Source organism: Panthera pardus, unplaced genomic scaffold, assembly GCF_024362965.1.
Source record: "Panthera pardus isolate Hobbes unplaced genomic scaffold, ASM2436296v1 HiC_scaffold_10, whole genome shotgun sequence".
In the NCBI taxonomy this organism is placed as follows: domain Eukaryota; kingdom Metazoa; phylum Chordata; class Mammalia; order Carnivora; family Felidae; genus Panthera; species Panthera pardus.
The window spans coordinates 39,962,525-40,034,613 of NW_026526655.1; positions in this window are offsets into that span (position 1 = coordinate 39,962,525).

A 72,089-nucleotide genomic window follows, 5' to 3' on the forward strand; every position below is an offset into this window, starting at 1 on the left:
CAATTATTATGGGTTCTTATTATAAAATATTTATATGGAAACTGAATTCTAAATAAAGTTTAATGGACTTAGTCAAAACTGTCATTTGGAAATTTTAAAAATACTTCCTTAACTGAAAGATTATATGATTATAACTTCTCAGCTGTGGTTAATAACAGAAGATTCACAGTCAAACTCTGATTATTTAATGTTAAGGTTTTCATTATATAAATAAAAAATATAGGGACTTTACATATATAAGAAAGAACAAGGATAATAAAGGATTTGTCATACAGTAGGAAATATGCAAAGGAAAATATCCTACTATAGATGGCAAAATAAAACTAGATTGAAGGGTGCCTGGGTGGCTCAATTGGTTGAGTGTCTGATTCTTGATTTCAGCTCAGGTCATGATCTCACGGTCATGGGGTCAAGCCCCATGGCCGGCTCTGCACTGAGCATGAAGCCTGCTTAAGATTCTCTCTCGTCCTCTGCCCCTCTCCCTGGCTCACATGCTCTAAAATAAAATAAAAATAAATTGTTATAAAAAAACTAGATTGAGAATCCCCTTGTCTCAGAGTTTAACAAACTTCACTAGAAAAGGAAAACTCAACTGATATAAGGCACCAACAGCAATAAACACACAAGACAAACTTGATGATGCAGACTTTGATCCTTACATAATTTAGTCTACTCTGTGTCCTGTTCTCATCACACCAATACAAAATTGGCACTAAGACAAGAAAGAAGGTAAATAAACAAAATCCTAAAAATCCTTACTAACACAATCTCTGTGCCCCTTCCTTATCTCCATTGGAAAAAACTCAAGATTAGAGAGGAGGTTTCACTCCGGGAAAAAGTTAAGAGAAGTCATCAAATGTGGATGTTCCTGTCTATCACCACCTGCTCTCAGTAGAGCAAGATAAACGGTTAGAGATCCTTATTTTGGAACCTCCAGGCTTGGAGAAAAGCAGATGAGGAGGAAAATAGCCATAATCATATAAACACCAATAAACTGTGATTTAGGGGAACTGATGGAATAGAGAAAACAGACTTTTGAGGGAGCAAGAAGCTAATGGATAAATAGAGATTTGATGCAGTTTAAAACAATAATAAAAATAAAAAAGAAACTCTACATTCAACAACATAGAGGAATCTCATATACATAATAATGAGCTAAAGAAAAAATTCATTAAGAATACACAGTTTAATTCCATGTTTTTCAGAAGTGCAATAGTTTATTAGATACACACATTACAGATTTTTATTTTAAAGCAGAAAAATGTACCTTTATTTGCCTATATTTTAATGTAGGGTCATGAGTTTTTTTCCCCAATATGGACCTACAGACTGGTTAATTTTCAATTTTTTTCATCACTGATAATCTCCAGAGAGAAACAAAAACGTCAAAACAACTGTGAAGCAGACTGAGTGCAGAATCCTTCAAGGATTTTACCAATGTGTTTTCATTCTTTGGTGCTGTATCAGTCACACCAGATTTTATGACAATTTTTTTTCCAGGAATTTTCCCTATTAAATTTTAAGAAAACATTCAAATTATTTTTTATGGAAACATCTCTTTTTCTTATCACATCATCCAAATGAGTTTTTTCAATGTTTAACCAAGTTATGTAATCATAATTCCACACCTGGCAAAATCATTTTTGAGAACAACAACTTAGTCTTGACCAGCACACAGTCCAGTCAGTGAAAGCAAAAATACATGGACACATTAGAGAGAACCTGACTAGCCACAGTCATGGGCGTCACTGAGTATGTTTTATAGATGGTATATGGAGTATCAGTTAATTGGGCAGGTTATTTGAGTGGAAGTCAGCTAAGTAAGTGACATAGAGTAAAACAGATTGTCTGATGACAGTAAAAGCAGATGAAAGTAACAGAAAGATAAATGGAATTGGAAAAAAAGATCATCTACTGAGGTGGGGTGGGGGATGAGGAATGGACGATGATTCACTAAAAGATATTTAGGTTTCTTGAAGTACTGAACTGAAGTGGAGAAGGAAAAATATTTGGATTCATAATAAAAGAAAACCTTCATTAAAAAACTCCTAAATCTGTAAATAGAAATGCACAGCATATTCTAGGGAAAGTTAAGATAGAATCATCAGCAGTGATCTTTTTTTTAAAAAGCTTAAATTATACTGAATTTCCAAGACAAAAAATATTTCTTGAGCACTGAGGTCAAGGAAAAAACCTGAAATGCTTAAAAGTGTTAAAAATTAAACTGGCTTCACGATATTCCAAACAATGTACAAAGCCAAAACCAATATAGCAATAAGGTTTACAAATTTCTGGAGTAAATAGGGGCACCTTGCTGGTCAATAGAGCATGCAACTCTTGACCTTGTCAGGGTGAGTTCAAGCACCATGTTGGATGTGGAGATTACTTAAAAACCCCACAGGTTTCTGAGGTAAATAAAACGTAAGCCAAGAATTTTATTTTATTTATTTTATTTTACTTTCATTTCATTTCATTTCATTTCATTTCATTTCATTTCATTTCATTTCATTTCATACCAGGAATTTTAGAACCAGCTAAATTGTCCTCCCAGAACATTGACAGTCCCAAACATGAAAGAATTCAAGAAATATAGCACTGAATATATATGAATATAGAACCAAAAGTAGACACGTAATTGAATTACACTTTAAAAATATATAAATGATATAAAACTTGACAATACAGTAACATAATCTTAATGTCTCTAATAATCGTTTTTTACTTTAAAAAAAAGATCTTTTAGGAGCTAAAAATCCCTTTAATTTACCAGTTTCATTTTCTTCTATTAATTCAAGTAAAATTTAAATTAATGTATTTTAAACAGCATATATCCCTTTGTCTCATTTTTATAAAACTATTATTTCTGTTTAGCCTTCTTTCATTACAGTGCACAGAAAGAAACAAGCAATTAAATTACTTAATGTTAACTCAAATGTTATTTCTGGATGGTGAAATTTGGATTTTTTTTTCTGCATGGTTTGAACTTTTTGTAATGCATTTTAATGCCTTTGTTATGTATTTTACAAATATAGCAACTTCATTATTCTAAAAGAAATGAGAGAATACATGAAAATTTGTAGGTACAATAAAGATAAAATTTGCCTAAATCTTGACCATTGTTCTAACAACACCCTTTATTTTTAGTGTTACTCAGCTGATCAAAACGTGACATTTGATTGCATAGCAAACACATCATTAATGTAACAAAATAAATTAATAAAAAACCCCAGAATGCCATATGAGCAGCCAACCCTACGGAGAAACTTCAGAAGGAAAATTTCCCTCATTAATCTCTTGTCAAGAAAAGTACTAATTGACTTTAGAAGAAAAATTGGTAGGGAAAGAAAGGAAATGATTTAAAAGGACTCAAGGCTTTGCTCTCTCACAAATCACACAAATGATTATTATTCTGTGTGTAACAGACTGAATGACTAAAAATGTGCTCTGTTTAGGACGTTATTATATTTTTCTAGTAGGTGTAGGTTTTTAAACGTAGCATATCCAAGGTTTTAAGGCATGCTGGAAGTCTTCTACTTTCAAAACATATGTAAATGCAGTACATTAACAACTGGTCTTGATTTGGAATGTTAAAAATGAAATTTGTTGTAAAAAATTAAATGGTCCCTTTTATAGGTATATTATAAAAGAAAATCATTTTAAGTTAGAAGAAAACTTCAAAATGTCAATACTATCAAAACAAAAGTTACAGTATTTCAAGTTTGGGAAAAGAAGAAAGCTTTTTTTAGGAAGGATAATTATTTCTTGCCTTTTCCAGATGAAGAAGGCTTTCTTTCTAATGATCTGTTTATTTCTGGTGTTGAGCTAAATTTAAATTTAAATTGTTTTATCTGTGAATATAATAGAACAATGGTAAATTCTTGAAATTAGTTACCTAGGGATGTTGGGTGACCTCCGATTGGGGAAAAAAAATCATTCACAGGAAAAACTCCTGTCCAGATATGAGGTCTCTACAGGTACTTGTAAATCCCGTTAATGCTCTAGTTAACATCCTAACTATGACTTGATCTGGTTCAATTTCTGATTCTGTGATAACATGTAATACTGTTTTCTAGAAGACCCACATAATTATCTTTAAGCATGGAAAACAGAGACTTTAAACAATGTGGTGTAATAACTATTTTCTTTAGTTTTCAATACTTCCCTATTTTTTTAAAATGCGGTATGCAGCATAATATGCTTCTATCATCTTTCTTTCCCAGTGGGACCAATTTTTGTCTTTTCTGTTTCCATCAGCATATGAACTTGTTATTCCTCCTGAAAGGGAAGATAAGTGGGAGATAAAATGGGAAGGGTAAATCATGTTGTTGCTATAAAGTATGTCAATATTGCTCTAATTTAAAGGTGCCAGGACTGTATACTGGGGACCAGCACCGCTGAAATCCACTAGCCCCAGCCACAAATAACTAAAAGTGACTAATCTGAAAACATTTGTATGTGAATTACCATATGTCCTTATTGTTTTAGTGTTTTTATCTATTTTATAAATGAATTAAAAAAACTTTCATTTAGTTCTTTCACATCAAAGAATCAATTATTTGTGTTCTTTTTTTTTCAAAATTTATTTTAAGAGAGAGAGAGAGAGACAGCACAAGCAGGGAGGGACAGAGAGAGAGAGGGAGAGAGAATCCCAAGCAGGCTCTGTGCTGACAGCAGGGCTCAGTCTCATCAACTGTGAGATCATGACCTGAGCTGAAATCAAGAGTCAGAGGCTTAATTGACTGAGCCACCCAAGCACCCCTAGATTGTTTTCATTTTTACTAATGTAAGCAATGATTATTTCCTTAAAATAAATTCCTAAGATTTAAAGTGCTCATTATTAAGATATGTCCACATTTCAGACCTCTGATATATATGAATGACAGTCCTCCAAGAAATAATACAAAGCTCTGATTTTGCTGAATCCTGGATAATAGTAGTTTGTCACATTTAATGTTTCTGGCAATTTCTACTTAACCTTGACTCTCCATTTATAGTTTTAATTTCCATGCTCTACTTTCTAGCAAGAAGAAGTAAAACACAGGTAGCTATCTATAACTGTGGAGTTCATACCAGAGCCTTGTTGTATCAGACTATAGTTATGAGCAAAGGAAGAATTGACAGGAGTGAAGTGATTGTTGGGAAATAATTTAAATAGAAACAGAAAGAAAGATGGAGGGAGAAGAAATACAAGACTCAGCATGGGTAGGAGTTAGGGAAGAGTTTTAAGAAATTTGATAGGAGGGAGAAGGTACCTTCTTGGTAGCTTCCATAGATGAGAGTGAGAAAGAAATATAATTATTTCTTAAGTTTGTTGTGTGTTTAAAATGATCTACTCCCTCAATTGTTTTTATTTTCAGGGGATTTTACTAAATATTTATGCTGTTTTTAAATTACTTTTAGAATGTTTGGATGCTGTTTCTTTGAATGTAACTTCAAGTTGTGACTTGTCACCTGGACATGTTAACTTTGGAAATGTTGTATCAATTGCCATAATTTATAAATCTAAAATACTATGATGTCAGAAACATTTGCAACATTCTTCTTGTTATAATCTTTAATATGACTTTTTTATATTTAATATATTATTATATTTAATACTACTTTTATAAAAATGCAAAAAAAATATATTTTGGATTTTGTCAATATATGAATATTCTGGCCTATTATAAATAAGGCTTTTGCCACTGCAAGTTCTGTTTTTTTCTCTGTGTTGGAATTACTGTGTGGTTCTTTTTTTCGTATTTTTAATCATGACATATATATATTTTTTTAATTTTTTGTTTTTTTTACGTTTATTTTTGAGACAGAGAGAGACAGAGCATGAACGGGGGAGGGGCAGACAGAGAGGGAGACACAGAATCGGAAGCAGGCTCCAGGCTCAGAGCCATCAGCACAGAGCCTGACATGGGGCTCGAACTCACGGTCTGTGAGATCATGACCTGAGCTGAAGTCAGACGCCCAACCGACCGAGCCACCCAGGCGCCCCTAATCATGACATATTTTATGTTAAATTACTCATCCAGGTATCCAAAAAAAAATATTCACATTTATAAAGATAAGTGTTTCTATTGTGTTTAAGTATTTGCATATTTCAAAATAAATAAAAAGAAAGGAAAAGAAATGTTCCAGGTGTGAGAAAAGTATACCATCAACTCATTATATCAGGTATGCATCAATAATATCTCATTATCTTCAGGTGCTTCTTCCACTTTCAAATACTTATTACATACTTACAAAGTGTCAGACATTGTGCTAGACCCTGGAGCTAGGGCACTAATAAAAACAAGTACAGGGTCTTTCTGACCATAGTTGTTAGACAGGAGTTGGGGGGGGGGGGGGCAGTGTAATCAAACAATCAAACTAAAACGTAAAATTGTGTTTCACAGGTGCTACAGTATGATACATAATCTTATAAAGATTCATAATGATGGAATTTGACCTGGAAATTATTTCCTTTTTATTTGATAAGAAACTGCTTTTTTTAATCTAAGACTAAAATCTAAAATTTTAAACATATTGTATCCTATAGCAACTATGGTCCATATTCATTACATTTTAGAAACTTCACATAAGTGCAATTGTAGTATGGAAAAAAGTTTGGAAGGAGAAACCAAATGACCCTCCCAAGGTTTCACCAAAAATATTCACAAGGTAAGGTGAGCACAGTCAAAAGGGAAATTTTTCCATTGAAATGATAATTAGGTGAACTTTCTTGAGGAAAAGCAATAGAATTCATATATTTGAAAGAGAAAACATTCAAATGTTAAAAATAAAGTAAGGTAAGAGCTCATGTACTAAAAACTATTCTTTTTGAACTCTTTGGAAAATTTAAAACCTATCTGATACTTATAAGTTCACTAAATGTAAATATGTCATTATTTATTTATTTATTTATTTATTTATTTATTTATTTATTTTTATAAATGTTTATTCTTGAGAGAGAGACAGAACACGAGCAGGGGAGGGGCAGAGAGAGAGGGAGCCACAGAATCTGAAGCAGGCTCCAGGTTCTGAGCTGTCAGCACAGAGCTGGACATGGGGCTTGAACCCATGAACTGGGAGATCATGACCTGAGCTGAAGTCAGACACTTAACCGACTGAGCCACCCAGGCGCCCCAAATATGTCATTTTAAAAGATGACAAAATTATCTTAAATTTCATGGGCAAATTTTAAAACTTTACACTTCTTTGAGATTTGATTGTTAATTGAGTTAAATGCAACTGATATTGAAAATATGTTACTTTAATTATTTAAATAATTTTAAAAGGAGACCAAAGAAATAAAATCATACACATGTTCTTTTAAACCTTATTTCTACAAAATCACTCCTAAACTTGCTGAAACAAATTAGATTACTTTACCAATCAAAAACATGATAATTTATATTATTCTACCTTTCCTGCTTATACTAAAATAATAAAATAAGTTGCTTTGCCCATGAGACCTAAGAATAGGCGGAACAAGGAGTAAAGTTTAGCTTTGTTCATCTTTTAAATACCATTCCAGGTTATCAGGTAGTTGCTCTACTCTCTTCGGTCATTCATGACCTATGTCATTTTCATCTTGTTTCTCTGGCATCCCAGGGGGGTATTGTTCCCATTTGCACTGTCCTCAGTTAAGTACATCCATGTTCAGCTCACTAGAGGACAAATGTGTTTGTGTACCTCCCATGCTTTAAGACCTAGATGGGCCCAGAAGTAACACAGGTTACTTCTGTTTCTATTCCATTCGCCAGAAACGTGGTCATATAAGTACATTATGGGAAGAGGGGGCTGTATAGTCCTCAGCTGGTGCGCATGCCCAGCTATAATTTTATTTCCTATTTTTGATTCACATTTATCAGTTTTCCCCATAATTCTGTTTTGTAATGAATTTAATTATGCATAAAATATTTCTGTCATCAGATTTTTTTGCTTAAAAAATTTGCTACTCACTGTCTTGTTTTTATCACCTAAAGTATTCATTCCTTCTATAAATATTTATTGAGCAACTGCTCCATATTGGTGCAACAGATATAGAAAATTATATGTCAGAATTCTAGACTTCCAGAAGTTTGCCATGTAGTTGAGACTGATGTATGCCAACAAGTTTGTCATTTAATAGTAGCAATAACTCTCATAATAACTCTGTACCCTCTTTATAAACATTAGGAAAACTTGAAAAGTTAAGTAAAACAAATAGAAATGCCCTAGATCTATCTTTTCCAAAGCCAGTGTTATTTGATATATTTAATTATAATATAAATGCATCAAATTGTTAAATCAAATATACACAAATTAGAATTCTTCCACAGCACCAAGTTTCACTGAATTTCAAGAATCTAAGCCATAAAGAAACTCATACGTAGCAGACTATAACAGACAGTTGTGTAGTTTACAGGAAAATTTGCAGGGAGCCAGGCATAAACCAGTAGGTTTGTTTACTCTAAACAATCTTAGACAGTTGTACATCTTGATAAAACATTCCTCAGATAATGACTTAACAGCTAGCAAATACTATGAGTTTGTTTGCCAGGAGTTCTGTCATTAGCATGTTTATAAAGATTAGTCACCTGCCTTCTTTCTAAGAGTGATACAGTCGGGCATCACCAACCCAACCCAACAAGAAACTGGATTACAACTGCTCTGTTAACTATTTAATTCCCATGAAGAGTTCTCATTTCTTTCCTCCAAACTTCCTGTCTCTCCAGTTGTATTCATGGTTAAATAAACTTAGTCATAGAGCTATGAACTTCTACATATATATGAATATTTCCACAAACTGTTTTACTAAACAAAAAATATTAGCTTGAACAAATAGCTGGCATGGGTATTTTATTTGCCAATTTTTAAAAATTATTTCTACATTAAGGGACATATTAAAAGAAGGGCGATAAAGCCATTACATGATATTCTTCTCAGGGCAAAGCCAGAAGCTTGAGAACAAAACCCAAGGTTTCCCAAAATTCTGCTGTGGCAATGAGTCCAAGCAAAGCTATTCACAGCTGGGATTTGAAGAGACCCAATATTAAGAGGTAAAGAAAAGACTCATGAGAGAATAAAAATAGAGAGAAAGATATAGAACATTTTAAATCACTTTCTTTTAGTACATCTAGATTCAGTCCAGTGGGGTCTCCAGACTCTCATACAAATCACTTTTCCTCATTGACCACCATGGAGAGTTTAAGAACCTACAGAGAGTTAAGATGCTCTGAAGTGAGGCTGTGTGAAGTCTATAGCTTCATTTCATCCAGCCTTAAGAGTCACTGCTGCTATATTCCAGAAAATTAATTTTCCACCTAGTGATTTTCTTTGGTTTTCCAATAATGGAACATTAAAAAATCTACAGATCCAAGAATTTAAAGAGCTGGAGGCAGTGTTCAGTCAACTAGTTCTAACACAGTCCAAGACACCCTGAAATTAAGGGCAGAGGAATAGAGGTTACTTGAAGCTATGAGGATATAGTAACCCTTTTAAGAAGACTATTTAAAGAGATCAGTGGGGTAAAAACTAAGTCATGATTAATGTTTACATTTAAAGGTTGAGAAACATAAGGAAGTCTAATATATATTCCCCTTTTTTAGTGTGTGTGTGTGTTTCATTCAGAAAGGTGAATGTAGAGAGCTAGGATAAGTGGAGCAAAGTGGAGCATAGTCAACAGTGCCATGTTTCAGAGAAGTCAAGATAGATATGGACTGAAGGGAAAAAATGAAATATGACGTTTAGTTCATTGTTGACAACAGAGGGATTTCATTAGAGTAACTGGAGAAAGAAACAAAGCTTCCAAAAGATGAAGAGTGAGTGGATGGTCACCGATTATGGCAAAGCATGTTAATTCATCTTTTGAAGAATATTGCAATGAAAAAGAAGAAGTCATATTGAATTTAGCCTACTAATATTTTTGTTGGCTTTAACATCTACCCAATGTTCTAATTTGCCAAATCACATATTCCCTTTTTAACTATTTATTGAAAAAATAATTTTTGTAAAACATCTATGAAATTAAGGATACTAATTTTCCAAAAAGTTAGAATTGTTCTCTTGGCATCTGTTCTGTTAAACCACACTGGACCTGTTTTTAGTCTAATGAAATAATTCACTTATTGAGAGCACATAGGGCTTTCACAGATCACTCAACATAACTCCATTGTAGTCAAGCTTCTTTTTTAAAAAAGTTTAAAAAAATTTTTTTTAAATTTATTTTTGACAGACAGAGACAGAGCGTGAGTGGGGAGAGGCAGAAAGAGATGGAAACAGAATCTGAAGCAGGCTCCAGGCTCCTAGCCATCAGCACAGAGCTTGACATGGGGCTTGACCTCGTGAACCATGAGATCATGACCTCAGCTGAAGTCAGCTGCTCAACTGACTGAGCCACCCCAGCACCTCTGTAGTCAAGCTTCTATCAAAGGGGTCTAGGATCCTTTTTCCCTTGAGACTTTTTTTAATTGCAAGAGAGAGGAGTATATTTACTTAGCTGACAATTTAAAACTGAAAATAACTGCACCTAATACCTATTTCAATCTTATTCAGAAGATATTTATTTTATCTTAAATGACAAACAAAATCTGGACTAGGAAAATGACATTGTTTAAGTTTCCTTGAATTTAAACATGGGAATTGTGAAGATCAAAACAAGAAACTGAAAGGAGAGTTTGGGGTCAGTGAAAAGAAGAATTGTAAAGCTATGGATTGCTGGAGGAGATGGTCATTTCCTAAGCCAGAGAGGAGCACAGTCTAAATTAATATTGTAACAGCAGGAAAAAGACATAATGACATAGTGCTGATAGTTACAGTGAAAGAAAAGCAGCAGATATCAGCAATAAATGGATTAGATACAGAGACAAAAGAACAGAGATAGGATTATAGTACTTACATTAAAGTATTTTGACCAAAAAAAAAAAAAATAGCGTTTTAACATAATTTGGCTACCGATGCAAGGAACAAACTTTATGACCAAACATAGTACTTCAGGCTGGTGCCTTCATTAAAATGTTATTTGAATATCACTAATCAGTGAAAGACATGAAGTATTATAGTTCTATACTAATTTTACTCTTAGAGAGTTTTTATGCTCCCACATTTGATGTCAGGAAATGTTGGGTCTTTTGTATATTAATGTATATTTTGCATGTGTGTGTGTGTGTGTGTGTGTGTGTGTGTGTGTATACAGTATACACAAAAATATATACTTTTTTTAACTTATTGTTTTTTTAATATGAAATTTATTGTCAAATTGGTTTCCATACAACACCCAGTGCTCATCCAACAGGTGCCCTCCTCAGTGCCCATCACCCACTTTCCCCTCCCTCCCACCCCCATCAAACCTCAGTTTATTCTCAGTTTTTAAGAATCTCTTATGGTTTGGCTCCCTCCCTCTATAACTTTTTTTTTCCTTTCCCTCCCCCATGGTCTTCTGTTAAGTTTCTCAGGATTCACATAAGAGTGAAAACATATGGTATCTATAGGGGCACTTGTACCCCAATGTTTATAGCAGCACTTTCAACAATAGCCAAACTATGGAAAGAGCCTAAATGTCCATCAACTGATGAATGGATAAAGAAATTGTGGTTTATATACACAATGGAATACTACTTGGCAATGAGAAAGAATGAAATATGGCCTTTTGTAGCAACGTGGATGGAACTGAAGACCGTTATGCTAAGTGAAATAAGTCATACAGAAAACTATATACTTAAATCCCCATATGTGTGTATATTTATGTTTATTTTTTCATAGTGGTTTAAAATAAATTTCTATTCTTGTGCCATGGGCACATAGAAAGCTTAATTTTTTTAAAGTTTCAAATTCCATTAACTGACCAAAAAAAATTATGCTAGTTGAAGAACTCTACATGATTTCTATATTAGCTATATGATAGCCCAAATATCTTCCCTTAACATATACCTTTATAAGCCATCTAGTCAGATGGTGGTGGCACATGATAGAAGGAACCTGGATCCCCAAGTCATCAGGTAAAGAAGATTCCTCATCCCAAACCATGTTGAACTTGGCATGAGCGATAAGTAAACATTCACTGTGATAAGTCCATGGATGTTAGGGTTCGTTACCACAATAAAGTCTCACCTAATCTGACTAAAAATGTACAAGGCTCTGGGTAAACAAAAGGGAAACATCTACTCTGAAATTCTCTGCCATAGGTCAGTCTTCATAGGGCTTGGGATTCAAATTAATGTCACCAGTATTGTTCAGAAAATGCCTAGCTGAGAAATTAAAGTTGTCTTTAGTTGGTGGCATGCGTTGGGTATATCATCAAAGTGTGAACTGATAAAACACACCAAGTATGTGACCCCAAGTCAAAACTGTACCATTAAAACATATGAGGAAACAAGCCGCTATAGACAAAAGCCATCAGGTAACAAAATTATATTCCAATGATTTCAGATACTGGAATTATAAGACCTAGAATATAACATAAATACGTTTTAATTGATTGAATCTAAAAACCCAGAAAAAAATATGCTATCATAAACAAACAGACAAATTTTAAAGTGAAACAAATAAAAAATTGTTATTAAAAATACCTTGAATATGTAAAAATAGCAAGTTAGATACTTCTGAAAAGATTATTCATAAGCAGAAAAAATGTAAATAAATTACTCAAGAGACAAGAAGAAAAAGAAATAAAAGAGAGGTTAAGAGACACAGAGGATAGATTGATGTTGAATATATTTTAATTGGAGTTTCAAAAGATAGTGAACGAGTAGGAAAGAAACAAATGACTGAAAATTTTTCGAAATTGATGAAAATTATACATTCTCAAATTCAGGAAACATCATACCTCCCAAACAGGATAAATAAGAGAAAACTACATTTAGGCAAATCATAATGAAACACAGAACACCAAAGACGAAGAGAAGATTTAAAAGCAGCCAGAGAGAAGGAATGGCAATTAGGCTGACTTTGTTCAGTTAAGTATCAATGATGGTATTTTGTGAATGACCACTTGTAAACATAGATGAAAGACAAGAATGGTTTAAAACTACAAAATTTATTAACTCAATTCAGTATATTAACAGATTGAAAAAAAAATGAGTGGATCATCTTACAAGAGTATGTTAAAGGAGCACTTTTCTGTTTTACAGAAACTACAAAGAACAGGAACAAAACAGTAGGTCCCATATACTTGCACATTTAAGAATTTGCAGGAGAAATGGTAGAAAACTAATTAGGGGATGCTTGGCTTTCACCTGATACAAGGATATACAAAGGGTAATGAAAGCGTTGATCAGCTGGTTAGAGAGATTAGTTGGGAATATTTCTTGCACAGAGTTGTTGGAGTGCTCATGCTTCCTCCTGACAACTTTCAGGGAAAGTGAGGAGAGGGTCTTCAAACAAAGAGAGATGAAATACAAAGGAGCTACTTTATATATGTGTCCCTGGGGTTTGGGGCCCTAGGTTTTGGAGCCCACAGGAGATTAGTTTGCTAAATATGCTTGAAAAGCATATTAAGAGGATGTAGCTATGGACCCAAGGCTGGAGAGAATAGAGAGGTTAGACTAAATTGGGGTGGGTGAAATTTGCACTGGCCTATCTTTTTTTAAAAGATTCAACCAGCACAGACCATTCATGAATGGGACTTTATGCAAAACAGAATTTTTTGGAGAGGGAGACACACAGAAAAAATAACTCCCGGAAACACAGAAACTGAGAGTCAGAGTCATAAATGTTACACTGAAGATGATATAACCTGTAACACAGGAATTGGGGTTGAAAGTTTTCAGAGGAAAGCATTTAGATATCTCAGAAATGCTCTCCAGAAAGAAAAATGGCAGCTTTGAATATCTGTCAAGTCCAAAAGTTTCTAATCTGGAGCTGGAGAATACGAGGCACTTAAAACAAGTCCTGTTTTTTTTGTTTTGTTTTTTTCTCCCCCTTGCTCTTACTCTGGAGGGTCCACGACAGTTAGTGAACAGTAGAGGAGACAGAGTTCTGAGAAAATAAGTTGATCATGTTCCTTGTCTTCCAGGTCTGATACAAAACCAAGCTTGGAAATGGAAAAAGTCTCTGGACTGGTAAAGCTCAGATTTCAGATTAACCCCACATGGATAATGTAGCACTATAATGACACTATTTTGGGGCTTAGAAGTGATTTTAGACTTGAATTGACAGGAAACACCACGTGATCTACATTATATTTCATCCGAGGTCAGGAGAAAGCCAGGACATAAAATAGGTATGAAGTGAAGGGGGGAAAAAAGATTTTGTCTGTGCACACTCAACTGAGTTCTGCTCTTCAGTGGTCCCAATCTCAACAGATTTAGACAAAGCTTTCTATAAACTTAAACACCCATTCATGCTAAGTAAATAAGTATCTCAGCCAACTGTAAATAGAAGGACATTTCCTCAACATTGAAAAAGTATATCTACCAGTTATACAAAGGAAAATTCATACTTAATAATAAATTTAAAAATATTTCTCTTAAAATTAGGCAAAAGGAAAGACTAGGGTGCCCTCTGTCATTGATTATTTAATATTGCACATGCGGTAGTCCTAATGCACCTACTAATATAATTTAAAGTATCATGATTCAAAATTAAAAACAACTGTCAGTATTTGAAGGTGTGGATGGCTTCTAAAGGAAATGTTAGAAGAATATACAAATTGTTATAATTAATCAGATTTCAGCAAGAGTTCTGATGAAAATAAATATACAAATGTCAGTTATATTTCTATTAGTGGCAACAGACAGAAAATGTAATTAAAAAAAATTTTTTTAACGTTTATTTATTTTTGAGACAGGGAGAGACAGAGCATGAACGGGGAGGGTCAGAGAGAGAGGGAGACACAGAATCCGAAACAGGCTTCAGGCTCTGAGCTGTCAGCACAGAGCCCGACGTGGGGCTTGAACTCAGGGACCGTGAGATCATGACTTGAGCCGAAGTCGGATGCTTACCGACTGAGCCACCCAGGCACCCCCGAAAATGTAATTTTAAAAAAGATACCATTTTCAGGGTACCTGAGTGGCTCAGTTGGTTAAGCGACCAATTCTTGATTTCGGCTCAGGTCATGACCTCATTTTTGTGAGATGAAGCCCTGTGTCGGGTTCCATGCTGAGTGTGGAGCCTACTTGGGATTCTTTCTTTCCCTCTGTCTGTGCACATCCCCTGCTTGTTCTCTCTCTCTCTCTATCAAAATAAAGAAATAAAAATTAAAAAAAAAGATACCATTCACAATAGCAACAAAAAAGTAATAGGGTAGGAAAAATGCTTTTTAAAAGGGTCTTCATGGAGAAAATTATTAAAATGTATTAAAAGACAATAAAGGAGACCTACATAAATAGAGATAATCCCATACCCATGAAGAATAAGACTTTATATCAAAGGGTGCCAACATTTCCTATTAATCTATAAATATGTTGAAAAGCCAACCAAAATTACAACATTGTTTTTCTTTTTTTAAATTTTTTTTATGTTTATTTATTGTTGAGAGAGAGAGGCAGAGAGAGAAGGAGATACAGAATCCAAAGCAGGCTCCAGGCTCTGAGCTGTCAGCACAGAGCCCAACGTTGGGCTTGAACTCAGGAGCCGTGAGATCATGACCTGAGCTGAAGTCGGATGCTTAACTGACTGAGCCACCCAGGCGTCCCACAACATAGTTTTTCATGAAAAATAATAGACTAATTTGAAATTTTTATATGGAAGATTAAAAGGCAAGGGGAGCCAAGAAAATGTTAAAGGAGTTAAAGATGGTGATGAAGGAGTAAAAGGCAGGGAGTAGAGAAGGTTCTTGTCCTATGTCTTTTTATGAAGCTGTAACACTTAGAATAATGTGCCATGGTGACAGACAAATAGATCAATAGAACCCAGAAATAACATCTGGAAATTGGATAAATATCAGAGGTGGCATTGCAGATCACCATAAAAGGATAGACCATTCAATAAATACTAGGTTATCTATATGAAAAATAAAATAAAATTGAATATGTAAAACATCAAGTAGGTTAAGGACCAAAATAGAGTAAGCAAGTATTTTATAGGTGAATAACTTTATGGTCTCAAGAAATTGTTAACAAGACACTGAAGAAACATAAGTCATGAATATTATGATTGATCAATTTGACACATTCAAAATAAAATTGCCTGTTCATCAAAAGACACCGTTAAAAGTGAAGAGACACCACAGATTGGGAGAAAATACTTGAAGAGCATTTAAAAATGGCATAAGATTAGAGTCTATAACATATGAAGAATACATCAATAAAAGAACAACAACCAAGGGAATGTACAAACTATATAAACAAATGATTCTAGAGAGAAATACAAATAGCCAATAAACATAGGAAGAAATGCTCAACCTTAAGGAAATAAAAATTAAAAGCACAATAAAATAACCATTTTCCATTCAGAATTAAGAAATTAAGAACACTGATAATACCTAGATCAATGGGAATTTTTATGCAGTTCTTTATGGGAGTATAATTTGATGCAGCTACATTGGAAAGCAAGGTGGCGTTATTTTGTAAAGTTAAAAGTGCACACATTCTGTGGATCAACAAATCCATAACTTCTTGATAGTTAATCTGAGAATCTCTAGCACTGTCTAGACCAGCATGTGCACTGAGCCATCATAAAAATATGTAGAGCAGCATTTTTTTAAGCAATCCATTCCAAGAAGAATGAATATATAAATTGTGACATGTCAGCATGATAGAATCCTCTACAGCAGTGAAGACGGCTTCACTAGACCTGTACAAACGTCACAGATAAGGCTTAGAAACAAAATTCTGGCTGAAAACTGTACATTCAAGCATATTACCTACATTAATGATACCACTTAAATTAGAATCGGGTGACACAGAGAATTTAACAAAATTGTTAACAGGAACACACTTGTATCTAGTCAATGAAGTAATGAAAAAGCAAAAAGGGGACTCTGGAATCTCAGAATAGTAGGTGCAGAGAGCAGCTGAAATTCCCTGGGGCTGTAGAAACAAAACTGAAACTCAGACTGGAGAAAAGGGCCTAATTAATTGGTGCTGTTGTTTGCAAACCAGGAAGGACCCTATGAAGTTGGGATCCAAACTGCTAAGGTAAGGGGCATCGAGCGCTAGTGCCTAGCCTCCCAGGAGGTGGCCAGAAGGCTGGTTCTGGGAATATAAAAACTACAAACTGGATTCAACTGCTACCAGTGGAAGACACTGCTGCTGCTGGAGTGAAGACAAGTTGCCAAGCTAACGATCACAGCAATAGGAAACAAATCAGAAGAAGCAAATCCCCTTTTTCTCCAATATTCAATCTCCGTCTGGTCCTTCTATTGGTAGATCCCAACAGGAAACCAGCTCGTGAAGCAGAAATGTGGTCTGCAGAGTCCCTGCCCCAGCATCACACAACAGAGTGTAGAAGATGGGTGGCAGCTGAGAGACAGTTGTTGAATAACCAGTACACTATTTATTTAAAGTTTAAAACCTGCCAAACAATATTGTAGGTTCAGTCTATACATAATAAACATATAAAGAAATGCATGGGAACAGAAAACACTAAATTCAAAGTAGAGACTACCTCTGATGGATATGGAGAGAAATGTGATCTTAAAGAGGCACACAGAGCTCTTCTGTCCTTTTCAAGTTTTATATTCAAGCTGGATGGTGTATTCCTAAGTATTGCTTAACTTATCCTCTAGGCATTTTGGATGTCTGAAATGTTTCATTAAAAAAAAAACTAGCCAAGGGATGCAGTCCTTTTGCGGAAAGAAAGAAATTAAGGAAGTATACACACTTAAATCCAGAGAACTGTGAGACCACACCATCTTGCCTTATGGTGAGTGTTTTGTTTACACAGTAAACTCAAGATAAAAGTTCCTACGTTGTGATGACAACTAGAATATGGATTCAGTTCGAGTAAGTGTTTTGTGGTACTAAGTGGCAGGTTTTCAAATCTCCTCCAGATTGACACTTGCTCCTGGGAAGAAGGGCAAATCGTCCATGAAGTCCCCATCTGCTTGTCTGAGAAACATCTGTGGGGCTGTGGACTCTCCTAATTTAGGTGACAGTAATGCACCTACTAGTGAAATTATTCCTCCTTAGTAATAACATCTACTGGCTAGAGAAAGCTTTGAAAAGACATTTGTTTCAGGTTGCTTAAAAGTGAAACCTTAAAACACACATTGAAATTTTTTATTCAATGTTTGTAACTTTTATCTGACATTATATTTATTTTGACAGCCTATTTAGTTGTTGACAAGTCTGTTTTGCTTTATTGTAAGTGCATTTTAAAGGTTTATGTTGAACATATTTTGTATAAATCTCATAATGATGCGAAGACAAACATCAGGAAAACTGAATGCATCTTCCAAATATATTTACCTTCATAAGACTGCTTGGAACATAAACACTAATAAAATGTTTCAAAATGCTTTCATTGGAAATCAATTCAGGGGCACCTGGGTGGCTCACTCAGTTAGGCATCCAACTTGTGCTTACGTCGTGATCTCATGGTTCGTGGGTTCAAGCCCATGATGGGCTCTGTGCTGACAGCTAAGAGCCTGGAGCCTGCTTCCAATTCTGTCTCTCTCTCGCTGCCCCTCCCCCACCCACACTGTGTGTCTCTCCCTGTCTCTCAAAAATGAATGTTAAAAAATTTAAAAAAAAAGAAACCCATTAAGTCTTCTGGAACAAAAATTGCTTGAGCGACTATATCTAATATAGTTAGATATCTATTCACTGACCAAACCTTGGGAGACAGGTACCTCCCAACATTCCACAATTACCAAGAAAGGATAATTATATCTCCCAAATGTCTCACCTTCATCCATTTCTTTCCATCCCCACTGCCAATAACAATAAAATCCCAGCATCTTCTCTCTCTTCTATCAGCCTCACTACTGATAGTGGCTGGTATATCATGGATTCTTTAAAATATTCTTTAAAATGCTAGTTTGAATGAATGGATGAAATTTAAGTGTCTCAAAGTTATTAATGCCAAAAGTGTTGAGGTACAGAATCAAGTAGGTAGAGGTATATGGAAAGTATAGGAAGGTAGCAGGAGGTATGTGAAGTGGTGATGGAAACATCATCATGTTACATTGTTTTCAGAAAGTCTTTGATATTTTCATAGTGTAGAATTAGGATTATGGTTTTCAAAATTGACCATAAAGATAAATTTTCCATGACTACTTTCAAAATGCAAAAGTGACTGAGATGGAATCATAAATGGAACTTTGTAGGAAAGCTGTAAAAATATATGTATAAATAAGCCTCTCAGTTCACGATTCACCAAATCAAGTTATCAAAGTTCTTAAAAGAAACTTTCTGACATTTTATTCTTATTTATTTTATTCATTTATTTTTAGCTTTCCATTTATGTAATATCATGTCAGTCACACAGCAGATATTTAATAAATGTTACTGATTCAAATGTCATTTGCTAACATTTCACAGACACTGACTTAGATATTTTTGTTCAAAAACTTATTTTGTTATCCTTAACCATGATAAGTACTTAAATATTTTGATGGAAAATTAACTTCTTATGTTTATGAGTGTATATTCTTCCTTCAACCAAATAATATTTGATTCAGCAGTCATGCTTGGGTTCTAAGTATTTGTGGAATCCAATAATTTAGGAACTTGGTAATTGGTACAAGTAATGATTATTTATCACTAGCAAATTTGTGTCATAAAAACCTTCTCTGGTGACATTGGATAGTGGTTATATATCTATTGTTTCATCTCTAATCAAGACTAGAGACCATTGAATCATCATAAAATTTAGAGTAAGACTAACTCTTATTCAATTTTTTTTCTTAAAATTATTTAACTAAGCTAAAACTAATGGATTTTGTTAAAGACAGTATTGTGGTGTACAACCAAATTATTGGCTACATATTATCAATTTTCTAAATAGTTCCAGTACATATTTTTAGACTTGTAGATGTAGCATACACTTACCAAATATGTATTGTCATCCTTCATTTGACTTCTTTATATCTCGAAAGTACTCATGCTTGTGGTTCTTTCAACAGTGGAGGGACAGGAGAAGAAAATCACAGTCCACAATATGAAATTACTACTGGGTCCACTATCAGACACTCACTGGAGTCCTAGATCTGCTATTTAGTAGCTATGAAAACTTGAATAAAGCTCTTACTTTCCCAGAGCTTCAGTTTCCTCTTCTCCATGAGAATAACAATATCTGGTCTGCTTATCTCAGAGAATAGGTAAGATGATAGACATAAAGTCTGGGTAAAATGCAAAGCACTGTGTGAATTTAATTAACATTTAATATGTTATGAGAGGGGGAGGATTAAACCAGCAAAGAAAACATGTACTTTGTGCCGGACAGCCTAGTAGTTCCAAAATGGGTCTCCCCAGCTCCTAGCCCAATACTCAGCATATGTCCAATGGACATCTATGTAATTAATTAATTAAATAAACAGAAGAAAGAAAAGTGGTTATATACTAGTAACAAGAAAAAGCGTAAGACTAGACTAACACTGGCAGAAAAGTCACCATGTGAAGTATGCTTAGAATCCAGGAGGCCCCTTGCTATTCTGACTACATCAGTGGTTCTACAGGATAGCAAAGCATGGAAAATAAGCATCCATTGGGAGATACAGTGTGTACTGCTATGGATGAGGAGTTCAGGGCTGAGGTTCCAGGTTCTTTAACAAGAGTGGAGTGTCTTGCAAGAGAGTGTAGTAGGCACTTCCAGGCAGACTACTTGAATCACTGTTGTTTCCCCCTCCTCAGGGAAATGCACCTGATCTGCAGAGCGCGGGTCTAACACATCCACTGAGAGACTCCATGTGTAGCCACACATAATTGGCGAGTGGTGACTGCCAATCCCAAGCCACTTAATCAAATTCTCTTTCCCAGGAATTTTGTAGTTTTTACCAAGTCACAGAAATGAGATGTCAATCGAGCAAGACTGTATCATCTATCCCTTGTAATAAAGGGAAGATCCACAAATTCTACTTCAGAGATGCTTGGTTCCTCCCGAGTTGTTCAAATCTTCTTAGGATTCTGTATGATATATCATTATCCTCCCAATAAATTTCTCTTTATGCCTGAGCTAATGGAGTTAAAAAAAAAAGATTTTTAAAATAACGATATGTAAGATACTTTCTGTGACACTGAGCTGTGTCATACAATCTGCTACCTACATTGAGCCAAGTTTAGTTGTGAGTTACAAATGCTGCCAAACTGGTGATCCTGGGGAGAACCACGACTCCAAAGAGAAGTGGTTCTAGAAAGAAAAGGGAAGACTTTTGATCAGACCACTGATTACATTAAAGACAAAGGAATTTAAACCCAGGTGGATGAAGAAGGAAAACTAATAGCTTCATTACATAGAACAAAAAAGGAAATCTTGTATTTTTAGGGAAAATTTCTCATCTTCAATGAAGGTAGGTGCTCACATTTAAAGACAGGTAAAATGTGAGTAGGATTTAACAGTGCATTTCCTTAGCCTGGGGACATTCAGTCCATAAATATTCTTTGGACATCTAATGTATGGGCAAGGAAGTAGACCATTGAAACTTTCAACTTTTTCCTAATTTATGTTTATGAAGTTACATAAACTTCAGGAGACTCTTGAATATGGAGCATAGCCTAAACCCAGAGTGTTCTAACTAGTAGTTCAGAATTATAAACCCATGTTATAATTAATAAAAGCCTTATAATTATGAAATCATACACTGAAGACCACAGAAAGACACACATGACAGGCAAGCCATGTTTATTCATCACCAAATGATTTATATGGATTAATTCCATAATATAAGTCAGTAAATTAAAAATTTTAACTGAATTTAAGCACAATCCTCCAGAGAAATTCATTGCCAGAGGAAGAAATAACATTTTGAAACAGTTTCCAAAAACAGGGTTAGTAGCTAATGTCATTAATATTCTAAAGCAGTCCTCTGAGACTCAGCATAGACAAATCATTGATTTTTACATTTATCTTTCTTGGGACTTTTGTAGTCACTTCAAGGTGTCTTCATGTAATCCACTCATACCAGAGAATGTTCTCAAGGATATTCTAAATAATTAACCTTCTCACACTGGAGTTCAAGTGTCTCTCTGTGATAAAGCACTTGAACACCTCAAAAGCATAATTATAGGCATACCCTTGAGAGTTGGGATATATCAAGTTCTCGAAACGAGGGTGGATATTAAAACTGATATAGCAGCAATTAGTTATTATGAATTTTCTCCATTACCCAGCCTGGTGGATTGTGTCGGTGAAATATAATTCTGCTTAAAGGAGTCCACATAATTTCTGATTGCTGCTCTCAATCCTCAGCCTCACATTTATTATAGTATTTCAAAGGCAAAGTCATCAAAACTGATTTCACTTCCCTTTTTCTTTTCTTCCATTGTTGAATCAATTATGTATTAGAATAAGGTCACATCTAAAGTAGACTTCTTTTTTATAGATAAATAAGAAATTATTTTTGGAGAGGAAATAATGCATCAATTAAAAATAGTAAAAAAGGAACCCTTGCAGAATAAGAAATCACTTAACTAGACAACTTACAAATGTTTATAGGTTTCATAATTCTTAAAAACTGTGGTTTTAAATGCATGAAACAAGCAATTTTGCATATTTGGCCTTGTGTCGAATACCAAACAGGTCTATAAACCTTTCATCAAAAGCCATTTGGACATTGATCTAGCATGTACTTTCACCACCACTATCTTAGTATGTAGATTCTAAAATGCAAAATGAAAGTTTTTATATTTTTCTTATAAACATACGTGCATCCGGCAAACAGAATATTTTTCTAAAACCTCACTCTACTAGAATCATTAAAAAGATCATTCTAGTGGAAGTTAAGACTATCCCATGACAGTGATAATTTTAATATCCTCTGTCTCTAGCACTAGTGTTTGATACATTGTGACAGGTTTTTTAAATGATTTTGGTCCAAAGATTTTAGGAAGAGGGATTCCTAATAAACAATACACTCTACTTGAAGTTTTTAAAACTTACATTGAAAATTTTTGCTAGGAAATTGCTTGCAATAGTCCCATTTATGGTGAGAATAAGTTTGTGTGTGTGTGTGTGTGTGTGTGTGTGTGTGTGTGTGTGTGTGTGTGTCTGGATATAGATCATTTAATATTACAGAAAGTAACTTTTTCTTCAAACCCCTTTCAATGGCTTTTCATATACTGCTAAATTATATGAAAAGTCTTTGCCATGCCTATAAAATGCTACATAGTCTAGGCCTTCATTATCATTTTGACCTCATCTCTCACCTTATGCCACCAGTTATCCCTGTTCAGCTCTTTTCTCCTAATTCTGGCTCCTTTATGTGCTCCCAAGCCTATGCTCATTCTTCCGTACTTTCTCAGTGCTTTTTCTGATAGTCATATAGCTTACTCTCTTAATTCCTTCAAATCTCTGTCCCAATGTCATCATTTTCTCTCTGGTTTATTTTACTTGTCCTACCTTTGTTTGGTTTTGTTTGTTTTTATAGTACCCCTGACATGTTTGTATGTCTATTTTATGTTTTCTACCTATAGAAAGTATATTTTATTAGAGAGAAATTTTATTTTATTAATTGTTATATACCCAGTGCCTAATGTAGTACCTAGCACTCAGTAGTTGTTAAATTATTATTTTTTGGATAAATAAATGGATGAATAAATGAATGAAATCAATTTTTAAAATCAAACACAAACATTGTTTTTCATGCTTGGTGTTATGACATAAAAATTCTGCTTTATTTTTTTCTTATAAGTCTTCAAGCTATCTATAATTTTTTTACCTTAGTTTTTTTTTTTGTAGCTCTAATAAAGTAATAGATAAATACCAGTCTGTAAAACACCATAACCATACCCATACATAGTAACATAATAACAAGAACTTTAGAACCATTTCATAGACTATAGTTGCTCTCCCCAGTGACTCTTCTTCAAAACCATAACAACGAGGAAGGAAGGAAGGAAGGAAGGAAGGAAGGAAGGAAGGAAGGAAGGAAATTAATTATGTGAACTTTAAACTGGATATGTAGTTTTAAGGCTAACATTTTCCTGATCCCTACATCTGTCTAATGTCTTTAGTTTATATCACTCAATCTTAGGTTTTTTGTGTAGAAGCATTCAAAAAGCAATTTAGTGAATATGTAGTCTTTCAGTATATGATCATTATAAATGAAGGTAGTAATGACTGGTTATGGGAAACCCAACCACTCTGTGATGACTGAACACAATAATCAATTCCTTTCCAGGAATGTGATCTTGCTTAAGAAACATTATTATTCAGTATGCACAAAATATAGTTTAATTTCTAAAAGTTTTCTTAGTCACTTGATCTTTACTTATTTGTCCAGTACTCCTAATAATAGCATATGTCATTCACATGTATGATAAAATGGAATCTAATTAAGACATATGCTCTAATCACATCCTTTGCACATTTGTACTTTACTTAAGGTCGGTTACATAACAAAACTTTAGCACCTAATGGTATATTATATGATAAAACTTCAGCACCTTAAGTTTATTTTCCAATAGACATCTGAGAGTTTCTATTGGTAGATAGAATAGAGAGGGATGAATGCAGGATGGTACCACCAAAACTAATGATCAAAAGATAGACCTAGTGTGTGGTACCTAGACAGCTGTTGAGGCTAGAGTGGGAATTAAGAGAACAACATTATCTGTAACTGGACCCAAGTCACCAAATATCCCAATATGTTTTATTATTTCTAGAAAATAGGCACATGACTTAATAGAGTTATAAGTAAACAATTATTGGGTGTGATAATGGCTATGAAAAGGGGTGTTGCTGAGAAAATGAGCAGAATGAGAATGAGAATAAAGACCTTTTTCAGGGTGTATGGTCAGGGATAGCCTCTCTGAACAGGTAACGTGTAGATTGAGACCAGAACGATTCAATGGAGTTAGTTGTCAGAGATACAGGGACAAGAGTTGTCCAGGCAGAGAAGAAATATGGGCAAAGTCCCTGAACTGGAGAAGAACTTAGCATATCTAAAGAAGTAGCAGCTCATAATATCAGGAGCACAGAGATCAAGAAGGAGAGACAGCAAAACAGGCAGAGATTTGTCATTCAGTGTTCTGTAGACTATGACAAGACATTTAGGCATGATTCTAAGTCCAACAGAAAACTCCATGAGTTGTTTAAAGCAGAAGGCTATGAACACATTTATGTTTTAAGAGTCACTGTGGCTGCTGTGTGGAGAACTGATTGGAGAAGACCAACAGTAGATGGCAGGGGGGTGGGGGGGAGGGTGGTGCAGAGTCCCATGGGGACAGGGTATTGGTCTCCATGAAGAGCTGTTACCAAAGTTTAGGAAAGATGGCCACATGGAGACATATCTGGTAGGAAGAATTGGTAGGCTGAATTGATAGATTAGATGTGAGGTGTGTAAAATATCAAAGTTGCTTGGCATAAAAGAAACACTTAAGTTACTTACATATGTGAATATATGATGTGGTCTCTTAGTAACATTTACTAAGCTTTTTTTTTAATAAATTAAAAAAAAAAAATTTAATTTATTTTTGAAGGAGAGAGATAAAGCATGAGTGGGGGAGAAGCAGAGACAGAGGGAGACACAGAATTCGAAGCAGGCTCCAGGCTCTATGCTGTCAGCGCAGAGCCTGATGCGGGGCTCGAACTCACAAACCGTGAGATCATGACCTGAGCCGAAGTCAGAAGCTCAACTGACTGAGCCACCCAGGGGCCCCCATTCAGTGAGCTTTTATATTATTTAGATATATTTTCTCATTTACTTCTTTTAATAAGTCTCTTAAGTTCTTAGATATGAAAATAGGCACAAAAGATTCGGTACATAGCTCTATCACTAAGTAAGCTAGTAAGTCATAGAGCTTTGATTCATACCCATCTTTATTCAGAGCCCATACTTGTAATTGCTAAATTATACTACTGAATTTTTTTAGTATTAAAATTACCTTTCAAGATTTTAGATTGATCATGGCAGGCCGAGCAAATATTTTTTTGCTACCTTCCCAAACCACATTAACATGACATTAAAACAACAAGGAAGAAAAAAGCAGCAAAGGCTTTTTAAGGGGAGAATTGAAGGCAGCAATATAGAGATGTCGACAAAATTTTAGGAAACTGAAAGCAGATGGACCAGTTGCTAGTGACTTGGCAAGCAGGAGGAAATGGAAACATAATTTATTATACAGGTAACAATGGAAAGCAATGTATGTCTAGAGAACTAAAAAGGCTCAGGATATGTTTACATTGGAGTGCAAGGATCAATTGAAAATCTGTATAAGCAGTTAGGCTCTCAGATTTCCTATGTAGTCCAAGTATTTTAGGTATTTAATCTTCTTGATCTTTCCAACAGGCTTATATTTTGGGGATACTTAGCCAAAAATGTGGCAAAATCAGGGATATGAGAATCCCTGAAAGTGGAGGGGAGGCATTACACAGAGAGTAAAGGGAGAAAATGGTGAAGCCATAGTTCCTGCACTTACTCAACTACCAGAATGCCATTATCCACTCTTAACATCTATGAAGAAGTTGAAGGATTGGTCCAATTAAGATTTTGTGGTGCAGTCACTCAAACAAGTGCGGTTTCATCTGATCACCCATGGGCAGCCCCTTCCCTTCACCTCTAACCTTATACGTACATAAAAGTGCAAAAGATTGGGAATCAGAATAGATCGAAAATCAGGATATCACTGGGCTTTATAAACAATACTAGAAGCAGGACATCTGGTGCCTCTGTCAGTTAAGCCTCAGATTCCTGATAATAGGTCCAGGTGGTGATGTCACAGTCGTGGGATGGAGCCCTGGGTCAGGCTCCGTGCTGAGCATGGAGTCTGCTTGGGATTCTCTGTCTCTGTCTCTGTCTCTGTCTCTCTGCCTTCAAAACAAACAAACAAACAAACAAACATTTAAAGAAGTCTAGAAGACAAATAAAATGTTTTTGAATATCTGAGCAAAAATTATTTTCAGCCTCAAATTCTTTACTCTCCTGAGCTCTCAAGTAAGTATAAGAGTGGAAGAAAGATGAATTATATGCTATATTCGACAGTGCTGAGATTACACATATTTCTGTGGAAGGTTCGGGGCTAAATTATTGCTAGGTACATAAAAAACTAAGTAGAAAACAGTGACTCAGTTAATAGAAAAATGTTCAACAAGAAAGGAATTGATTTACTGGAAACAATAATTGTGATATAATCAATAATGCTATTTAAGCAAACTAATAGATTTTATTATATAAATATATATTCAGACTGTGCAAGAAAGTGTTTTACTGTGTGTTTGGTGCCTGCTTTTATGAGATGCAAGTTGTGGAGAAGTGCAGATAGTTTGGGACTGGGCCTGATGAAATTTTGAAGTCCCAAATAATTATGAAGTTGTACCAAAGCAGTCAGTTAAATAAATTTGTATTATTATAATTTTACTCTGCACAGAATGGTTCTACCTGGACATGTAAGAAGCTCAAATTACACTGTTAAAACAGAAATAAGCTCCAAGCTGGCCATCACTCCGATGGCAAGTTCAGAATCTCAGATTTAACTAAGGAACTTTATTTTATTTTATTTTGTTTTGTTATATTTTATTTTATTATTTGTTTTTAAATTTTATTTTAATGTTTATTAATTTTTGAGAGACTGAGAGAGACAGAGTATGAACAGGGAAGGGGCAGAGAGAGAGAGGGAGACACAGAATCCGAAGCAGGCTCCGGGCTCTGAACTGTCAGCACAGAAACTGATGCAGGGCTTGAACCCATGAACTGTGAGATCATGACCTGAGCCGAAGTCGGACGCTTAACCGATTGAGCCATCTAGGTGCCCCACGAAGAAACATACTTTAAAACACAATGACAAAAGCTTATTTTAAAACAACAAGCTTATGCCATAAATTATTTTTTGGCATAGGTTATTTTTGGCATAGGCATAGTTTTTTGGTTAGGTTGAATTTAAAATAAGCCAAAAAACTGATGAAAGCAGAAAATTCAGTTAATGCCAGAATTGAATATTTGGGCACATTTGGTCAACAGTGATACCTCTTTCCCACTCTGCAAATGCCTAGATTAGCCTTTAAGAAATATGGAAGAGATCGCAGATATGAAAATTTTATTATTTATTAGTTTGGGAATTCATAGAAGACAGGTAATCAAAACTTATCACATATGTTCATTGCATATAGATAAATAGTATATTTACAGTCAACAAAAAGGAAAGGAATTCAAAGAAGAGAGAGAACTATTCTTTTATTAATACTGTTAGTGTAAAAGACTTGAATGACTCATTTTTTTTCTACGTCAGAGGAAAAGTTTTAGAGAAACTGTTAAATATGAGTTTAATTTACATGGAAACACTGTTGCAGGATTTTTTTTACCACAATATCCAGGATTCGTTGTCTCATCACTTCAAAGAATGAAGAGGTGGACACGAAATGAGCATCAAGCAGGTAAAAGTTTATTAGTGTAAGATTAGAAAGGAAGAATAGTAGGAAACCTCTGTTAACAGAGAGGGGACATTTGAAAGTGAATGCCCAAGGACTGACTATAGGTGAATGTTCTTGTTTTATAAGGTTCTGGTCAGCCCTCCCCCTCTGCTTCCCCTCATCCCTTCTCAGATTCTACCCTTATTGGCTTGATAGCTCTAGGTGCTGGGTTGTCCATTCCTGATTGTCCCGTTTTCATTGTATGAGGAGTGGTCTAAGGCCATACTTTTGTCTTTTGTCAAATTCCTGAGGGAAACCTGAAGGGGAGTAGGTGGGGTCTGTTACATTCTTAAGAGGAACCTTACCCCTGAGGGGGTTGCTATGGTCAGACACTCCCAGCATTGTTCCAGAATAGGTGTTTTTCCCCACCCAGGGACCTCAGGTCCTAATCTTTTCCTCTCTGCCTACTGAATCCTATCTTCTCCTATCATATTACTATTTCTTTTTGATTCTTTTATATTTATAAATAATCAATAATTTATGCTTCTGATAGCGTGGGGTTGAATGTGTGATTAAAAGATAAGTGTAGATTTTGTTATATAAAAATATAAGGGTGAAAATAAGGTGAATGATAATAGCTGCTTTTTATTGCCACTGTTGAATAGACATATTTAATTCAGCATGACAAATATTTATTAAGCTCCTACTATATATAGGATGCTGTAATGGATGTTATTGGGGAGGCAAAGATGAATATGTGATGTTGATGGGGAGAACATAGGAGGAAACTGATACATGAGTGATTGTAATTGAAGGCACAATATTAGCGAGAAACTATGTGCGACATCCTGGAGGGCATTTCTAAGCTCTACCTCTAGGGTTTCTGATTCAAGAAGTCATGAGGTGGGGCCCAAGAATTTGCATTTCTAACAGGTTCTCAGATGATGCTAATGTTGCTGACCCATGAACCACAGGTGAAAAATCAAATTCGGTTTTCAGAGTCATACATATCTTTACTAATGTGTTATTTGAGAAGGATCCAACATGATTTAATGGTTAGAATTGATTGCCTTCAAGCTAGACATTCTGATTCTGGTAGTTTTCTTAAAAATATGTATTAGAAAAACCAGTATGATTTACAGAAATGAAGGAAATGTTGAAAAAATAAACTTCAAAAGACAGGAACCAGAACAGCTTCACATATCAAAAATCAGGAATCAATGAGCCATGATTTTATGAAGTTTTCGTAGTGATGTCTGACACCCAACAGATTTCAATCCTGGTGTAATTCCCATAGTAGAGCATCTCTCCAGCCTAACTTGGAGCACACAGGGTCTCCCTAGCCAATGTAAGACAAGGCAGAGATCAACAGGCTTTCAAGATTCTGTGCTGAGGGCTAGAAGTAGTCCTACAAAGTGCATTTGGGATGCCATGACTAGAAGAAGGGGGAGTGTCTGCCAGATGAGCAAAAATAGTGAATGTCATTAAAATAAGCCATATTTTATTAGGCAAACCAATAGAGGATATGTTACTTCTAGACACAGAGAATTATAGTCATGAAGGAGAGTAAAAACAGAATATTTGGGACATAGGGAATGGTCCATTATTTTGAAGTATAAAGTACAACTTTGGGAAATAAGGTAAGAAAATGTAGGTTGGAGATACTTGTGAAGGACATTGAATTCAGGGGGAAAAAAAACAACACTGTTGATTAGTGTTGCAGAAGGTCATCCAACAGTTTCTCCCACTATGTAACTCTCACTGACATGCCCACCCACCCCATTTAACAGCCCCTTCTTCCTCTATTGATTTTAGGTTTGAGATTCTTTATTTCAATTTCACTTTTTATCAGATTCTCTATTCTCTTGCTCTGTTGTTGGAGGAGGTCATCATCAGGATGAGACTGCTGGTTGTTGACCCAGGAGCTAGATCTGTGCAGTCAGAGGCTCCTCCACCCCCACCCTGTCCTTGACATTCACATGCTGCCCCCCCCCCCCCCCGCCCCGTTCCCACTGTGGGAGCTGTTTCAAGGATGGAGCCTTGAGAGGTTCTCTGGATGGTACACATGACTAAACCCAGTCAAAGCTTCTATATAAACTTAGTTTTAAGAGTCTGGCTGGTGTGAAAACTCACTCATCTTGCTGCTGCCAAAGACAAGACTTGTGTGTAAGTTCTGTTGCTTATTAAACCCACCACTTACCAATCTTCAATGGCCTACCTCTTCATTGGACTCTCCCTGCCCTCTGAGTTTGGGGGCCAGTTTCAGATTTCACCTGGGGAACCTTTTAAGGTTAAGATCCAACAATTAATGGGGCATTTTTGAGCAGATCAGTGATGTGTTCAGAAAGCAGCAGTGTGATTCTTTCAGGGACAAAATGGAAAGAGGAGCCAACTTGGAGAGTGTTCCCAGATTCAGAAATCAGATGAAAGATCATAACTTAGGGCATTAACAAATGAAAGGGAAAAAAAGTGAAGATATATACTTTTAAGATAGAATCTACAGGATGGTTAAGATAAAATCTACAGGATGGATTGCCTGTAGGGTTGAAAGAAAAGGAGGCATTAAGCCTGAAACCTATCTTAGAGAACATCATGTACTGAGTGAATGGTTTAGTGCCTTCTAAAGTACCTTTTAACCTGATCATTATAGAAGCTGATGATTGGCATGTCTGCCAGAAGACATCTTAGGTTAGCTCTGGAGTTCTTACTGGGAAATAATCCATTCTCTATTATCTATCTATCTATCTATCTACCTAGAAAATTAGAAATCACTTTCTAATGTTTTTTTTTTTTAATGTTTATTTATTTTTGAGACAGAGAGAGACAGAGCATGAATGGGGGAGGGTCAGAGAGAGGGAGACACAGAATCCGAAACAGGCTCCAGGCTCCGAGCTGTCAGCACAGAGCCCGACGCGGGGCCTAAACTCACGGACCGCGAGATCATGACCTGAGCCGAAGTCGGCCGCTCAACCGACTGAGCCACCCAGGCGCCCCCACTTTCTAATGTTTTAATGTTTATGGAAATATTTGTTGTCTCAGCATTTAATTATGGTTCTAAATGTGCTAGTATTACATGAATTGTTTTTTCTTATTTGTTTGGTTAAGCTTCTGTGATCAATTAATAAAAAATTTACATTTCATTTTAGGCTAAAATATTTTAAGCAATTTGCAATTATATACATTGGTACCAATTGCAAAGGCATATGATAGTATTTTTGTTAAAGTCACATTGAGATATTATTAAAATGTGAGGCTGATTGATTTATTTTGTATCATTACGGAGTACAGTTTGTCTTAAGTGAACATTTTATGATGTGCTTTTGAATTTTTAAAATGTCCCTTTTCCAACATATGAAAGTGTGATATGCACCCTTTTATTACAGAAGTATATGCCCGAGAACACTAAATTAATATATTTTGTTTAATCTAATGAAAAAAGAGTATTTTCTCTTGAAGATATATTTGGACCCAGGCTATATATAACAGTGTTGTTCAGTATTTATTCTAGAGGACAGATTTTAATGTTGGAGTGAAGGCAGATTAAGCGGATAGTCCCAAATGTCTCAGGTATATTTGAAGATCTAAAACCAAGGCACAGGGACTGATATTTATCATTCCTGTATTTAGGCACAGAAATGTTAGAGCTGGTAATATTAGCTGTTTCATCAAGCTACTTAACCTTTCTGTACTGCTTTTGTTATTGGTGACAGTGTAATAAATGTGCCTACCATTCATGAAGAAGTTAAAATAAAAAAAAATACCAAGAAACTTCTGAGTCATGAGATAGTATTCATTATAATTGTAATTAGATTTACAAATTTTGAGGTAAAATCCTCAGTCACAAGAGTATTCTGCTGTAAAACTACAATTTTATGTTTGAAAACTATTAGCAGAATATTGCTACTGGCATTTGTTTTCTTCAGGAGCAAAAATGAAGGAAAAGTTTCCTGAAAGTCAGCCAGCTGCTCATGATACGGGTTTTTAAAGTAGTCAGTTCATATTTCTTAGTTACAAATCAAGGGCAAGCTTTCCAAAGAAGTGCAGAAAACTCAAGGAGCTGATACATCAGAGTTTAATCAAGTCTTTGATGCAGCATTTCTTTGAAGCTTTATGGAAGTTATTTCATCTCAGTATGATTTGTTTTTCTCTAATTCTAAATTGAGACAGATTTAGTTTATGTTGGTGTTCTACCTGCTTTCAGTCAGGTTGCACTAAGCAGGCTGCAGTAAAAGTTGTAGTTTAGAGAAAACCCTCTGGAACAGACTTTCTGAATTCTTGCCACCTATTAGCTGCTGCCTCTGGACAAGCTATTTTATTTTTCTGTGCTTCAGTTTCCTGACTTACATAATGGAGATTATCTACATTAAGGCTTTGTTGTAAAAAGTAGATATAAAGATTTAGTACAGTGCTTGTAAAATGGTAAGCAGTACATAAGGATTTGCACATGGAAATTTAGACAATGGGGAATGCACATCAAAAACTAAACATTGCTGGGGCTCCAGGGTGGCTCAGTCGGTTAAGACAATGACTTCGGCTCAGGTCATGATCTCATGGTTCGTGAGTTCAAGCCCTGAATCAGGCTCTGCGCTGACAGCTTCAGATCCTCTGTCTCCCTGTCTCCCTGTCTCCCTGCCCTCCCCTGCTCGTGTGCCCTCTCTCTCTCCCTTAAAAATAAATAAACATTAAAAAAACAAAAAAACTAGGCAGTGGTTTGCTCATTCCCCGGAGTTCTGCCATGATGTAATTAATAACAATAACCAGGCAATGGGAGTGCTCTAAATTCATTATCTAATTTAATTTTCCAATGAATTCTATGGCATTGATATTATATCTTTATTTCTCTAATAAATAACTGAAAATTGGGGAGATACCAAATACTTGCCCAAACTTACTGTGTTAAATGGTGGACCTGGGCTTCAAATTCATGTACTCTTAGAGGCCTAGAGATGAAGTATTTTGCTATGCAGACTCTAGGAAATCTAAGGAAACCTAAGAAAAAGTACTTCGGAAAATAAATTACTAGTGAGGTTCTGCAGAAAGATGATGGGCAAAATGAGTTCGCAAATGGAACAAATATTTGTGTGCCACCATTTCTCTGAGTGTGAGGCTACAGTCTTGGTCTTTCTGATCCCTTTCTTCAAGAGCTTCCTCAAAAGGGAGGTGGTTATGAAAATACATCCGTAAGCACATCATTCTTAGCAAAACAATTACTTTTCATATGCAGATACATAAATGCAAACTATCAAGTAATCCTCCTACGTGTGTCAGAAGCTAGTAAGTAAAAAAACAGTTCATTTTTACTTCACTAAAAGATGTGTTTCCTGTCCACCACCCAAGAATAGAATGTATGTTACTTGAAAAACAGTTTTCATCAAATTTCACTGGTCTTGATGTTAGCATTTGAATCCCATCATTTGGCTGCACCTTCCGGATCATGTGAAGTCTATGAAACAGTGAAAGGGACTTCTGTATTAGGAAGAAAAAATGAGCTGACTTTATCACCTGCAACAGGGAACTGAGTTAAATTTACACTGATGATCATTTCTATTCTAGGAAAGTCTAAATGCCTACCGAAGTATTCTTGTTACTCAGAAACATGGCAGATTACAGCAATGAAATCCACACTTTCCTTGTGCATCCACACAAAGAAGCATTTATAGAAAATCACTTCAAACTCCTTTTTTTACTTTAAATTTTATTACAACTTTTCTCTAATTCTAGCCACCAATTTAACTTTTCTTTATGTCCCAAGAGTATTGTTTTATCTATTTTTTTCCTTTTTATTATAAAGGAATATATGTTGTTACATGCCATCTGTTGAGAGTGGAAGAGTTTGGACAAGGTGGTAAATCAGGGCAAAAAACTGTAATGGGTGATTAGGAGGTTGTCCTGAATCTATTAATAATCCCATATGTAGTTTTGGGGTCACCAACCATGTGCCAGGTACATTGTAGGTGCTAGGGACCCAAGAATAAAAGTGTGGTACCTGTGTTTGTGGATTTCATAATCTAGCAATATAAGTAGCTGACTATAAAGTACGGTGGTAAGTGATATGGTGGGGGTGGGGATTTAGAAGAAGGACAAGCACAATTACCATGTGCTATTTAGTGCTGGTCACTGTGCTGGGCCCTAATGTATGTTAATTAATTCATGAAGTTAGGCTTAAGAGAAAACTGAGAACTTGAGGAAGTTTTAGTTTGGTGTCACACAGCTAGTGATTCTGGCTATGATTAGAACTCAAATCTCCCATTTTCTAAAGCATTTGCTTTTTATACCATAGCAGTGTTTACAAAACATGCCTGAGTATAACAAATTTGCTGGGGAATTTCTTTGAATACAGATTCATGGCTCTAGCACCAGAGCTACTGAATCAGACACTTTAGGACAGGGACAAGAGAATCTGCATTGTTTTTAATGTTTATTTATTTTTGAGAGAGACAGAGTGCAAATGGGAGGGGGATGGAGAGAGAGAGGGAGACACAGAATCCAAAGCAGGCTCCAGGCTCTGAGCTGTCAGCACAGGGCCCCACGCAGGCTGGAACTCAGGGACCGCGAGGTTGTGACCTGAGCAGAAGTTGGCCACTTAACTGACTGAGTCACCCAGGAGCCCCGAGAATCTGAATTTTTAAGAAGTGCCTCTTAAGTTTTTAAATTTTATTTATTTTTAATCAGGCAGGTTTTAGAAGCACTAATTATCAGCCTTCTACATTCTATGTTTATTATGGAGGACAAAGAGATCATACCTGGGTGAAGGAGAGGAATGTACATGAATGCTTTGGAAGAGGAATTTTTTTTTATGGTTTTAAATATTTATTTATTTATTTATTTATTTATTTATTTATTTATAAATTTACATCCAGGTTAGTTAGCGTATAGTGCAACAATGATTTCAGGCATAGATTTCTTAATGTCCCTTACTCATTTAGCCTATCCCCCTTCCCAAAACCCCTCCAGCAACCCTCTGTTTGTTCTCTATGTTTAAGACCCTCTTAACTTTTGTCCCCCTCCCTGTTTTTATATTATTTTTGATTCCTTTCTCTCATGTTCATCTGTTTCGTATCTTAAATTCCTCATATGAGTGAAGTCATATGATATTTGTCTTTCTCTGACTAATTTTGCTTAGCATTATACCTTCTAGTTCCATCCATGTAATTGCAAATGGCAAGATTTCATTCTTTTTCCTTGCCGAGTAATACTCCATTGTGTGTGTGTGTGTGTGTGTGTGTGTGTGTGTGTGTGTGTGTGTCTGTGTGTGTGTGTCTGTGTCTGTGTGTGTACTTCTTTATCCATTCATTCATCGGTGGACACTTGGTCTCTTTTCATACTTGGCTATTGTTGATAGAGCTGCTATGGGTGCACGTGCCCCTTTGAAATAGCACACCTGTATCCCTTGGATAAATACCTAGTGGTGCAATTGCTGGGTTGTAGGGTAGGTCTATTTTTAACTTTTTGAAGAACCTCCATACTGTTTTCCAGAGTGGCTGCAAGAGCTTGCATTCCCACCAGCAGTACAAAAGAGATTCTCTTTCTCTGCATCCTCACCAACATCTGTTGTTGCCTGAGTTTCTTAATGTTAGCCATTCTGACAGGTGTGAGGTGACATCTCCTTGTGGTTTTGATTTGTATTTCCCTGATGATGAGTGATGTTGAGCATTTTTCATGTGTCAGTTGGCCATCTGGATGTTTTCTTTGGAGAAATGTCTATTCATGTCTTTTGCCCATTTCTTCACTGGACAGTTCATTTTTTTGGGTGTTGAGTTTGATAAGTTCTTTATAGATTTTGGATACTAACCTTTTATCTGATATGTCATTTGCAAATATCTTCTCCCATTCCATTGGTTGCCTTTTAGTTTTGCTGATTGTTTCCTTTGCTGTGCAGAAGCTTTTTATTTTGATGAGGTCCCAATAGTTCATTTTTGCTTTTATTTCCCTTGCCTCCGGAGACGTGTTGAGTAAGAAGTTGTTGCGGCTAAAGTCAAAGAGGTTTTTGCTTCCCTTTTCCTCTAGGATTTTGATGGATTCCAGTCTTACGTTTAGGACTTTCATCCATTTTGAGTTTATTTTTGTGTATGGTGTAGGAGAGTGGTCCAGGTTCATTTTTCTGCATGTTGCTGTCTAGTTTTCCCAGAACCATTTTCTGAAAAGACTGTCTTTATTCCACTGGATATTCTTTCCTGCTTTGTCAAAGATTAGTTGGCCATATGTTTTCAGGTCTATTTCTGGGTTCTCTATTCAGTTCCCTTGATCTGACTGTCTGTTTTTGTGCCAGTACCATAGTGTCTTGATGATTTTAGCTTTGTAATACATCTTGAAGTCTGGAATTGTGATGCCTCCAGATTTGGTTTTGTTTTTCAAGAGTGCTTTGGCTATTTGGGGTCTTTTCTGGTACCATGCAAATTTTAGGATTGTTTGTTCTAGCTCTGTGAAGAATGATGGTGTTATTTCGATAGGGATTGCATTGGATATGTAGATTGCTTCTGGTAGTATTGCCATTTTAACAATGTTTGTTCTTCCTATCCAGGAGAGTGGAATATTTTTCCATTTTTTGTGTCTCCTTCAATTCCTTTCAGAGGCTTTCTATAGTTTTCAGTGTATAGATTTTTCACCTCTTTGGTTATTTATTTTTAGGTATTCTATGGTTTTTGGTGCAATTGTAAATGAGATTGATTCCTTGATTTCTCTTTCTATTGCTTCATTATTGGTGTGTAGGAATGCAACCGATTTCTGTGCATTGATTTTATATCCTGTGACTTTGCTGAATTCATGGATCAGTTTTAGCAGTGTTTTGGTGGAATCTTTTGGGTTTTCCATATAGAGTATCATGTCATCTGTGAAGAGTGAAAGTTTGACTTCCTCCTGGCTGATTTGGATGCCTTTTATTCCTTTGTGTTGTCTGATTGCTGAGGCTAAGACTTCCAATACTATGTTGAATAACAGTGGTGAGAATGGATATACCTGGTGTGTTCCTGACCTTAGGGCCTCAGTTTTTCCCCACTGAGGATGATTATTAGCAGTGAGTCTTTAATATATGGCTTTCATGATCTTGAGGTATGGTCCTTCTATCCCTACTTTCTTGAGGGTTTTTATCAAGAAAGGATGCTGTATTTTGTCAAATGCTTTATCTGCATCTATTGAGAGGATCATGTGGTTCTTGTCCTTTCCTTTACTGATGTGATGTATCACATTGGTTGTTTTGTGGATATTGAACCAGCCCTGAATTCCAGGTATAAATCCCACTTGGTCTTGGTGAATAATTCTTTTAAGGTATTGTTGGATCCAGTTGGCTAGTGTCTTGTTGAGGATTTTTGAATCCATGTTCATCAGAGAAATTGGTCTATAGTTCTCCTTTTTTAGTGGGGTCTCTGGTTTTGGAATCAAGGTAATGCTGGCCTCATGGAATGAGTTTGGAAGTTTTCCTTCCATTTCTATTTTTTGGAGCAGCTTGAAGAGAATAGGTGTTAACTCTTCCTTAAATGTTTGGTAGAATTCCCCCTGGAAAGCCATCTGGTCCTGGACTCTTGTTTTTTGGGAGAGTTTTGATTACTAATTCAATTTCCTTACTGGTTATGGGTCTGTTCAAATTTTCTATTTCTTCCTGTTTAGTTTTGGTAGCGTATATGTTTCTAGGAATTTGTTCATGTCTTCCAGATTGCCCATTTTATTGGCATATAATTGTTCATAATATTCTCTTATTACTGTTTTTTATTTCTGCTGTGTTGGTTGTGATCTCTCCTCTTTCATTCTTGATTTATGTATTAGGGTCCTTTCCTTTTTCTTTTTGATCAGACTGGCTAGTGGTTTATCAATTTTGTTAATTCTTTCAAAGAACCAGTTTCTGGTTTCATTGATCTGTTCTACTGTTTTTGTTTTTGTTTTGTTTTGTTTTTTGTCTTGATAGCATTGATTTCTGCTCTAATCTTTATTATTTCCTTTCTTCTGCTATTTTGGGGTTTTATTTACTGTTCTTTTTCAAACTCTTTGAGGTGTAAGGTTAGGCTGTGTATCTGACATATTTCTTCCTTCTTTAGGAAGGCCTGGGTTGCTATATACTTCCCTACCGCCTTGCTGCGTCCAGAGGTTTGGACTGTGGTGTTATTATTTTCATTGGTTTCCATGTACTTTTTAATTTCCTCTTTATCTTGATTAGCCCATTAATTCTTTAGTCTTTAGGGTGTTCTTTAGTCTCCAAGTATTTGTTTTCTTTCCACATTTTTTTTTGTGGTTGATTTCGAGTTTCATAGTGTTGTGGTCTGAAACTATGCACGGTATGATCTCGATCTTTTTGTACATGTTGAGGGCTAATTTGTGTATTAGTATGTGATCTATTCTGGAGAACATTCCATGTGCACTGGAGAAGAATGTATATTCCACTACTTTAGGATGAAATGTTCTGAATATATCTGTTAAGTCTATCTGGTCCAGTGTGTCATTCAAAGCCATTGTTTCCTTGTTGATTTTCTGTTTAGATGATCTGTCCATTGTTGTAAGTGGGGTGTTGAAGTCCCCTACTGTTATGGTATTATTATCAATGAGTTTCTTTATGTTTGTGATTAATCGATTTATATATTTGGTTGCTTTCACATTTGGAGCATAAATGTTTACAATTGTTAGGTCTTCTTGGTGGATAGACCCCTTAATTATGATATAGTGCCCTTCTTCATCTCTTGTTCAGTCTTTATTTTAAAGTCTAGATTGTCTGATGTAAGTATGGCTACTCCAACTTTTTTTTGGGGGGGGATCACTAGGATGACAGATAGTTCTCCGTCCCTCTATTTTCAATCTGAAGGTGTCTTTAGGTGTAAAGTGGATCTCTTATAAACAGCATATAGATGGATCTCGTTTTCTTATCCATTCTGTTACCTTATGTGTTTTGATTGAGTATTTAGTCCATTGACATTTAGAGTGAGTACTAACAGATATGAATTTACTGCTATTATGTTCCCTGTAGAGTTGGAGTTTCTGGTGGTATTCTTTGCTCCTTTCTAGTTTGTTGCTTTTGGTCTTATATTTTTCCTTCATCTTTTCTCCCCTCAGAGAGTCCCCCTTAAAATTTCTTGCAGGGATGGTTTTAATGCATGAACTCCTTTAATTTTTGTTTGTCTGGGAAACTTCTTATCTCTGTTTCTAATCGAATTCAACACCAGCTAGTATTATTATTATTATCATGATTCTAAATTCTGGTTCAGACATCTTGTTTGTGTCTGTGTTGATTAAATCCCTGGCTGTCATTTCTTCCTGTTCTTTCTTTGGAAGTGAATTCCTCTGTTTCATCATTTTGAAGGAAGAAAAGGAATTAATAAAGTAAAAAAAAAATAAAAATTAAAAAAATTAAAAACAACACAATAATGTCAAATAAATGATGCTTGATCTTAGGTGTGTTTTGGTCTGGTTGTTGAAAGGAGGTTGATAGATTAGAGAAAAAAGGATAAGCTAAGAAAAGAAAAAAAAAGGCAAAAAAAAAGTTTGAAAATTTGAAAAAAATGAATATAATAAAATAGAATAAAATGAAATGTTAGAAGTAAAATAGGATCTAAAATTTTACAAAAATGTAAAAAATAAAGTAGGAAAAACTAAAGAAAAATATAATGAAAATAAAATTTTCTCTTTCTGTATTCAAGGATAAGAAAAGAAAAGAAAAAGAAAAAAATTGAATAGATGGACCAGCAAACAGACTAAAATGTGATTGAAATGACATCAGTTTCCCCTAGAAGTCAAACTATGAAGCACTTTACAGTCTGTAAACTAAGTAGGCAGAGAGACTAGTGGTGTTTCTCCTCAAGAGGGAGGTTGGTCCAGTTGGGCAGGGCTTAATGTAACAGCTTCATTCTCCACTGGGTGGTACTGCTTAGCTTACTGGGGTGGATTGTTGTGGCAAATGTAGGCGTGTATGCACATGTGCAGGAGGTGTGAAAATGGCATCACCAAGCTACCCAGTCTCTAGTATCCGAACTCTGTGCTCTTCCCTACTGGCAGTCAAGCACCCCTCCTTTGTCTTTTTCTGTCCACTTCCTGCTTTTACACTGTCGGTGACCACGCCATCAGGCTGTCAGGCAGCACCTCCCTCCTGAGTTTTATCTCAGATTCGGCTGTATTTCCCAACCCCTCAATTCTGAGGGACTGTGGCTTTGACCCGTTCTGACCCTCTAGGGAAGGATGTCACCAGGCAATAGCCAGGTGCCTGCCTGCCCCAGGAACGTTTGTAAGACTGCTGCTGCCGATGCCTAAAGAGTGTATTTGGATGCTAGCCTGCCCCAGAAAAAGTTCACACGATTGTGGAGCGGCAGTGTTTCAGGGATTATGGTAAATCACAACACACATCTGGCACTGGGCTTCCCCCTTAACGTCCTTGTTGCAACACCAGTGAATGTGGTTGTTCCCCAAGGTCCACTGGAAACTTTGCCTATGGGGTGGCCTCACAGCCTCTATCAAATGTCCTTCCAGCAGGGGAACCACCTCTCCCCATGTGGCTGGAGGACCCCTTGGACCTTGCTCTCTGCTCCTGGGGATTTGCCCTTCCCACCAGCGCACCACCAGGTATCAAGCTGTGGAGTTTCAGACTCTGCACTCCCCCTGTTTATAGAGTCATAATGGAATTTAAACCCTCTCTTTTCTCCTTTCTCTCTTGTTTGTTCAGTCCCTTGCATACTCTTCATTTTCTCTCCGACTGCTTTTTTTGGGGGGTGTGCTTTCCTGTACTCTTTCCCTGTCTCCATCCTCTTTTCACAAGCAAATATAGCTCCCTGCTTTCTGTGGCTTCTTTCTCCCCCAGTTCACCTTTCCATGCCATGTAACTGCCGAGTTTTGTGGATCAGTTTGTGTGGATTATTGTGTTAATCCTCAAATCAGTTTTCTAGGTGTGCAAGACGGTTTAGTGTTGGTCTGGCCACATTTCGGGGATGAGAGATGCAAAAAAACCATCCATGCTGGAGGAATGTTTTTTATTTTAACCTTGATAGGAGTTTGCTAAATGGTGAAGGGAGAACTTTTGGTAATGACTTGATTGTGAGTAGTATTTTGTCTTGCTGTTGGTAAAGGTAAAATAGATTTCCTGTCTCTCTGGGTTACTTTAATTCACCGTGATATGTTCTAGGCAGACAGATGGTAGATAGATAGATAGATAGATAGATAGATACATAATAGATTGGTAGATAGACAGACAGATGCATACATACATATACACTTATACATTCAACATAATTTCTCATGATTAGCAATGTGTGTATAGATGTATATATATAGCTATATCTAGAACTTGAATATGATACAACAAATGTAGGTGAATATACTTTAATAAAAAAATAAGTAATTACAATATTTCTTTTAAGTTGCAAGTTTTACAAACATATTCACTATTTTATAGAAGCCCCTTAGTGAGCTACAAGCTAATTTTCATCTCAAAGTCAGCTTTTTAAGTTAAAAATATACTAAATGACTTTATAGAAAGTTTGAACATTGGGGACTTATCTACATTCTACTTATATTCATATATATATTCATATATGTATAATATGTATAGAACTATATTCCTAGCGCCTTAACATAAAAAGGAAATTTAAAGTATTTTCTCTTACCTATCTTTATATGTATATATTTACATTTACTTGTTTTTTTTGTATCCTGCTGTTAAAATTTATTTTTTTTCTTTCTCAACTAAGAAACACACAGTGAAAACAATCAAACTGTACCAGTAGGCTTAAAATGAAACACAGTATCACTCCTCAGCCATTCTCCATTTCATAAGACCAGCTTCTCAGAGGCAACTAGTTTTGGCCCTTGTAGCTGCTTCTTTAGATACTTACTATAATATTTCCAAATAATGGACTTATCTTGCTGTGATGGATGCTGTGATGTGCTGTGCAAATCCCCCTTCTTAAATAAAGGATTTATTATTCAGATGTCGCATATGCCACTGACAGGCAGTTCTAAGTCAATAGCCTCTTCCAGTAATTGCCTCAGTTAAAAAAGCTACGTCCCCTAAGGTCACACCCCTTTCTTGGTTAGTCTCTATCCACTGATTAATCTATAGGGTAAGGCAAAGAGGATAGATAGATATAAAGTCCTCATTCTCTCCACACCCTCATCTCTACTCCAGGACTGTTCCAAAAGGATCATGCTGCCTCCAGACTGTTCTGAATGGTCATCCTAACTTCTTTCAGAGCAGGGTTAGCTGAGATGTTCGATTGAAATTTCAGTGCTGCTTAATTTTTCCTTTTGCTCAGTCCTATTCTCTTTCCTTCCTTTCTGTAGATGTTAGGCCCAAGAGTGCTCCTTAAGGAGCTACAAGCTAATTTCCTTCTCAAAGTCAGCTTTCCAGGGAACTCAACCTCCACCATTGCTATTTATTTCTATACTTTGGATATTATGTATTGATTTGTGGCTGTGACTCAGAAATATTTAATTCTTACACCATAGAACCTGCCTATTCTATGTTCTTAATTCCTTTTATGCTTGCAGGATTGCTATATTAGAATTCTTTTTTCTATCTTTTTTTTTTTAAAGTAGGCTTCACTCCTGGCATGGATCCCAATGTGGGGCCTGAAGTTGATCCTGAGATCAAGACCTGAGCTGAGATCAAGAGTCAGATGCTTAACTGACTGAGCCACTCAGGTGCCCCCAAATTCTTAATTAAATAAAAGATTAGGGTGTATATTATTGTAACCAGGAAAACATTGCTCATAGTTTGGTCAAACAGTATATTGTAATTGTTTTTTTTTAAATCATACAACTTTTAGGTTATCTAAGAGTTAATAATTGCCTAACCTTTTCATTTATTTCTCTAATTCTCTTCAAATAACCCCTGAGATCTGTAATCATTCAATACTGTTTTCTAAAATGCCAAATGCATCGCATGGTTTGTCTTTTCCCTTTTGGAACACTTCCCTCCAATAACACCCTCTGTTTGGAATAGCTTTTTGCTGTCCAGGCCTGTTGCATGTTTATTGTTCTGGGGCTTCTCTTCATCATCTTCTACATTTATAGGATCCCACGTCTCCCTTTTTGTTTGCATATTCATTTTGTTGGAGCACATCCTTCAGTATATTTCCTAGGGAGATATTGTTTTGTCAATTCCTTTGTTATATTTTCTTTAGCCTTTGTACTCTGCATTTCTGTGATTTTAAGTAATAGTCTAGATTTTTATTATTTTTAACACTTTTAAAAAAATGTTTATATATTTATTTTGAGGAGGGGAGAGAGAGAGAGAGAGAGAGAAAGAGAGAGAGAGAGAGAGAGAGAGAGAGAGAGAGAATGTGAGCACATGAGTGGGAGAGGGGCAGAGAGAGATGGAGAGAGAGAGAATTCCAAGCAAGCCCCATGCTGTCAGCACATAGCCTGATGTGGGGGTTGAACCCCTGTGCCTTGAGATCATGACCTGAACCAAAATCAAGAGTTGGAGGTTTAACAGACTGAGCCACCTAGGCACCCACTGGCCTAGATTTTAAAAATTTATATCTATTATGCTAGACAGTTGATTTAGGAGATATTTCTCTTTTTTCAGTTTTTTTCATCCATAATTTTGTGCTTTCTATTGTATGTCTTTTTAAATAACAAGTAATTAAATTAGTAGTAATTTAAGCCTTGTTAATTAGATATTGGGCTTTCTGTATTGATTTTTTTAACTTCCTAATTTTCTTTTCTCAATATTTGTATCATTTTGTTTTACTTTTTTGGAGATTTTCCTGACTGCTCCAAAATTGCCATTAATTTTTCAGTTGCCATATTTTCAGTTTCTGAATTATGTAATATTCCTGTTTTTTTCTTTTATATAGCAAATTGTTGTTTTAGAAATGAAATTCTCTTATTTCCTCAATAATACTACTTATAGTTCGTTAGGTTTTATTCTGCTTCCGTCATTTGCTCTGTTTCCTCTTATTTTTCTTTGGTTTTTTTTTTTTTTTGGTTTTTATTTGCTCATGTGCCTTTCCTTCTCTACCTACTGATTTCTTTGATGTTCATTTAAATTTAAATTTAAAAGTGAGATTTTTAAAAAAAACTGCACAGAAGTTTTAGGTGCCTGGCAGAGCTTATCTGCTCATGGGTTTCACTGTATGATTATGTGATTAAGCCAGCCTTTTGGGTAGGAATATTAAACTTTCGGCACATTGTGGTTTATGTTTTTTCCAAAGAAGAATCTTGTGGTGTCTAGCCTGGAGGTAAAAAAAGAATGTATGTATATTTGGTTTACAACATTCTGAGACCATGAATTTAGCGTCTACTATTTCTTATTAGATAATGTTTTATTTAGTATTTTTTCATTTATATTCATGAGAGATTGTTGTCTGTTTTTTTGTTTTTGTTTTTGTTTTTCTTTGTTTGTTTTTGTTTTTTCTTCTAATGCTGTCTTCAAGTTTGGATGTTAAAGTTGTTCTGGATTCATAGATCAACTTTTAATATTTGTTTGTTTGCTTGTTTTTAGTCTTTGGGATATTTTATATTAAACAGTGTTTTTGTTTTTATTTTTCCTTCAGTCATTTAAAAAATTCATCACTGAAACCATCTGAGCCTAAAGCTTTTTTATAGAAGAGTAAATATTGTAAGACATAATGGATATAAGACTTCAGATTTCTATTTTTCTTTTTGTGTCAGTTTGGTAGGTATTGTTTTTCCAAAATTTGGTCAGTTCATCTAGATTTTCTAAATTTTGGTGCAAGTACTTCAGATGTCTTATTATTATTATTATTATTATTATTATTATTATTATTTTGCTGTTTCTTGGCTTTATAATAATGTCTCCTTCCTCACTCCTGATATTCCTGCTGTATTTCTCCCTTTTTTAGTTTAACTAGATAATTTATCCAATTTATTAGTCTTTTCAGAGAACCAAATTTTGGCTTTTTGTTTCCTTATTGTATTTATTTTTATTTTATTAGATTCTGTTTTTATCTTTATTATTTTTCTCCTTCAACATTCTTGACTTCTATTTTTTGAAATGAGTCCATATTTTGTATGTTTTCATACTAGATACTGGACTGAATTTTGGAAACTAAATCATATTCTAAATTCTATTCTTTTTTAAATGTGTACTTATTTTTGAGAGACATAGAGTGCAAGCAGGGGAAGGGCAGAGAGAGGGAGACACAGAGTCCGAAGCAGGCTTCAGGCTCTGAGCTGTCAGCACAGAGCTGGAGGTGGGGCTCGAACTCATGAGCCGCCATTCATGATCTGAGCCAAAGTCGGACGCTTAACGGACTGAGCCACCCAGGTGCTCCAATATTGTACATTCTCCTAAATATCAAATTTATTAAAGAAGACATCAGATGGAAATTTTAAAAAATAGTATGAACTGTAGGATGAAAAAGAAATATCAGAGTTATTTCCACTTCTGGTTGAGTTTTCAAAATTCTTAAAATTCTGTCACTCTTCATCTAAGAACTAAACAAGCTAGATAAACTATAAAATTTAAAAAACTCTTCCGAGAGTTGAAAACACAAAGAAACTTAACCGGTCAGAATTCCAGAAAATGCTAAGGACTACATGAGAGAGAAGAGATCCATGCTGTTCTCAATCAAGATGGAATGATGGATAGAAAAGAACCTGTCCTGGATGGGGTTAAAGAGAAACCTGCCAAATCTTAAAAGAATTTTTAAAGGCCACATTTAGGCTGCATGACAGCTTAGAATAATGGGGAGCTCCAGCCACAGACACAGGTTAGGCACAGACTAAATCTGCACCCACCTTCCAACTTTTTCCCATAAATTCTCCCAAAGGCTTGGGAGTAAGATAACAAAGGCTGGGAACAAAGCAGGAGAGCTATGATATATGTTCTCAGCCATGCAGAGATTCTCTGAGATCCAAAGCAGCTTTCCTTTGAAGGTGAGGACATAGTAAATGCTGGGAGAAATTCATCCAAGAAATTTGGGCTCTTGGACTGAAGGCATGTCCAGAGAACTGAGCTAAATCTAGGTGAGATGCTCCAGAATTCAGCTATGGAAGACTGAAAGTGAGGAAGGAGGAATGAGAGAAACTCCTCTTGAGGCAATCTGGGTGGGTCTTCACTGAATGTAAAGCATCCACATTCCCAAGGCTAGAGACAGGACAGCAGAGCAGAGAGAAATCTCCCCAAATGCAGAAAACCTGGGGTGTGAATGTAGAGAAAAGAAAGGGAAAAAACACACTGATGCAAAGGTTGGAAGACAGGCTATAAAGGAGACAGATACCATAATGTGGAAGCTAGTGGCTTAGATATAAAGCTACAAGAGATCTCTTCAGTCTCAGCAGTGTTCAGACTCTTGCCAAACCTTACTGAAGGGAAAATCATGGCCTGGCTTTCAGAACATTTGAAGACAGTGTTAAACTGATTCAAGATGAAAGAGTTTGTTTTGTAATGTTCCTTTCTTTTAATGTCCTTCTCAGGTTTTGGTGTCAACATACAGAGTGTGTTTTTAATCCTTAAAATTTGTTGAGACTTCCTTTATGGCTTAGCATAATGTCAAGTTTTATAAACGCTCTACGGGCATCTGAAAAGAATATATATACTGCAGTGTTATTTTAGTGTTCTGTCGTCAGTTTTATTAGTTGTGTTATTAAAACCTTCTATATTTTTCCTGATATTTTGATTGCTGGTTCTGGTAGTTACTGAGAGAAATGACTATAAGTTTCCTAACATGATTGTTCTTTCCATTTCTCCTCGTATTTTTGTCGATATTTGTTTCATATATTTTGAGATAACATTATGAAGTTCTTACAGACTTGGAATTGTTTTGTTCCTTGTGGAGTGACAACTTTATCATTATGAAATGCCCTTTTTTAAAATCTCTAATAATGCCTTCTGTCTATTTGGTTTCACATGAGTATAAGAATACCAGGTATCATTTATTTAGTATTTATATGGATTTTTCCTTGTCTTATGTTCAGCCTCTTTGTGTTCTATTTAAGCTGTTTCTTTTGTAAGCAGCATATATTTGAGTTTACGTTAGGTATCTTAGTAATTATTTTCTGTTCATCTCGTGTTTTCCCTGTTTTTTTTTTTTTTCTTAAGCCTTCTTTTGGATTAGCCAGCATTTTCTATGATACCATTTGCTGCTTTTATTATCCTTTTTCAGTCTGCCACAACCTGGAAGTGGATGAGGGATTTAAATCATGTGACAGTTTTTAAGATGTTGGTTAGGTACCTCACCTTGGAATGCCATTATTGATAGCATTTTGGATACTCGGGTAGGAGTATGAAATGTCATATTGAATATCATTTGCAATAGCATTTGGCAGACATGTAGGGGTCAATACTGACTGACAGTCCTGACTCCTACTTGGCCCTCTATTTTGTGCTCCCCTCTGGCACACAGATGGAACCACTTTAGATAACTGGTAGAGCTCCCTTCTGGCAACAGGTTGTGACACTTCAGATAACTAGTAGAGGCGACTGGTACACAGAAGGCTCCACTTCCGATAATTAGTAGAGATCCTCTGGTGCTTAGATGGTGCCACTTTAGATATAACTACCCCGTGACCTCACCACCATGCTCCTCACTGTAGAAAAGCTGTGGGTTGAAGTCCAGGCTTCGCAGAGAATGCGGGAATGGTGGCTGTGGAGGGTGGCCTTGCATTGCCTTTGATCGTCAGTGTGCCTGCCCACCCTATAGCCCCTGTCGGTAAGTTACCCTGAATAAGATTTGGTGTAAATGCATGGAGTGGCTCGCTTCGTTTTTTGGTGTTAACATGCTTGTTGGTCTTGAGGATATATTACTGACCATCCTCCATCTTCTAACATATGCTTTGCATCTTAAGGCAACAAAAGGCCCAGAATTGTCGTACTAAAGTTTTGTGTCAAATTACCTAGAAAATGGGGAAGGAAGTGAGGTAGGAAGTTTTATTGTATTGTGAGGGAAAATGGGGAAGGAAGTTCCTGAAGTTTTATTGTATTGTGAGGATGATATTTAGATGCAGATGGGATTTTTTATGTTGTGTGAATTTTTTATGTGTTTTATGTGTTTTTTATGTGTTGTGGGTTGTTGATGAAAACGTGGGGAGGTGGCTAAATCCTAGCATCCTCAGCTCCTTCTTTAACACCACCACTGAGTCCTCGTTTAGAGTTAATAGTCGTTTGCTTGTTGTGCTGAAGATGGAGTTATTTCTATTGTTTTTTAATTGGACATTGTGAGTTTCAAGGGAGGAAAGTAGAGTAAAAGTGACTTTACTTCACATTCCTTACTTGGAAGATCCATAAAAACTTGAGGCCACTAATCAACAGTGACTAGTAGACACTTGGAGGAAAAGCTTGGCATGATTGGGAATTTCTTTGTTTGAACTTCCTGACTTTCTATTCCCACTACAGCAGAATATTTCTTCTTAGTAATTTTATGGCTTAAACAGGTCAGCCTAGCTTTTTTATGCAGTCAAGTAATTGGATCTTTTGATTTGGATTTGTGACGATGATGATGATGATGATGGTGATGATTCAAAAAATACTGATCACCTGGCACGTGCCAGGCATCACTCAAGGCATGTGATCTATAGCAGTGACTCCAACAGAGAAAAGTTTCTGACTTCATGGGACTTATATCCCAGTACGTGGGGAGGTTTAGTAGAAATTTAAGAAACTACTAATACTTATTGGGCATTTGCTACATGAAAGGTGCCCTTTTATGATCTACCTATCTTAACTCATTAACCATCACATCAGTCACATGCAGCGGATACAACCTGACATGGAGGAAAGCTCAAATACATAAGTAATTTGGCCAATGCCATTTGCTTAGTGGGTGGTAAACTCCAGAGTTCAAACTTTGATAGGGTGGTTTCAGAGCCTCACTCTTAAACTCTGTAATATGACCATGATAATATATAAATTGATTTAATGATGGTTTGGAAAGAGAACCAGGGCTACAGTAAGTCTAGATAAAAACCATTCTGTGGTCATTGCATGATTTTGAATTTTCTCCTTCATTGAATTAAGGAATTGATAATAATATTGAGAATGTAACTTCAACTTATAACATTACAAAATACTATGTTTAGTGTAACGGATTAAAGATATTTGAACACTTTAAAAATTTTTTTTAGATATTTTTAAATGTTTGTTTATTTTTTGAGAGAGAGAGAGAGAGAGACATAGCATGAGTGGGGAGGGGCAGAGAGAGGGAGACACAGAATCTGAAGCAGGTGCCAGGCTCTGAGCTGTCAGCAGAGAGCCCTACATGGGGCTCGGACTCACTAACTGTGAGATCATGACCTGAGCCGAAGTCGAATGCTCAAACAGCTGAGCCATCCAGGCACCCTGAGATACTTGAATGCTTTTATGGTTGTTTTTAAAGAATTCAAAAAATAATGCTGTGGAGTATTAGATATGAGCATATTTTGGTATATTTGTAGTTACCACTCTGCAAGTAGACTTTACTTTTTAGAACAGTTTCAGATTTATAGAAAAATTGAGAAGCTGTATAAAGAGTTCACATACACCCTTGCACATTGTTTTCTTTGTTATTAGTATCTTACATTATTATGGTACATTTGTTGTAATTATTAATATTGATACATTTTTAGTAGCTGAAAACCATAGTTCATTCAAATTTTACCAGTTTTTTTCCCAATATCTTTTTTTGTTCTAAAATCCAATTCAGATTACCACATTACCTTTAGTCATTGTATCTACTTAGGCCCCTCTTGACTGTGAGAGTTTCTCAGACTTTGCTTAATTTTGGTGGCTTTGACAGTTTTGAGGAGTATTAGGGTACATCATAGGATGCTCTTCTATTGAAATATAGCTGATTTTTTTATGATTAGACTGATGTTATGGGTTTTGGGCAGGAAGACCATAAATTTAAGGTGCTATTTTCATCACAATATATTAGGGGTACGTGCCATCAACATGCCTTAGCACTGTGGCTATTGACCTTGATCACCTGGCTGTTTGCTGGGTTTATCCACTGTAAAGTTACTCTTCCCTTTCCTGTTCCCTTCACCCTTTCCATTCTGTACACTTATGAGGGAAGTTACTATGCAAAGTCTAATTTAAGGAGTGGGAAGTTCTGCTCTTTCTCCTTTTTTTAAAAAAAAAAATTATGTCTTTATTTTGAGAGAGACAGAGTGCGAGTGGGGGAGGGGCAGAGAGCGAGAGCGAGAGCGAGAGACAGAATCCGAAGCAGGCTCCAGGCTCTGAGCTGTCAGCACAGAGTCCAAGGCAGGGCTCAATCTCACAGACTGTGAGATCATGACCTGAGCTGAAGTCGGATGCTTAACTGACTGAGCCACCCAGGCACCCCTCTTTCTCCTTGTGATGAAATATCTGCATAGGTCATTTAAAATTCTTCTGCACAGGAGATTTATTCTTCCCATTTACTTATTTATGTCCATACGGATTCATGGATATTTATTTTATTATTTGGGTTACATGACCCAATACTATATTTGTTGCTGAAATTATTCCGATTTTGTCCACTGGGAGCTCTTTCATTGGCTGTTGTGTTTCTTTGACATACTTTCATCAATGTGGGTGTTTGTTTTTAAGCACTGCTTTACTTTATGACACTAAAAGTTGCTCCACACTCATCTTGTATATTTCCTGTTCTAATTTTAGAGGCAACCACTTCTGCAGGAAGTGGTCTTTTGAGAATGGTAGTAGAAACCAGGATCTGGGCACTAAGTGTGCTCATTTCTACTGGGACGTGATTTCTTTTAGGCCCGCTCAGTTGACAGAGCAAGGAAATGTATGTATACTATCCCATGTGAAAGGTAGACTTTTTTTAAATATTAATATATGTAACCATCTCTATCTATATTAAGTGAAACATGACTTCGTACTGATGTTTCTGACTCCAGCACATTAATTACCACATGGATCATTCTAGTCTCCTCCACTTGTATCTGTAAATTTCCACTCTGATAGTGACAAACTGGCTCACACCATTCACCATCTATATGTGTATTATTCAGTTTCAATACATGTGTATAGTAGTGTTGAGAGTGTTAACCTGTATTCCCATGGGAAAGAGCTTTATTAAGCAGAATTTGGTGTTTATATGCAGTTTCCTTTGCTTTTCTCTTACAGACCACTCCTTCCCAAAGTTATGTAGGTCAGCAACTTTTTCCTCCACTCCCCCTTCAGGGAGATATTTCATACATTTGGAACACATTTAGATTCTCTTGTCGCAGTCTCAATTTTTTTTATGATTAGGTGAAATCTATTGAAAAATAGAGATTAATGTTTTGTGATGAGGAGTTCAATTTTAGGTAGCTCGATATCAATAACCGAACCTAAAATGAGAGTAACCGTGTCCATTTCCTGTTCTTATTCTTAATTCTGATTTATAGATGTTCATTTAATGCGGTCATTGTCGTCTGTTAAGCTGGCTTTAGTAGTAGTGTACTAAAGCAAGTAAACAAACTGTAAAAAAAATAAAGTGTGATTTCATTTATATAATAATTTTATTTTCTAAATTTGTGCTTTACTCAGTAGGAGAAGTCAGGCAAGAAGACCCTGAAGTCTAGGCTTATTAGAAGGAAGACAGTGTGTGGTAAAAAGAAATCTTGTAAAGTTGACCCAATGAAATTAACCTTTAGCTCTCCTGGGCTCCAAACAATCACCACAGAATGTTCTGGGGTTGTTATTTGCTGAATCCAGTCTCCAGAATAGTTGAGAGGAGCAGTACTATCAGTATCTGAGTGTGTTTGCAGGGTCTTGTGAGCCGGGAAGCTTGTCTTTCCACCTGGGGGTGCTACCGAGTATCTGACTCTAGTGGCTTTCTGTGTAGAGTTATCTTTCACTTGCATTAGAGTAACTCATTTCTTTTCACTTTGATAGCATTTCTCAGTTAATCACATCACTGTCAGGTTGTAATAACAACCACATATTTTATAATGTGGTTTCAGTCGTAACACTTCATTTAAAAAAAAAAAAAACACTTCCCCCTCATTCTCCGAGTTACTCTTTATACTTTTTACATTTCAGTCATAGCTTATTTTCATCTGTAATCTCACTCCTCTCTCTATGCACGTAGCCATGGAAACCATCACAGAATGCCTGCGTTTTACCAATCATGGTATAAATTACAGGCCATTACAATTGTGATGTTACTGTTCTGGTAAGAGTGCTGCATTTTCACCTATGAAAAGGGTTATGACTGCTATTAATTCTAAGAGGATTTTTGGTAGCTTGTGTGAGAGTAGGTCAGGAATGCTGTGGTCTTCCCCTCAATCAGTGTCACAATGAGATAAGTCATTATTGGATAGTTTTAATAGCTGCTTTTAAGGTTACTGTGAATGACTATGTCCCTAATTAAGATTCTTGATTCCATTCTAATTTCCCATTAAATATTAAACCTCACAAAACTGCCTTTAGAAATGGGATTCTACATATTCGTGAAACATTTACTTGGTGCTAGGAACTGTGCCAGATGTTACAGGCACTAATCTCAAAGCGTAATGGAGAGAATGAAACAAATGTGCAAATAAGCATAACAGCAGAATATAGAACATTAATTAGTCAGGGACCAATGAGGAAAATAGAAAGCAGTCAACATATTGAAGACATGGAATTTAATGCAAGGCATTGGTTACCCAATTAATGAAAATGAGGACAGTGAAACAACCCAGCGATTGGGAAGAACAAAAGGTGCTACCAGCCCTTAGCTGGAGAGACAAAAGAGGCAGTGTTACTGACACTCAGATCATTGGGTCACCAAGTGGAAGATAAAATCCTGGAGAGCTAGTCTGGCAAGTGCTAAAGCCAAGAAAGGACAGAGCGGCTGTCACAGACACCAGCAGCATAGAAGGAGAGGGCAGACATCTGGCTTTTCTCTTCCTTCAGAGTTCCAGTCTCTCACCATTGCTTTCAACTGGTCAAACCCAGCAGAGGGTCTTTGATAGAAAGCATGGTGAATGCACACTGCAAGGATCGTCTCTCATTAGGACTTGGAGGGAGCAAGAGAAGGGCCAGGAATGCATCCAAAGGCAAACAGACCCAGGGCTGTTAGCGAGTGCTATTGAAGTTTTAGCACAGGGATAGTTGAGATGAGAGTACTCCAAAGTTCTTCTCACATGCTGAACTTGGCTCTTTTCTGTATTTGGACTGCATCCTCATGCACAGTGATCAGTTTCTACTTGATTGGACAGGCAAAGTTTGAAACTACAGAACAAGTGCTATCAGATGTTGGCTTGTGAATTTGTTCTCTATCCCCTTCCACAGATATGTCCTCCATCTTTAACTCTGGTCCCTGGCTGAAAAACAGAACAGAACAAGATTTAACGCTGCTCTGACTACCTCCCACACCACAATAGCTTCTTTATCATTATTTTTTTAAACATTTACTTATTATTGAGAGAGCATGAGCATGGGAGAGGCAGAGAGAGGAGGAGACACAGAATCCCAAGCAGGCAGCACAGAGCCTGACATGGGGCTTGAACTCATAAACTGTGAGATCACGACCTGAGCGGAAGTCAGATGCTTAACCGACTGAGCCGCCCAGGCACCCCAACACAATAGCTTCTTTAAACTGGTAAAGGTTATTTGCATATCAGGACCTGCTTCTGTTCAAAACAAAACAAAAAATTATAAAACATGCACACACCTAAATCTAGAGTTGATCATGGGTAGTTTCATAAATTTCCACACTTAGGTAAGTTATTTTGTGTTATATGGGACCATTTATGTTAAAGAACATACTAAACCATGTAATGTTTTATTGATACACCTGTAAGGACAGCAAGTCCATGAAGACAGAAACAAATAATTTGAAAGATTTTTAGAAAAGATAATACACACACAGCAATACATACTAAAATATCAACAGTCTACACTTAGATGATAGAATAACAAAATTTAATAATTTGGGGAAGCCAGAGTCCCCAAATTTCCTAAAATTTATTATGTTATTATAAAATAAAAATGTTAAATAAAATCTGGGCTTCAGCAAATCTTATGATATATTTGATACTTTAAATTTTTTTCTACCTTTTGCTTTTCCTTTCTTTCTTTCCCGTTTATTCTAAATATGAGTGTATCCTATTATTTATATTTAGTACTTTATTTTGTACTTCCTGGCCATGACAGTCTTCAGAGATTTCATCCTCTGCTATGGATTTAATTATCATATTTGTGCAGAAACTTTTTCCAAGTATACATTTTTAGTTCTGAATTTACTCCTTTGTTTCTGTGCAGTATCTCTACTTAAATGCTGCCATCTCACTCTTGGGATGTTCTGCCATCATTTCTAATAAAACACTTGAGTATCAGTAAGGGTCCAGGCAGGAAACAGGTGGCATGCTCAAAGAGGTAGTTTATTCACTTAATCACTTCAATTATTTACAGTGGTGTGGGCAGGATTAAGGGAATATTAAAAAAAAAAAGGCATGTTGATACATCCAGGGACTGGAAATATCGAGAAATTCACCACTGAATGTCCAGGAAAGATAGCGGTTACTAGAACCTGGAGGGAACTGAAGCTAAGAAAGACGCATGTCCTGAGAAATACTGTAGCCAGGGAGATGTATGCAACCCCCTTGGGGGGAGCAGTACCTGGCCTCTATTTTCTCCCACCTGCTCCTTTCCCAGCCCTCTCACTGGCTTAATCTAATAGGAATTCAGAGGACACAGGATCATAAGTGATGTATATATCTCATCATATATCCTCCTGGAGGACAGACCAGGCCAGTGGAAAGCAGGGAGTAGGTATGGAAGCCTGAATAGAAAACAATCAGCCTGAAATCTAAAACCCAACTCATTATTTTTCCCAAATCAACTTCCTTTCCAAATTTTCTTAATCTTACTAATGTTATGTGTTTTTTTTTTTTTTTTTTGTTTTATTACTGAAGGGAGACAAATCAAGCTTTTCTGCTCATCTTGGGTGACAACTTCCAAGGCTACCCATCTGATTTCTTTCTGTCCAAGTCTCCAGTAATGAGGACGAAATCTTGGGAATCACCCACTGGCATTAGGAGACACTATAGATAGATGAACAAAACCTATAGATAGAATCTATAAGAGCATCACATGCTCTTACAGTCAAATCAAAGCCTGCGGAGTGTTTACTGCTCATCTGTTTTCTGTTCATAGGGATACAGAGAATCTGGTGAGCTCATGTCACATCAGATTCAAAGAATTGAGCTGGTACTGGTGGTGAGTTAACAAGACTGAGTAAGGCGATCAAAGGGTGCACATAAATGGAGCCTGCAGTCATGATTATAGGAATGGTACAAAGTCATTAGATGGAGGGGAACTTGTGAATCTTTTCACAGGAAACAAGGCAGGAACAGAGAGAATAGGGATTGGAGAGTATACACAGGATGGGGTGACTGGGTGGCTCAGTCAGTTAAGCATCTGACTTCAGCTCAGGTCATGATCTCACAGCTTATGAGTTGGAGCCCCACATCACGCTCTGTGCTGATAGCTCAGAGCCTGGAGCCTGCTTTGGATTCTGTGTCTCCTCTCTCTGCCCCACCCCCATGCATGCTCTGTTTCTCTCTCTCAAAAATATACATTAAAAAAACCCCAAATGCCTTCATTATAAAAAAAAGAGTATAGACAGGTTTAAGTAAAGTGATCTGAACATAGAAACTGGTGCATCATAGAAAGCTACTATAGAAAAATTATGTGTATTCTTGATACCATAAATGTGTGTGAGTTTTGAACTTACGTGGACCCTGAAATGTGTTTAACAATCCTTTCATGTCTTTCTTGGACAGCTACTGGAAAGACTATTCTAAAACTTTACCATTCTCTTTAAACCCCCTACTTCATCATTGATCTTCAGTCTTTTTATCAGGGGATGATTTTCCCCAAACTCTACATGCACAGAAAGCAGACTCTCAGCTTAGAATTTATTCAACTGTCTTACCTAAAAGCTTATTTAATTTTTTCTTATATTGTCTTTTTCTCTCACCTGTAAGAGATACTTTTCCTCGACTGGCACCTCTGATCTCATTTCTTTTTTTTTTTTTAATTTTTTTTTAACGTTTTTATTTATTTTTGAGACAGAGACAGAGCATGAACGGGGGAGGCGCAGAGAGAGAGGGAGACACAGAATCGGAAGCAGGCTCCAGGCTCTGAGCCATCAGCCCAGAGTCCGACGTGGGGCTGGACTCATGGACGCGAGATCGTGACATGAGCTGAAGTCGGACGCTCAACCCACTGAGCCACCCAGGCGCCCCTGATCTCATTTCTTATCACCTTCTCTGATACTTTGATCTACCAGTTGACGATTTTTCTCTCCTTTATTGTTAGCATTTACCTTGGTATTATCTTATCACTAGCCTATAAATATGTTTAAATATCAGCCTTATTAAAAAGGATTTCACAGACCCAACCTCGCTCTTTATTTTTTATTTTTATTTTTAATTTATTTTTAATTTTTTTAACATTTATTCATTTTTGAGAGAGACACAGCATGAGCAGGGGAGGGGCAGAGACAGAGGGAGACAGAGAATCCAAAGCAGACTCCAGATTCTGAACTGTCAGCAGAGAGCTCTATGTGAGGCTCGAACCCATGAACTCTGAGACCATGACCTGAGCTGAAGTTGGATGCTCAACTGACTGAGCCACCCACACGCCCCTCCATCTCTCTTTTAGCTATCATTTTATCTTTCATTTCCTCTAATGCCAGTCTTCTTGAAAAGGTATACTGTGTTCATAGCCACCTATTTGCACCTCAAATTCATCCCCTTATCTGCCCCAATTTGGCAACAATTATTCTACTGAATATGTTTCACCAAAGCGCATGATTGAGTTTTGGTCTGTGATTTTTAACTAGCGCATCAATCTCATGACACTTCACTCAACACCTTGAATGAACAAGTGTCTTACTGTATTTTTCTTCATAGTGTATCTTCTTTCATAAAGCAACATTTTTAATATCATGAATACACAACATTTTGGGTATCTAAACAGTGGGCTGGTGAATAAAGAGATGACCATTTGTAAGTATGAAGAAAGGATGAGCCTGTGGAGAGTTGAAGGCACTGGTGGAAAAGCATTTTACCTCATCAGCAGTGGGGTTCAGCCTGGCTAGGGAAAGAAGTGAGAATGGGAGACACTGAAAAAATTGAAGAAGTTAGGTTGTGTGAGAGGGCTGGAGTGAGGAATTGGTCTGGATACTTTCCATAGGAACAAAGTTGTATTAACATGGAAGACAGTGGTAGCAGAGAGGGATTTTACTCTAGATTTACACATGTATCAGGAAGCAGTTCTGGGTAATGAGAAATTCTAGACTGGACACCAGGGGACGTGGTAGAAACTAAGGTGAAGAGTTGTAGTTTTAAATGGTTAAAAAATGGTGAGATGATGTGTTTAGGTGTTGAATGGGCAAAACATGAAGATGTTGACCATTCCAGGAAAGTATTAGTTTTTGATGATGAAAAGCCAACATGAGAAAAATTGAGCTACTATAGTCTGGAAGCCTGTCAACAAACACAAGTGGAGAGAAGAATTTGACAAGATCTGAGGGATTCGTGATGAAACTTCTTTTTCGCCACCAACTCACAATCAGCTCTTCATTCTTTTTTACTGACATTTATTGCTACACAATTCCTTTATGTAGCTAGCTGCTGCATGAACTACTCATTCAATGCTTCTTTCATGTATGCTTATTATTTCATCTTACAAATAGACTGATGTTTGGGTGGGGATTTTGAATATTATGATTTTTAAAATAACTTTTTTAATGTTTTGAGAGAGAGAGAGTCAGAGTATGAGTGGGGAAGGGGAAGAGAGAGAGGGAGACACAGAATCAGAAGAAGGCTCCAGGCTCTGAGCTGTCAGCACAGAGTCTGACGCTGGGCTTGAACCCATGAACTGTGAGATTATGACCTGAGCCGAAGTTGGACACTTAACTGACTGAGCCACCCATGTGTCCCGAATATTATGATGTTTTAAACTCTAAGTACATGCCTAGGACAGTGTCTTTATCCCTGTGCTGATTTTCTTTAAATATTTGTTGGCCAGTACATTAAAGATCATATTCTTAAATAGTCCTATCTTTGAGTAGTGCTTTCTTGATTATTTAGAAAATATATTTATAGCAAAATATTTACTGAAGAGTACTGTCATCTCTTTTGTTTGACAAATTTAAATCATTTTGTGTCAGTGATGCTAATTAAAATCTTTCTCAGGTAATTTGTTAATTGGTACATCTTGGTGAATTAAAAGAATTGGCCAAAAAAGAAAGTTTTAAATTTCACATTTGTACATTTTGTGTGAATTGCCACCAAAATTTTGATTAGTTTTTTTGTTTTGTTTTGTTTTGTTTTGTTTTTTGGTTATGATAGTCATGAATCTTTGAGAAGGAAACAGCTGCAGATGTTAGGGGATGGAGGGAGGTTTTAAGAGTATATTCTGTTTCCTCTCTGAGACAAAAGGGAGAGAAATCTGTTAGCTCAGCAGGGGAAGGTTGTTTTGCAACTTGAAAAGCTTTTGATTCTCTTTTTTTATTCGTTTTTTTATTTGCGAAACAGCTGAAAGGCTATACTAGCAGAAATGGTGGAACCAGAGAAAGTCAGGTTTTTAAAGATAGACTAGAAACACAACCAGGTTGGAGCCAGGCACAAGGACATTTCCAGCAGAGCAAAGTGTGTGCACAGACAGAAAATTCTGACCTCTCATTGGGCTGTCCAAGGATTCTTTATCCCAGGAAGCTCTGCACAGGAAAGATCAGAGTCGTATAATTTATTGCATTTGATCCCAAACCCAGAAATCACTCAGGCTTAAAAAGGCATTTAAAAATATCTACATGCAGTATTTTTTCATCCAGCATTTAAAGATATTAGAGCATAAATGAGCCCACATCTGCCTTAACTGCATTTTCATTTTTTAAGACTGCTTTGTTTTGAATATGTGAAAAATAAGACTGATTTTTAAATCCTTAGGGAGAAAATTGCTTCCAAAAGCCCATTTCATTCTTCAGGACTATTATTACAGACCAAAACATTAAAATGCCAGAGAGTTGGTGCAGCAAGAAAGTAAAGGTCAGTCGGCATGATACTAACTTAGTCAAAGAAAGTACTTCCCAGGTAAAAGCATTTCTGCTTTTTTAAGAAAATAAAAACGGTAAAGAAAACAATTCATTCACATGAGGTTCATTTGACTTTCTTGGAGAAATATAGTTCATTTTTGCTGCCTGAACTAGGAGGCCTGGAAAAATCATGGCGAGCTGCTGTTTGCATTTCACAGGTTGACTGATTGACTGACTAATAGCCACATCTTGCTCTGTAGGGGGAGAAGAAGGGGAGAAAAGGAAAAATGTAAGTGTACCTCTGTGTGTGTGTTTGTGTGTGTGTGTGTGTGTGTGTGTGTGTGTGTGTGTGTGTGTCCATGCATGCACAGGCTTGTGCAAGTGCCTGTGTTTGTTGCAACCCTTGTTAAAAAATTCAAAAGATAGTTTTGGAAAATGAGGAATGGCCTCTCTTACTAAGAGATTATGAAGTTGTGCACTTTAAATGAAAACAGCATAACTTTCACTTATTCACACTACAGATATTTATTAAACAACTGCTGTGTGCTTGGTAATTTGCTGTGTGCTGAGGAGAGATAAAGTAGCAGATTCTCTGTTTTCCAGTTGTTTATGAGTATGTTTTGTATAAATGTTTAGAGATTTTGTCAAGGTACTTTGGGGAGCAGGGTTAAAGGTCAGGGAAGGTTTAGTTCCCGAGGATGATGGTGGTAGCTGGAAGGCAACGTTGGGCCAGAAAGATGAGCAGATATAGAACATGGAGGAGTATTGTGGCACAGAGTGAGAGATTTGGAAGTGCAAAGCATGGGTTCACACAATCCTCGTTTTTCCCCTTTCAAAACCTCTTTATCTTTGCTTCTCTCAAAGCAGTGCATTTATTTGTAACAGTAAACAACATGACATTTTACAAAAGAAAACTGAAATATGAAAAAAATCCAATTAAGATGTTTACAATTGAATCTGACACCATCAAAATAATACATTAAGCACATAGGCTTTAGAAAAATATTTTAAATTGGCTTTCTTTTGGGGTCTGCGTATTGTCCACAGTTCAGTTACTGGTTCGGTGGATTGAATTTGTCCTGGAATGCATAAATCTAAGAGGGAGACCTAGTTGAGCTATGCTTTTCAAAACATGTAACTGCTGCCATGATTCCATTACTCACTTCCTGAAGCATGCATCTGTTTACTCAAATATAATATTTATTTGCATATCTTACACTTCTACACTATTTCTCTGTAGTAAGAACTTTATAAACCAATGTATTACTTGCCTTAGCTTTGGAGCTTCCAGAAGGCAATTCCAGATCTAGCAGACACACAGCTTCTTTATTACTTATCATTGCTCCATAATGTCTTGATTAGGAGTTGTAAGGGTTATTTCTTTGATTAGTGCATGTTCCTCTCAGCAATACCTATATGCTTGTGTGTGTGTGTGTGTGTGTGTGTGTGTGTGTGTATGTGTCTGTGCGCATGTGTATACATGTGTATTTTGTTTTTTATTTTCACTTTTCCTCCAAGGGCCATCTTTAAAAATGACTATGGCAGAAAGCCATGTTAAGAAGGTAATTAACAAAGGAACATACAAGTAATATCGCAGGATATTCCCTATAACTGACTAAGGATTCTCTGCCTGGTCTCAGAGATGTGTGGGTAACAGACCTTTGTTTTCCATCTCCTCACCAAATGCAGAAAGATCCCAAGGCCAAGTATTGTTAGCAGAGAAAATCTAATGGAAGCACATGCTTATTTCTGAGTGCCCTATAATTCTCTGTTCTTGGGTGTCATGCTCGCATATAATCCCAAGATTTGTGAGGATCACCTGGCCCAGGAGAGGTATCCCCCTTGACCCTCACACATGCCCAGAGAGCCTACATGCATTGGATCTCATTATATGTATTGTGCATGCAACTCAGGGAAACAGTTTACAGAAGGCTGCTTTGTAGAGAGATCACTGTCAAGCAGGACACCTTTGAGAGACAAGAGAAACACCAGTAACAATTGTGCAGGGATACAGTTGTAAACCAGGACTGTCCTGCTGAGCTGCACTATCCATTTATGTTGAACTCTGATACAAGTCTCACTCACTTACTCATGGACTTCCTCCTCAGCTGTGTGTTTTGTGGCGAACATTTTGGGGCAAATGCTTGCATCTCTGCCTTTCTTGAAAAATGTGGCTGATTTCTTATTTTATATCCTAACTAGGTGACTTCTTCCTTTTTTCTAAGTTTATTTTAATATATTTTGAGAGAGAGATAGAGAGCAAGCAGGGGAGGGGCAGAGGGGGAGACAGAATCTAACCGGTCAGCACAGAGCCCAAGGTGGGGCTTGAACTCACGAACTGGTGAGATCATGACCTGAGCCAAAATCAAGAGTCAGACGCTTGACTGCCTGAGCCACCCAGGCACCCCAGGTGGCTTATTTCTGCATCTTTATGTAATAAACTTTGTATCTGCTTTTTCTTCTGTCAGTATAAGCCTGCCATTGATATTTCTGAAAATGGGAGTTGTGCAGATAATAATTGGCATCTATAGATAAAGAATTTGAACCTTGGCCAAGTTGCTTAACCTCTCCCTGGCTTAATTTGTCTGTAAAATTGGATGATAATAGTATCAATCTTATATCCATTATAATATTTACTTAGTATATATTAACTGTACTCAGAGTTCTGGTGATAATGGAATTAACGTATTTGAACTTTGAACAGTGTCTATCATTTACAATGCCTGGGATCGTAATAGTAAGCACTGTTCTTATCCTGCTCCTCACTGCCTCCGTCACAGTCCTAGAATCTGCGTTCTTTCCCCAGATTTAGGAGATGTGATATGATACCTCTTTGTTCACATCCTCAGATCTTCTTAGTTACAGTAACTCCTCGCTCCGTGTGTCATTTTCTCCCACACTAGAGTCATTATTGTTGAGATGCATTTTGTTATTTAGCTCCTCCTGCCCCAAATTCACAAACAGCACCTTTCGGAAGCCTGCAAGAAAACACCCAGATTCATTACAGCGACTTGCTGTCTCCACAGCTGATAGTCTTGTGACTCGTCTTCTGATCTCTATGGGATGCAAGAGAGAAAAAACAGCACCACCACCGGGCTTCTGGGAGCGCCAGCAACAGCTTCTGCTGTGCTGTAGGTGCTCAGCAAATGTTTGTTGAATTAAACTGCGTTTTTAAACTTTGCTAAATATATCTTCACAATAGACTTAACGAATTCCACAATATTTTCCTGTGACTAGAGGTAATTACATGGTTTGTGATAGTATAATGATGTTTTTGGTGTTGTTGACAGATAGTTTCCCCTGACCTGTGGCAATGTATTGTTAGTGAAATAAATGTTGGGTAGCTTTGTACACTGGCTTCATTTTTTTTTTCCTTTTGTCAGAGATAAAATGAGCTTAAGCCAAAATTTTCAGTGGAGTTTTTAACTGTAATATTTAGAGCTCCAGAAAACGTTATTGTGTACACATGACACTAAATGCAATTGGGATAAAATTATTTTTCTGGAATGCTTGGTTTCATAGAAGGTCGGAAATTTGCGACTTCCATCAGTAAAAAACATTAAGTGACCATTTACTCTGTTAGACATTAAGCTAAACACTCCTGGAATAAAAAAAGACAAATAACACATAGGCGCAATTATTGACATAATAAGTTTTAAGATGTCATAAAACACCGAAGCAGAGATGGAAGATGTCAAGTGAGCAGTTAGATGAACAAGCCCAGAGGTTGCAAGAGGGGTCTACACTGGAGACATAAATTTAAGAGCGTTGGCTCACAGAGGACATTTAAAGCCTTGAGACTTGATGAGCTCACCAAGGGAGAAAGTATAGATTACAAAGAAAAACATGTAGATCTGGGCTCTGGAGTGCTGTGATGTTAAGATACAAAATTCTTACATAGTCCAAAGGAAGAGACTCCTCTGCTACTGGTCCATGTGAGGCAGATCTAATTAAATATAGAAGCAGAACTGTGATTATGCCTGTAATTTAAAATGTTAGCAGAAACATGATAAAATATGCCTCTGTTGTTTAGTTTTGATCTAAAGATGGCCAGTCACTTTTGAACTACAGTGATCAGGAATATACACTATAGGAGCAATCAGCATTTGAAAGACTCATGAAAAGCTTGCCCCATAGCAGTGATTCAGCTGTCTGAATTTTCCATCAGCATCGCAGGGTGTTCCACATAGCTAATGGAAAACTGAGGTTTTCCATTACTGAAGCTTTGCTAGTGAAATGGGTACTGTTCAAGGTATGTGCATTCACTAGAAATATAAAAACAACCCCACTCTTTGAGAATCAGAAAAATCTATTCTAATGAGTCCCAATAGCCTATCCCCTTCAGAAATGTACCCTAGGCTTAAGATTTCCATATAATCTGTGTTCAAAGATCTAGGGAGAATTCTGTCATTTGACACTTCATTGGTAGTTTACCTGAATCTTGCTGCTACAATTGTTGTAAGTGCCATGACTGAATTTTCATACAGATGATTTTAAAAACATGAGTTATTGAATATATTATATCACATTCTCTGTTTGCTTGATAAATAATTGTATCAGTGGCAGAATGTAGTCAGATACTGGTTTTCTTTACAACACGTGGCCTGGTAGCAAGGGGTGTGTGTGTGTGTGCGCATGTGTGTGCATGTACATGTGTCCTCAACTATTCTGTCAGAGACTATATTGATACCTATCAACTTAAAAATTATAACACCATGTAATTATTGTAGGTTAGTTTGTAATATGACATTATGTGAACATCTAGTGTGATAGAGTGATTCAAACCTATTAGAGAAGTTTGTAAGAAGAATGGAACACCCAAAATATCTATGGTGTAGAGAGTTGAGGAACTATAACTAAAAACAAAATCTTCTCCCTTCCCAGAAATCCCTTCCACAAAGTTAGTAAAGAAAGAAACCACTTTTATTATTGAATAAGCATTAAACCAGAATGTGACACCCATCACAGACAGTTGGCTAAGACAAAAAAAAAGAATCTTATCTTTTCATATAGTCAAGTAAGTACAGTTACACACATCTTCTAGAGATAAATAATAACTAGTCTTCATATAAGAGGATTTCTTGGTACCATTTATTACATGGTTCATCCAACTTTGCCTGGTAGTTGGGGTAATCATCTGTTAGCTAATTTGTTTTGTTGAGAGGAAAAACAAACTTATTTCTTATGACAGAGAATTTTGCAACTTGGAGCAAAGCCACTGAAGTTAGGCTTCTACCCTTCCACAGAAACTGGGCGATAGGAGCACTATCCCCCTTGATGTTTACATTTCAAAGAGATGGCCCCCTGATCCTTGAGAAAGGCAAGGACAAGAGGTAAGAATTTGTAGATGTCATGGTGGAATGTTAACACAGGTCAGGGCTGTTTAAAGATGCTGAGCTAGGACAGGCATAAACTGTGTAACCAAAAGCATAACAACATGCATTCTAAGTGGCCCACAAAATAAGTTAATTTGGAAGGAATATTATATAGGGTTTATAAGAGGAGAAGTTTGCCCTGCTTCTTTTGAAAAGTATCTTTTAAGGGACTTCCACAGAATAAGCAAATGATAGATTAGAGATAATAAAGAGTACCATAGAAAGTGTACATAGAAATTGTAAAAATGATCAGGAAAAAAATATTTAGAACATAGAGAAATTGATATAATTTAGCTATAAGTTTTCTGAACAGCATAGTAGTCATATTAATTAAAATGGATATAATGATTTATATGATTGTTCTGTTAAAAACACAGGAAAACTGGGGCACCTGGGTGGCTCAGTCGGGTTAAGCATCCAACTTTGGCTCAGGTCATGATCTCACAGTTTGTGGGTTTGAGCCCCACGTCTGGCTCTGTGCTGACAGCTCAGACCCTGGAGTCTGCTTCAGATTCTGTGTCTCCCTCTCTCTCTGCCCCTCCCCAGCTCATGCTCTGTCTCTGTCTCTCAAAAATAAGTAAATGTTAAAAAAAAAAACAAAGGAAAATTACAGAAGTAATACTTTAATAGTCTAAAATTTTTATATGTAGCTTTATACAAAAGGTCTAAGTAATATCCTCATCAACGTTCAGACAGCTAAAGCAGTGAAATGCAGTCCAGTAAAGCATTCTGATAGGTTGACGTGATGTATAAATTTAAAAGGCTAGAAAATGGGTTTGGTTTGATGATAGAGGGTTGTGATGAACAGGTTAAGCAAGGCATTTGAACTTGATCTAATTGGCAACAGGAAGATAGGAAAAGTTTTTGATTAGAGTGAGGGACATGACATCATCCTTTGGAATGTAAATGGGACATTGTGTTCAAAATAGATTAGAAAGAGGAGGAAAAAGCAAGGGCTTTTTAAAGATTTTGCTATAATCTAAGGTACAAGATAATTTCAAGAGTATGTTAAGAAGGGGAAAAGGGAATGTATGTCAAAGATACTGTGGAAGAAACATCTACAGAATATGACCATCCATTTAATATTGAGAGAGAAGTATTTGTAAAATAATGAATTGCAGTTTTGAACAAGCATGTCTTCATAGTTTTGTAGACCTTCTATAATCACTATACAATAACATGTATCTATTTGTTACTTTTTTTTTATTCTTTAAAAAGTAAAAACAAAAGCCTTTGTTCTCTTCAAAAAACAGAGTTGGAAACCACTTTAAGTTACTTGGATTTGTGGATATGGGTTGACAGTTACATTAGATAGTGGCATGACCAGGGTAAAAAAAAAAATCAGAGATTTATATATATCAGAGAATAAATACACATTCTGTCTTATTAATTGGCCTACCGACTCTTTGACTCTTTGTCTTCATTTTTATTGTCTTTGCCATGAATTCAGTATTAGGGTGAATAACACTTGATGGGGGAAACATTATTGGGTGTTTCTATTGAAGGAAATTTAATCCTTACACCTATCTTTGAGGTAGATGTTAGCATTTGCCTCGTTTTGTTGATGAAGAAACTGAAGCTCAGTGAGTACATCTTCCTCAAAGTTACTTAGCTGAGAAGTGGCAGGGATGGGGTTGTTGCTTTGGTCTGACTAATTCTACACCATGTTGTTGACTGATAATTAGGATTTGATTTTTTGGCCGAAGTCTTCTTGCATCTTATTCCAAATAAAGCTTTAGCTGTTAATCTCTTCTGTAAGACAGCAAAGACACAGGTCTTTGCTTTGTACTTAATCTTTGTTGTCATCCGATCTTGTTTCTGTCTAGCTGTATTTCCACTAAGGTTTAAGTTTTTCAGTTTATCTACTTGATTGTAATTTTCTATTGCTCAGCAATGTTTGAAGAAATCAGCATATAAACAATCCTGATGTCAAGTATCCCTATACCTTTATTATAATGATAAGAAAATATTTTTCATTATTTCTTAGTTTATTTTACAGTGTTTTCCACCTGGGTAACATGGTGGTGGAGAATTTCTCGAGTGGCAGAAAAACAGTGAAGCCATGTTTGTGTGAATACAGTGCCAAAGCAATTAACTAAAAGCTTAAATGTCAATCATGTCTTTCTTTTGTTACCTCAAACTAGGTCCCCAAACTGTTTGGAATAACTTTTTTAATTAATCTATGCGTTGGTTTTTCTTTGTATTGGCAGTGCAATAGTCAAATATTGTTTTCCTTTTCATATCACTTATTAATTAAAAGATGATTCTTTTTTGAAACCAATACCTAGTTTGTCAGAAACTGCTTTGTTTCATTTTTCTAGATGCATAATTACCCTGAGAAATAAAGCAGCTATTAGATGCAAATTACATTTAATCCCTTTGAGTCCTAACAAGCACATCAGTATTTGACATCTAAAGAAAAGTTCTGACTCAGAAGACAGCTACAAAGATTTTATCTCATGTATTTAGGCACACACCCTACACATTAAAATTATTTTATAAGTAGGATTTTGGAAAGTCATGGAATTTTCTTTTTTTAATTCCCATTAGGATAAATACTATGAATGCTATTGCTATCACATATGTAATTTTGCTTTTGAGTAGAGCCTAGAAAAAGTTGGCAAAGAGATGCTAAGCATTGGTGCAAACCTAATTTATGATGGCTTTTAACAACCAACAGTCCAATAAAATACTCCAGCAAAAGAACTTTAAAATTAACGTGTGTGTGTGTGTGTGTGTGTGTGTGTGTGTGTGTTGCCTTGGTATGGAAAAATTTTTAGCCAAAACCATGATTAAGCCAGATTCCCTGGCTTTTTTTACTCCTGTTTATCTGCCAACAGTTCATAGATGAAAGGTACAGGACATCAAATTGACTTGGTGGGATGTTAACTCCCATTACTGATCCCGTAGCTGAGATCATAGCCTTATAAATAACTCCTGTATTTGTCTGAACCACAGTAATATTGGGAGAATGTTAAAATTTGAATGTTTTAACTAGTAAGTTCGGAAGAGTAATTTGACTATCAAACTAAATTATAATTTGCCATATAAAATGGCAGCAGAGATTGGTTTATTATAAACTAACTCTAATAATAATTATCGCAAACGTGACTTAGTTTGATTTAAATCAGAAATGATGCAGAACAGACCTAATCTTCTGGATGAAGAATAGAATTATTGTGATTATGAGTAAAATATAGAAATACATACTGCAATTTCACAGTTCTTTTCAGTGAGCTGAAACCATTTAGACGGTCACTTCCAGGAATACCATATTTTATTCAGCAATTGCTTTTGGTCCATGTTGTCCAATATAAAATATACAGTGAACTTAAGGTGTAAAGATTAATTGAAATCATTGAAAATGAATGAAGAAAAAGTTAAGAGGGAATGACAAAATGCTTTCAAAACAGGATAAATACACATAATTAATTGATACTACTTCTGTGGGCATAGAGAGGAGAAAAAGCAGTAAACATTTGGTTAAGAAAGGGAGATTCACTATTAATTTCCTATTCTAATTTCTGTGGAATACTACATAGCCCAGAAAGATTACACAGAACCCCTGTTATGTAAAGAGGAAAATCCAGGTAATCCTATAGTGGATGATGTGGCTAGTTTCTGTCTTAGCCTCCACTCTCTGAAAATGCACATCCTCAGATACCATTGCTATAAGGATATAGGCTGCTGACCAGTGTTTTACAAATCAGATGTGTACTTAGAGATTAGCAACGTTAGGAGGTGGCTTTGCCTGAGCAGGTGGCAAACATCATGATTGAAGGTATGTTTTGATTGAAGGCATATGTTTTGAAGTCCAATCCCAGATGGGACGGTTGTATACTGAGGATATTCCAGGCAGAGATGTTGTAAATGTGTATGGACATGGTATGTCATGTAATTTCAGAGCTATGTTCACCACCCCTCTCAGAGAGTCTATGAGCCACCTAATGTCATTTCATAGGTTGTTTTTTTTTTTTTTAATGGAAACTAGCCATATTGGATTTTCTTGTTTATAAATAAGAACTAGAATAGATTCTCTTGCCTCAACTCTATCCACTACCAATAGAACTTCCCCTAGAAGTTAATGAATTCCTTTGTCACTTCTCCTTCCTCCAGAGTTGTTTATATTGTAGCATGTCTTAGGTCAGGATTCCCAGGAATCGGACTCTGTGGTTCTGAGATTCTGAGATGGGGAGGAGCATGCAGGATAGAGACCAGACTTTCCTTTCTGAGGTGGAGATGAGTATTAATAGTGCTGGAAAGAAGGAGAAGGAAGCAGGATTGAGCAGAGAGAGCTTCTTGGCTGTGCTGCAGTTTCAAAGAAGACTCCAAAGAGCCCCACGTAAAAATGGGAAGCTTGAATGGTTCTCACAGTGGTCCTCCATGTTGAGTAGCTCTGGGATGTGAGTTGCCTGGAAATGGGGCTGACCCTGGGCCAGGTGATGATTTTCATCTAGAGCAATTATAATGAGGATTGGTGGTTGACGAATTCCAACAGTTGGAAGCATACATCATTCAGGATACAGCATCCATTATGTAGCTCATATGTTTTATTATTGTTATTTCTTTCCATAGCTTTGCCCCATAAGACTGAGAGCTCTCAATCTCATGGAAGGATTTTCATAGTGGTAAAGCTTATAATACTTAAACCTTTGTGCTCTGATGCTGAGCTTCCTAGGGTTCAGCCATGACTAATACCTACTTGCTGTGTGACCTTGGCAAATGTATCACATCTCTGTTTCTTACTAATTTTCTTGTATATAAAATGGAGATAATAGTTCCCTACTCATAGAGTTATTGTGAGTTAGTCTTTGTAAAACTAATAGTGTTTTTATTTTTTTGCATGGTATAAACATTCAACTGTGTTAGCTACACTTTGCTTTTTTTTAATATTTATTTATTTTTGAGAGAGAGAGACAGAGCACAAGCAGGGTAGGAGCAGAGAAAGAGGCAGACACAGAATCCTAAGCAGGCTCCAGGCTCTGAGCCATCAGCACAGAGTCCGATGTGGGGCTTGAACTCACAAACCATGAGATAATGACCCTAGCCGAAGTCGGACACTTAACACACTGAGCCACCCAGGCGCCTCTAGCTAAACTTTAAAGTGCTGAGAATCTGCAAGGGTGCCTTGCACTTATTAGGTATTTGAGTTTCGTTTTGTAGATGGGTACATTATGCAACATGATTTAAAGACCCTGATAGCATTGCCTGCCCTAAAACATCCCTCCCTTTCAGAGAGGTACTTACTAAGATGAAAACATTTTTCTAGGATCAAGGTAAGTATATTTGGTCCATGTAATATCATCTTAAACAGGAGAAGTTAATCATAATATATTCTCAGGCACATGAGCTATTAGGGCAGTTTTGATAAAGGAAAAGGGAAAAAAAAAGAATGCACAAGGAAGCATGGTTCTAGGAGAAATACTCTGGCATAAAGATACAGATGCCCAATGGGAAATCTCCAACCCAGGAGGAGGTGGAGGTGTTGGTCAAAGACCTCTTGTTATCAGACCAGGAACTCTTTGATAGTAGTGGGCATGGTACCTGGCACTTGCTTGTTATTGAAGAAATAAGCAGCACAAGGTTTCCTGATCCTGGAGAGGAAATATTTTAGGATTTATAAAGGTCTGTGCTCTCTAAACACTCATTGCTTCCTAATTAGAAAGTGATTTATAAAATCCTTTTGGTAGGACACTAATTGCAACCAAGAGGGTGGCCTGCCTTTCCTTTTCTTTTTGAGGGCACAAGTGACCAGTGATTTTTGTTTGGAGTACAGGATAGTCTTCTCTGATAAGACTCTCCATTAAGATAACATTCATAGCTCTTTTTTGTTTCCCTTTTCAGACTTGATGGAAAATGTGAAATGTTTATATTACTCACAGAGCAAACATCCATGGCTATAATTTGTGATGCTATTATGTTTCCAACAGAGGAAAGTGTTTTTCTCTGGGACTTTGGGGCACTGTATTAGGACATGAGAGAAGGGCAATATAATATGTGACATGAGGGAGGGGTAGCCTTTCTCAAAAGACACTATGCTTATATTTTCCTCTCCACTTTCTGAGAATTTTCATCACCTCAAACAAAGGAAATTAAACACATGAGGAAAACAAAGTATTTTTTTGTTGTTGTCGGGTTTCTGATCTAACAATCATTTAAGCACCTGCAGGATCCCAACACAATGCAACATGTTTTACTCAGCCCATGTTCTTCTAGAAATGTAAACAGTTATTAGGAATGAAAACATCTGAGAAAAGTGTGAAAACTTCCCAGAGGAAAAATATGAGCTAATATACACTTATCACTTGCCCTGTGTTTGAGTCTGAACTGAACACTTAACACTTGATCTCATTTAATCCTCACATTACCCTATAGAGGTAGATGTTATCCTTAGATTACAGAGGAAGAAACTGAGGCTCAGTGACATGGAAGTAATTGTTTGAGCTTATTTGGCCTCCACCTCTCCGTATCACTAAGTGTACTGACTCAATGACTTGCTGATATTTAAGCTTGTAGGCTAAAACCCTATCCATGATTTACCAGGGGATTTAACAGAAGCAGCTCTAGATTCTTCCAACTATTGGCCAAAACACTGAGATACTTCCAGTGTTGATGTTTTAGAGTCTATCACAAGATGAACTTGAGGAGGACTTTTATATGAGTACCATTTATACTTCCTTTTGGGTTTCTTAAGAATTGTCCTTACAGGGGCACCTGGGTAGCTCAGTCAGTTGAGTGATCCACTCTTGATAGTGGCTAAGGTCATGATCTCACAGTTTATGAGATTGAGCTCTGTGTTGGGCTCAGTGCTGACACTAAGGAGCCTGCTTAGGATTCCATCTCTCCCTCTGTGTTTGCCCCTCCCCTGCTTTCTCTCTCTCTCTCTCTCTCTCTCTCTCTCTGTCTCAAATAAGTAAACATTAAAATAATTAAAAAAAAAGAATTGTCCTTACATGTCCCATATTGGAATCCTTATTTTATGTCAATTATATCTCAGTGAAACTGGGAAAAAAAGTAAAGAAAAAAATATGTTTCAGAAAAAAATAAAATAACAGATTTGGGGGTCCCACCACAGACCTTCTAGGTAGAATTTATGGAAATGGTAGCAGAAACTTATATCTCTGACGTGCACTACAGGTGATTTTTAAGCCCACTTTGAGAAATACTGTTTTAGCCTTGGACCTTAAGAAGAGGTAGGGTACTTCACAATATTTGTGAAAAAAAGAAAGTAATCAAAGTGTGGTCTTTGATTAATGGCTCTGAGAAAGAGAATGAGAAACATATCTAAAAATACTACCTTAGAATTGGAAAGGTTGATGGGTGAGAACAATAAGTTATTAAAAACCAAGAATAATTTAAGAACTAATTTTACAGATAATTGATAATGAAATGATCTGATAATAGTGCAAGTGGAGTACATAAGGGTGAGGTTTGAAGAAGCTATAATTAAGAGGATTAAGGAGACCAGCTGCAAAAGAATTAAAAAAAAATCAAGATAAATTAT